A 60,948-nucleotide genomic window follows, 5' to 3' on the forward strand; every position below is an offset into this window, starting at 1 on the left:
ATTCAGGCATGGATCTCTGCAGAACACTAGTGGGTGTTTCTCAATTAGTGGGGCGTTTTCAAACCACAATGGGCATTTTCAACCGTTTTGCCCGATTTGCTCTGATCCGCTGGGGGCATGGTTTAGGGGTGGGCCTTCATGATTTTAGCAAGTCTGTTGAAAAATGGTTGAAAAACATTTAAAGTTTGAAATTGGCCACTGATTGGTAAATGCCCATTTTGGTTTTGCATGTGCACTTGTCAGTAGTCTAATTTAGCTTTAGTAAAGTTTATTAGGAATTTCCTGAATAAAGTTCTAACGTCATTTCTTAAAGTGCAGGAGATATGAACATGAGCAAGAATGTTACACTGCAAACATAGCCCATGTCTTGCATCCGTCAGTGCTTGCATGCAGAGCACATTGCTCCTTTAGTAGGAGTGAAGGCAGATGAAGATGGACAATACTTTTTTTTTTTTTTAAAAGCACCCTCCTGATAATGCTGACATTGATTATACACTGAGTTGTTGTCGACAGCATAATCACCTGACCTGGGATATCCTGTACCTTATCACTGCTTAATCAGATAATCATCCATATTCCTGAATCTATATTCAATTTGAAAAATGTACCTAATTTCCATTCAGTTTAGCTTGTTTCCACTGAAACACAATAACAAAAAACATCTTGTGTTTATTAAGAAAGTGACTGACATGGCTATTTTGTGATATTTAAAGAGATTAAGGTCTAAGGTGAATCTGCAGCTTTAAAGGGATAGTTCAGCTTGAAATGAAAATAATGTCATCAATTATTCACCCTCGAGTTGTTCCAAACCTGTATGAATTTCTTTCTTCTGCTGCACACAAAAGAAGATAGAGTGAAAAATGTTGGTAACCAGACAGATGGTAGCCATTGACTTCCATGGTATTTTTGTCCTACTAAATCAATGGCCACCGTCAACTTTCTGGTTACCAACATTCTTTAAAATATCTTATTTTGTGTTCAACAGAAGAAAGAAACTTATACAGGGTTGGAACAACTTGAGGGTGAGTAAATGATGACAGAATTTTCATTTCGGGCCGAACTATCCCTTTAAAGAAATTTTCATTCAAAAAACCTAAGCTTTTTTATTCTACAAGATAAACTTGTTACTTGAATGCTATGTAACGTACTCGAGCACCTGCCTGGAAGTTTTCATTGACCCTGATGATCTTGATTAGCTGCCTCAGGTGTGTTTAATTATGGCTGGAGATAAAATCGGACACCCCTACCATAGTGCTTTCTTGAAGCATTAATAGATTTTAGAAAAATAAATTAAATAAACAGAATTTAATGAGACTATAATCGTTAGAATATTTTGTGTTCAGCAACTTTTTTAAAAAAGTGAATCATATTGTGTTTAGTATATTACCATTCTTGAATGTGACTATTTGTATGACAACTGAATTGACTCGTTCTTGAGTAACATCATGCTTTCTTGTTCAAATTTCAGAGAACCCAAAGCAAAAAAGGCAGTAGTCTGATGTAAGACATAATTTAAAAAACCTGAACCGTTGGACCACCTGATGTAGTTATGACATCAGACTTCTGAAGCCAATTTTATTTTTGAAGGTTGAAATTATTTTGTCCTATTTCTCCCACTTTCTTTTATAAAGAATGATCTTTTAATATATTTTTGTCATTGATTGATTGAATAAAATATATTGACTAAACTGCTGGAAAGGTGTCATTTATATTTTAAAAGGTTTTTGCCAAATTTTGAAATGGTCAGGAATTTGTTGTAGTTGAAATATTAATGTTTTAACATTAACTTGGTACATCAGATGGCAACATTGTTTGACATTCCTTTTCAGTTGTATTTTCAGTGTTACAGCAAAATGTATTTAGAATCATCACATTGTAACATTGATCAAACCATATTACCAAAGGTAATTTTTTGTTAATTTCAGTGTTGATTCAACAGCAGTGATGTAGAATCAATCATAGTGTAACATTGATTCAATAGCATTACCATTGATTTTTTGGTCAACCAGCCTGGTCTCATTGTTAATACGTAGGTATTAATACGTTATTTTCAAAAATAAGAAAACGTAGCCTACTTTTTTGTACGTTTGGATAGATGCTGAAACGTATAATATGGACGTATCTGCAACATTTAAACGTAACATTGTTACGATTTTACAGCTACAAAACGTGAACTATTTACATATATTCCATATCATAAAGATATCTGTACAATTTCGCTCGTGTCCGCTGCTATCAGTGTCATGGATACAGTGTTCTCTGTGGCGTGCAGTCTTCACTCGGACGCGCTCTTCAATCTATCGCCGTTGCGGAGACTCTCTATTCATTCCGGTGAAATCACAAAATAATAACCACTGATGACTGTAACCACTGATGAACATATTCAGTTTTGATGAGAGAGAAAAAAACTTAGAACCTGTAATCTGACACGCTTGGCAAAAGATTTACCACTAGACCATTAAAGAACTCAAACAAAACTTGCGGATTGATGCATTTATTTACGGGTTGAGCAGAGAGGCTCATTCTCTTTTCCATTTCCTAGTCTCTTCCGACCGCGTTTTCTTTGCTTTTTCCATCGTCGAGTATCACGTCTGAAATGCGCGCAAGTGTCTTCGTGCTTCATATGTTGTTGTTGATGTGTGTGACGTCGTTGCCGTAAAGCATGTCGTGATTCTCGCGAGATTTGTCGGGGGCGCTCCTCTCAAACTTGCATGGCTGGTTTTTCCAGCGGCGCCCCTACCCCCTAACTTGAGGGTGCAAAAGTGATGTTGATAAAATATAACTTTGCAATGTTGAATCAATACTATTACCGTTGATTTTTGGTTGAAATCAACATTGCTTCACCATTAACTGAGGGTGCAAGAGTGATACTTAAGCAACATCACTTTGTAATGTTAATTCAATGCAATTAGCGTTGACGCATCAACACTGAGTCAACATTGTTTCATTGATTGCATGCTATCTGTGATGTCATTTCTAGCGAGAAATTGCTATTGTAGTCATTAAATATTCACTTAGTTTAATATTCACTGCCTGCTAAGTGGCTGCATTGCAGAAATGGCTTTTTTTCTGCAGGACAGGTAAGACATTTAAATGGTTCATTGGGTAATTACCCAATTCGTTTAATCCATACAGTTATGGAGTTTCCTTTGTTGTGCTTTTTGTGCTATGGTCATTATGTTAAATTTAAGTTGTTTTGTGCTAGCTATGAGAGAGAGCAATTCACCTGGTCGTTAGATTTAATCACCATTCGTATAGCGCGATTTATTGTAAAAACATTTAATTTTTTTCAGTTGGTCAGAACAAAAGTGGCAGACATGTTACTTGTTCAGATGACATTTTCCGGTTAAACTTCTTATTTTTGAATATATATCCAAGACACAGTAACTGTAATTCCGATGTACAGTGAAGATCAAAACTGGTTCGTTGACAGACACATACACCGCAAAACATTAGATTAATCCGTGCCGACGCACAACCCACATATAAAACTATAGCGTGCTCACAGGATAGGCAAGGCAAGGCAAGTTTATTTATTTATATAGCACATTTCATACACAATGGCAATTCAAAGTGCTTTACATAAAAAAAATCAAAAGAAATAGGAATAATTAAAACAGTTAAGAATAAAGAGATTAAAATAATCAAAAGAAATAAGAATAATTAAAGCAGTTTAGAATAAAAATTAAATAAAATACAGTACAAACAGTCGGACACAGTGGCACAGTGCTCATTCAGTAAATGCATAGCTAAACAGAAGTGTCTTGAGTTGAGTCTGGATTTGAATGTGACTACTGTAGGAGCACATCTGATCTCCTCTGGAAGCTGGTTCCAGCTGCGGCTGGCATAGTAGCTAAAAGCAGACTCACCATGCTTAGAGCGAACCCTTGGTATTTCTAGCTGATGTGATCCTAATGATCTGAGTGATCTGTTGGGTTTATATTCAGTGAGCATATCTGCAATGTATTTAGGTCCTAGGCCATTAAATGATTTATATACCAGTAATAATACTTTAAAATCAATCCTAAATGTAACTGGGAGCCAGTGTAAAGACCTGAGGACTGGTGTGATGTGTTCATATTTTCTGGTTCTGCTCAGGATCCTGGCAGCAGCGTTCTGTATGAGCTGCAACTGTCTTATGGTCTTTTTAGGAAGGCCAGTGAGGAGTCCATTACAATAATCCACCCTGCTAGTGATGAAAGCATGCACAAGTTTCTCTAAGTCTTGACTGGAAACAAAGCATCTAATTCTTGCAATATTTTTCAGATGATAGTATGCTGATTTAGTTATTGATTTGATATGACTACTGAAACTAAGGTCTGACTCTAGAGACACACCCAGATTCCTCACTTGATTTTTAGTTGTTAGACCCCTAGCGTCAAGGTATGCATTCAACTTGAGAACTTCATCTTTGTTGCCAAACGCAATGACTTCAGTTTTGTCTTTGTTTAACTGAAGAAAGTTTTGGCACATCCAATTGTTTACTTCCTCAATGCATTGGCACAGGGAGTCAATGGGGCTGTAGTCGTTAGGCGATAGGGCTAAGTAGAGCTGTGTGTCGTCTGCATAGCTGTGGTAAGAGATTCGGTTCTTTCTCATTATTTGGCTCATTGGGAGCATGTACAGGTTGAATAGGAGTGGTGCAAGAATTGAGCCTTGAGGGACTCCGCATGTCATGGACGTCCACTCAGACTTATGGTGTCCTATACTCACATAATAACCTCTCCCTTCTAAGTATGACCTGAACCATTTTAGGACTATCCCAGAAAGCCCCACCCAGTTTTCCAGCCTGTCAAGAAGTATGTCGTGATCGACAGTGTCAAATGCAGCACTGAGGTCGAGTAGTACCAGCACTGATAATTTGCCTTTATCAGTGTTTAGGCGAATATCATTTATTATCTTTATGAGCGCTGTCTCTGTGCTGTGATGCGATCTGAAACCAGATTGAAAATTGTCAAAGTATCCATTCGAGATTAAGAATTTGTTCAGCTGATTGAAGACAACTTTTTCAATGATCTTGCCTATGAAAGGAAGATTTGAGATCGGTCTATAGTTACTTAATATGGTCTTATCCAGATTGCTCTTTTTCAGGAGGGGCTTGACAACTGCAGTTTTCAGGGAGTTTGGAAAATTCCCAGAGATAAGTGAGGCATTTACCACTTCTAGGAGATCAGCTTCTAAACAGTTTAACACACTTTTGAAGAAAGATGTGGGAAGTGCGTCAAGGGCGCAGGTTGATGTTTTAAGGTGCTGTACGGTTTCTTCTAAAATTTTGCCATCAATTTCATCAAAATCAGACATAGTAGCTGCTTTCTCAGGTTGTGGTCTGATCTGTCTGACCCCAGTGCAGCTCAATGATGTGCTGATCACCTTTCTGATATTATTGATTTTCTCAGAGAAGAACGAAGCAAACTCCCTGCACTTTCTGTCTGAGAGCAATTCATTGGGAATCTGGCTTGGGGGGTTTGTCAGTCTCTCTACAGTAGCAAAAAGAGTGCGTGTGTTGTTTAAGTTGCTGTTTATAATATTTGAGAAGAAAGTCTGTCTAGCTTTGCCTAGTTCCATATTGAAAGCATGGATGCTGTCTTTGTAGATGTTATAATGGACTACAAGTTTGGTCTTCCGCCACATGCGCTCTGTTTTTCTGCATTGTCTTTTCATATTTTGCACAGCTGTTAAGTTTCTCCAAGGTGCTTTTTGTCTACCACTCTTCCTGACTTTCACAGGAGCAATATCATCAATTACACTTTTAACTTTTGAGTTAAAAGAATCAAGGAGAAAATCAACAGAGTCAGCAGATAAGCTTGGTGTTGAAGATATAGCCTTCATAAATAGTACACTAGTGTTCTCATTTATGCATCTCTTCTTGACAGACACAGATCTAGCTTCAATGGCAGGAGAGATCAATATATCAAAGAAAATACAGAAATGATCAGACAGTGCTACATCCTTAATAACAATCGATGAAATGTTTAGACCCTTACTGATAAGTAAATCTAGAGTGTGTCCACGACTGTGTGTGGGTCCGTGTACATGCTGAATCAGATCAAAAGTTTTTAAAACAGTTTAGGATAGTTTTCAACTATCTCGATAGATAGAAATAATAGATACGTTTCTCGTGCGCACGTGGCAGTCTGTATATTTTTATTTTTGCAAAGATCCCTTTAGGGGCTCCGTATGTTTTCGCCACAGAATAAAACATTTAAAAAGATAATTGCGACTTTTTTTTCTCAGAATTGCAAAGTTAAAAAGCCAGTGAGCGGCATCTCCAGCGGCCATCAGTGAGCGGCATCTCCAGCGGCCACCAGTGAAAATATAACACAAGTATCTCTAATAGTATTTGAATCATTTGAATCCAAAGTGCATTACTTCTTTACAAGCAACAATTTAAGTAAAAATAGAAGACTGCAACTTTGCATGTGGTATTGATGCCAGAGGCACATGACACAGGCTGGTATAGTTGCTCTTACCCAACACAATTCTTTTTCTGTTTAAAGAACATTTGACCACCTGATGTTGGAAACTATACAGCTCATAAATAATAAAAATTTGAAATCTGAATTAATATTAAATTAAGATACTTTAAGCTTCACACTGAAAGTTGTTAGCAGATTATCACATGTATTGAATCCATACATTCAAACAAATTATGTGGATGGATATACATTTTTTAAATTTTTGGTGATTGGAAAGGACTGTATACGTTTGACTTTGACTATAATTAGAATGCAGACAAGATGTTCCATGAGGTGTTTTATTGAAAAACTTTAAATGTATGTGTGTGTGTTTTGATAGTTGCACGCACACATTTCTAGGAATTTGTGAACCAGTACAGTCAGCAACACTCTCTTAAATAATCTATATAAATAAAGATATTGTCTTTCGACGCCAGCGCTCTCTTCCAAACTTTCTCGAAACTGAAACTTCTTCCGCGCGCCGAAACCGGAACTTAAACTGTCTCCTTCCGCGCGCCGAAGTTGGCACTAGCACATTGACGCTCCTGATTGGCTGATTCTCAAGCAGCCAGTTTTATCTGCCTGAAAGGGTCGTCCTTCGTCACAAACTGGGATCATAGATTGTGTAATTAATCTTAAACAGCATGTCATCCAATGCACGGAAGCCATTATCATAGAATGTCAGGACACAAACAGGTAATTCACAAATAGGTTTATTGAACGAGCACAGTACGGATTAAGCAGGGTGAATGATAGATGAATATAAACTGTAACTGGTTGAAGATCACATGGAGAGTTGACTGAATGTCTTATCTGAATGAAGACGATGACGACGAACCAGAGAGACTGGGAACAGGGAGACAGGACGAGGAACCAGGCAGACGAGACGAGGAATCGGGCAGACAATTCATATGATTCGTGTACATATGTAACGTCACCCATATGGCGTCCTGTTCATTCTTCTGTTCCCAAAGGCCCCATCATGTAATTGCTCATTAAAATGTAGCATATACTTATCTTGTCCTTGTGTTTTATTCTCGGTCTCACATTTGTCCTGTTGTTTAGGCTATATCCTGTTGTTTATAGTCATGTTTCATAACTAATGCATCAACTAAATCATTAACTAATCAATTACTAATCGCTTGTAAATTACTTGTTCACAAACGGAATTCACAAAACATACATAAAAATGTTAGCATCACTTGATAATCATTTAAGAATGTATTGTAAAAATAAATAGGCTATTAAAACAAAATATATGTCCAGCGGCTTCTGCTGCCGGAGAAAAGTCCCTGGCTGAGATGCCGCTGATGGCCGCTGGAGATGCCGCTGTACTGATGGCCGCTGGAGATGCCGCTGCACTGATGGCCGCTGGAGATGCCGCTGTACTGATGGCCGCTGGAGATGCCGCTGTACTGATGGCCGCTGGAGATGCCGCTGTACTGATGGCCGCTGGAGATGCCGCTGCACTGATGGCCGCTGGAGATGCCGCTGTACTGATGGCCGCTGGAGATGCCGCTGTACTGATGGCCGCTGGAGATGCCGCTGCACTGATGGCCGCTGGAGATGCCGCTGTACTGATGGCCGCTGGAGATGCCGCTGTACTGATGGCCGCTGGAGATGCCGCTGTACTGATGGCCGCTGGAGATGCCGCTGTACTGATGGCCGCTGGAGATGCCGCTGTACTGATGGCCGCTGGAGATGCCGCTGCACTGATGGCCGCTGGAGATGCCGCTGTACTGATGGCCGCTGGAGATGCCGCTGTACTGATGGCCGCTGGAGATGCCGCTCACTGATGGCCGCTGGAGATGCCGCTGCACTGATGGCCGCTGGAGATGCCGCTGCACTGATGGCCGCTGGAATTGGAGATGGAGATGCCGCCGCAATTTCAGCTTTGTAGGCCTACAGCTTATTTGAATTAATTTCAGAATTGCGCAGCACATCAGAAACTCATTTAACGGAACTCATTTCTGTATAGGCTACGGAATAACCGTTTATATTCATATTTAATAACATTTCAAATTAATATTTAATAAACAGCATTTTCTGAAACATTAAGTGATATTGACACTTCTTGCTGGAAACCTATAACGTTACCTAGCCTGTATCAATAGGCTTATCAATAGCTAATAGCTAACAGGCATCAATAGCTTTCTCTGATGTAATGGAGAATCAGAAACTCAAAACTTTATTTACAATATGCTAAGTTACACATGATATATATGCTACTCTGTGGTAGCTACATAATGTTATTTAGTGAAAATGCAGTTAATAAAATAAAAAATATTGATTGCTGGAGATGCCGCTGCACCGGAAAGTCCTGGCCGCTGGAGATGCCGCTCACTGATGGCCGCTGGAGATGCCGCTCACTGATGGCCGCTGGAGATGCCGCTCACTGATGGCCGCTGGAGATGCCGCTCACTGATGGCCGCTGGAGATGCCGCTCACTGATGGCCGCTGGAGATGCCGCTGCACTGATGGCCGCTGGAGATGCCGCTCACTGATGGCCGCTGGAGATGCCGCTCACTGATGGCCGCTGGAGATGCCGCTGTACTGATGGCCGCTGGAGATGCCGCTGCACTGATGGCCGCTGGAGATGCCGCTGTACTGATGGCCGCTGGAGATGCCGCTCACTGATGGCCGCTGGAGATGCCGCTCACTGATGGCCGCTGGAGATGCCGCTGCACTGGTGGCCGCTGGAGATGCCGCTCACTGATGGCCGCTGGAGATGCCGCTCACTGATGGCCGCTAGAGATGCCGCTGCACTGATGGCCGCTGGAGATGCTGCTCACTGATGGCCGCTGGAGATGCCGCTCACTGATGGCCGCTGGAGATGCCGCTCACTGATGGCCGCTGGAGATGCCGCTCACTGATGGCCGCTGGAGATGCCGCTGCACTGGTGGCCGCTGGAGATGCCGCTGCACTGATGGCCGCTGGAGATGCCGATGCACTGATGGCCGCTGGAGATGCCGCTGCACTGATGGCCGCTGGAGATGCCGCTCACTGATGGCCGCTAGAGATGCCGCTGCACTGATGGCCGCTGGAGATGCCACCGGAAGTGCCGCTTCGAGATGCCGATGCCGCATTTTGCGCTAGCCCTTACTGCAGAATTGTGAGATATAAACTCGGAGTTGTGAGTTATAAAGTCCAATTTTGAGAGGAAAAAATTTCCTTTTTTTCTCAGAATTGCAAGTATATATCTCACAATTCTGACTTTATAACTCACAGTTACGTGTTACACGCAATTCTGACTTTTTATAACGAAATTCTGAGAAAAGTCGCAATTAACTTTTTTATTTTTTAGTCTGTGGCAGAAACAAGCTTCCATACATAGATGGTGAAAAACAGTCAAAACTTGCACACTACTGCTTTAAGAAATAACACAATTAATCGAGAAGCCTGATTTAAATGATTTGTGAGTTATATTTCAAAGCTTTGTGTGACCACTTTTATGACATTTTAGGTGTTTTTGCATTCTTTTTGAAGCTTTTTAAAACCTCAGTCCCCTTTCATTGTAATTGCAGCAGGGGGCGACCAGTACAATTCTTCAAAATCCTCCTATTGTGTTCCACAGAAGAAAGAAACTCATACGGGTTTTGGAAACGACATGAGGCTGAGTCAATGATGGGATCTGGGTGAACACCTCATTTAAATCTTTTCAATTTTTCTTCACACCCATGTACTGTCACTTAGTAGTATTGCATCATTCTCTTTCTCTTGCAGGTCTCCAGAATCCATCTCATCCACACTGCTGCTCCTGTGTCCAATCCCCCCCTTCGTTTGTCTTTTTCCATCTTTCTCTCTCTTTTTTTATCTGGGTGAATTCATCCCAGAGGCTGTGTAGACGAAAGGAGGACAGGTGGTCTGGCTGTGTGTGTCAGCGAGTGCGTTGTGCAGATGACAGGTAAGTGTGTCTGTCAGTGTATGTGCGTACAGTCACGTGTGTGTGTGAGTGTGTGTGTCATCTCAGTGGTGGGTCCTGAGGTTCTCACGGTGCCCTTTCATCTCCTGGAATGTTCTGTCATTCTGTGTTTGTGTCAACGGCCCCCCTCGCGCTGTCACGACAGGGGGGAGGAGAAGGGGACGGAGAGAGAGAGGCAAGGTGAGGTGAACGGAATAAGGAAATTGCTTCCTAAATATATATATATATTTTCTATTTCCAGCCCCCTACTGAGCAGTAAACCAAACTTCCTATGATTGAACCGTTTCAAGATTTGACTGCCCCTGGATGTCAAACACACATAAATCTTTTTATAACAATACTGAGAAAGAGAGAAAGGGAGAAAGATGGAGAAGGGAGGCCCTTTGTGAGTCATAGATGCTTATTTTACTGTCTCCGCCTCCATGCTGGTGTGTAAATGCATTAGCCCCCTTGTACAGAGAACGTGACTCACTTTCCATAAACACCACACATAATGTGTGCATCAGCTCTGACTCACATACACACACACACACACACACACACACAGGCTCTGGTTTATTCATCCGTTAAACGAACATTCATTCGGTTGCATCCTGTCTGGTCAGAAACATTTTAATATTACAGCGGTAATTTGTGTGTGCTGTGTGTGGGGGTGTATTTGCCGTTGGCTTGTCTAAAATGATAATATGACCTCTACAAATGTCTAACTGTGATTAACATGAGAGACACTCTTCAGATTTTTCTTCTTTGAAATGTCAACCTAACACGTTTTTAAGAAAATGTAATTTAAGGATATGGACTGAAATTATATTTTAAATCAAGTGAACTTGTTTGGAGCCCTCACAACCGACTCCTGCCCTACATATTCATTTAATAATTTGACTCCATGGTGGTCTGCTATTATTATTAATAGTCACTTTTCCTGTCCATTAGTCATCAAATCCTCTGTAAACACAGCGGCTGTCATCATTAAAGGAGCTGTAGCATTATTTTAACTGAGCTGAGTGCTCACTAAAACCATTAATACCAAGCATTTTAGATTCATTTTAAGCTCATTTTGATTCGAACAAGACTGAAAATGATGATAATGTGCAAGTTTGCGAGTTGTTTACTCTGTTATTAATTAGTACCTATTGCAAGCATGAGAGTTTGGCATTATCCCATTTAAATTTATTACACCTCCTTTCCTTATATCAGAATGTCATTGTTATGAGCCAATCACAGCGCAATAAGAAACATTGCCTGCCTCTAAGAAAAAGGAGCAATTATACTTTTCAGTCTATCTGTAGAAAAAAATATATATATCATTTTGTATAACTAATCATACAAGAAGCAAATCTGTCTGTGTGTCTAATTCTGCCATAACACCTGGAGTTTGATTCTGTCTTATCTTGAATAAAGTGTGTCTTCTATATCCATTAAAACCTGAGGTGGGATTTGTCATACCCTAAAGGCTGTCTGGTTTGTCTAGCTGGGGTTAGACAGCCTGACAGCCCTCGTGTCCACTCTCTCTCTTACATATTCTTTGGCTGTGTGTTTCCCCCGAGACTTAACATGGGTGCTTGGATTGCCAATGAGAGCTTGAGGCTCTGATTCTTATTTCAGGTGTTGCTTTGAGGTGATGTGTGTGAGTTTGTGTTATTACAGGGGATTAGCTGGTGAGCTTGTCTGTTCGAGACTCACAAGTGTATGTGTGTTTGAAAACTCAGGGCCATTTCCTGGTGTCATACGACAAAATATTTCTAGATGAAACATGAATGTATGCAGTGCTGTATGATGAATGAGTCACACAAGATATCAAGGGTTAGATTAGAGGACCATCAAGATTATGAAGGAAGATAGTATAAAATAGAAAGACTGGTATAGAGAAAAAGAGATCTCCCCAGCTGTCTTTAAAGATAAACTTCTGTTCTTACTCAAGGACAATCACTGGAGGATGATAATAACAGATGTGCATCAGTGTGGCAATGTATGTGCGCCTGAGTTAAGAACTATACTGTATCACTCTCTTGTATGCTGCTTAGGGACGAATAACCTCTCTCTTTCTCTACCCTCAGGTAAAGTTTCATCTCATTTAGTTAATTACTATCATCTCTGCTTTGTTAGAGCTTTTGTACTACACACAAGCACACCCACACTGCATGCGTATGCTTTTAGCACACACACATGCACATGCTATATCAAATATTAAATATAATCAGGGCTTGACATTCACTTTTTTTGCTCACCAGCCACTGTGGCTAGTGATTTTCAAATGGCACTAGCAAATTTTGACATTGATACCAAGGGGGAAAACTGCCATATAGATATTTTTAAGATTATTATCTTATAATTTGGCAGCAGGTATATTAGGCTGCTGTCACTGACGCATGGATCCATTATTATTTTCTAAAGCTATCTGGTATGCAAGCAGTAGAAACTGATCAGGAAGATTATTTATAAACCAATCTTTAGTGTTAGAAGTGATAATTCTACCATATTTGTAACAGGAGGTTTGTTTTGCAGCCTTGGCTAAATTAAGTATACATCGTGGTTGTATCTCTCTATTAGTGTTACTCGATCTTAGTGCTGCATTTGACACCATTGACCACAACATTCTTTTAAATAGACTAGAAAACTATGTTGGCATTAGTGGAATTGCATTAGCATGGTTTAAATCATACTTAACTGACCGTTATCAGTTTGTAGCAGTAAATGAAGAGATGTCTTATCGATCACAAGTTCAGTATGGCGTACCACAAGGCTCAGTACTAGGACCGCTGCTGTTCACTCTGTACATGCTACCATTAGGAGATATCATTAGGAAACATGGAGTTAGCTTTCACTGTTATGCCGATGATACTCAGCTGTATATTTCTTCAAAACCCAACGAAACTTACCAATTCACAAAATTAACGGAATGCATAGCTGATATAAAAAATTGGATGACTAGTAATTTCCTACTACTAAATTCTGAAAAGACAGAGATTCTAATTATTGGACAAAAAACGTCCACACGTAATAACCCAGAATACTGTCTAACACTTAATGGCTGCTCTGTCAAGTCTTCGTCGTCGGTTAGGAACCTGGGTGTGCTATTTGATACCAACCTTTCTTTTGAAAGCCACGTGTCTAGTATCTGTAAAACTGCATTTTTCCATCTTAAAAATATATCTAAATTACGCCATATGCTCTCATTGGGAAATGCGGAACAATTAGTCCATGCGTTCATGACCTCAAGGCTAGATTATTGTAATGCTCTACTGGGTGGTTGCCCTGCACGCTTAATAAACAAACTACAGCTAGTTCAAAACGCCGCAGCTCGAGTTCTTACCAGAACCAGGAAATATGACCATATTAGCCCGGTTCTGTCAACACTGCATTGGCTCCCTATTAAACATCGTATAAATTTTAAAATATTGTTGATTACCTACAAAGCACTAAATGGTTTAGCTCCGCAGTACTTGAGCGAGCTCTTAACGCATTATAGTCCTTCACGTCTATTGCGATCTCAAAATTCCGGCCAGTTGATAATACCTAGAATATCTAAATCGACTGCTGGCGGGAGATCCTTTTCCTATTTAGCACCAAAACTTTGGAACAGTCTTCCTACCATTGTCCGGGAAGCAGACACACTCTGTCAGTTCAAAGCTAGACTAAAAACACATCTCTTTGACCTAGCATACACATAATACATTATAGACTTCTATAAATTCAATGTTAGGCTGCATAGATTAGGTCAGCCGGAACTGGGAACACTTCCCTTAAATCTTGATATACTCGCTACATCATAAGAAGAATGGCATCTACGCTAATATTAGTGTCTTTGTTTATCCCCAGGTTTTCCCGCAGCCTGCCGGATCCAGGCCGTGTCCAGATCTGACGAAGGAGATTCGCCTGGACCCGATGACAATGCAGTGCTGAAGTATCCACTATCCTCTCCCTATGGAGGATCCCTTTCCCACTCTACAGATAAAGCGCTGTGAATTCCGGCTCGCGTACCCCGAAGTGATAAAATAAAACAAAATTCTGTATCAAAATTTATAGGCAAGAAAAGTAGTTTGTTTAGGCTGGGTTGTATGAATTACAAACCTGCGCACATATTTTAAAAAGCACATAACTATAGAATTCTGAATGAGCATGTGAACGCCGTCAGCGTTAATCACAGGTTCGCGTTTAAAGTCTGATCATTTCGACGGAGGTGAATCAATCAAAGCTAACTTTAGCTGGAAGTAACATTATTCAAGAACCGCTATAACGCCAAAACAATCTGTTACCTTAAATTATATGTTTATCTCTGTAAAGCTGCTTTGAAACAATTCATTGTTAAAAGCGCTATATAAATGAAGATGACTTGACTTGACTTGACGAGACTAGATAATGATTTGAGATGTCATTGTAGTCTTTATACCTAAAGAAAAAGATGCTACAAGCATCAGTCAGTTTCGTCCTATTTCGCTATTAAACGTTGAAGGTAAGATTTTCTTCAGCATTATTGCTCAGAGATTGTCCACCTACCTATTAAAGAATGGCTTCATTGACAGTTCAAAAAGCGGGCATTGCAGGCTTCTCAGGATGCTTAGAACACATCAATGTTATCTGGCAACAAATTCAATCAGCTAAAAAGGAGAGGAAGGAGCTCCATGTGACATTCCTGGATTTGGCTAATGCATATGGTTCAGTGCCGCATGAGCTTCTTTGGGCAGCATTTGATTTTTTCAGAGTACCAATGTCAATAACACATTTAGTGAAAGCCTATTTTGGAGATTTGCAATTTAGTTTCTCAACTCCAGAATTCAGCACTACATGGCAATGCTTAGAGCTTATGGAAGTAATCATTAGGGCATCGAGATGGCTAGTAGGAGGAGAGCGCTTGGCTTCTGAGTTGCGACTACCACCAATCAGAGCATACATGGATGACATGACAACCATGACTACAACAGTAGCCTGCACTAATCGGTTATTGGGTAAGTTAACCGATAATATTGAATGGGCAAGAATGCAATTTAAGCCCTCTAAATCAAGGAGCATCTCGGTAGTTCAAGGAAAGGTAGTAGATAAAACATTCTTCATTAATGGTGAGGCAATACCAACAGTTTCTGAGAAGCCAGTGAAGAGTCTTGGGAGATGGTACGATGGGGATCTCAAGGACACAGTTCGAGTGGGAGAAATAGACGACAAGCGGTGGAAGGGTTGAAGAGCATAAACAGCTGTGCTCTACCAGGCAAACTAAAACTCTGGTGCTTTCAGTTTGGTCTACTGCCGAGGTTGCTGTGGCCACTGACCGTGTACGATGTTTCTTTGACAACAGTGGATAAGCTGGAAGCGTTGATAAGTTCATACATCAGGAAATGGTTGGGAGTTCCACGCTGCCTCAGCAGAGTAGGACTTTATAGTAAAGGAATATTGCAGCTGCCAGTCTCTGCTTTAACCGAGGAGTTTAAGTGTGCCAAGGTCAGACTGGAAATGACTTTAGTAGAGGCACGCGACAAATGTGTAAGGGTGGCAGCACCTGTGTTAAAAACTGGTAGGAAGTGGTCAGCAAAGAAATCTGTGGTAGAGGCAAAGGGTGCCCTTCAAATTGGTGATATCGTGGGACAGGTACAGCATGGAAGAGGGGGTTTTGGGCTCAGTTTAGCTCCTCCTAAATGGTACAAGGCAGGCCCAGCTCAAAGGAGGAAGCTGGTAGTCAGCGAGGTGTGAAAGCAGGAGGAGAGGATGAGGTGTATAAAGGCAATTTCCCAGGCCCATTCCCATCTTTTCATTGAGATGGGAGAGTGTGGAACAACGCAAGATGGGCTGGCAAGACCTTTGGTCAATGGAAGAGAGTAGGATCAGCCTCCTTATCAGGTCAACATATGATGTTCTCCCATCACCACAGAACCTAAACCTCTGGGTAGGAGAGGATCTCTATTGTCCTTTCTGTGCATCACCTGCCACATTAAGGCACATTTTGACAGGATGTAAGGTGGCTCTTAGCCAAGGTCGGTTTACTTGGCGCCATGACCAAGTACTGCGATGTTTGGCTTTAGCATTGGAAGGCAAGCGCAACATGACCAATAAGTTGCCACCTGTTCCAGCAAAACATTACACACAGAAGACAATATTACCCCGCCCAGGCGAGCAACCACCAAGAAAAGGTGTTAAAACCAATTCTCGCCCAGGACAACTGGAAGCTGCTAGGGACTGGAAAATGCTGGCTGATCTTGATCAACGGCTTATTTTTCCACCTGAGATTGCCACCACTAACCTCCGACCAGATATTGTTTTGTGGTCTGGATCAGCACGCATTGTTCAACTGATAGAGTTAACAGTGCCATGGGAGGATGCGGTAGATGAGGCATATGAGAGAAAGAAACTGCGGTATGCTCATCTGGCCACTGAAGCAGAACAGCAAGGATGGAGAGTCCAGGTTTATCCAGTGGAAGTGGGTTGTCGAGGAATTGTGGCACACTCTACAACCCGGTTCCTCAGAGACGTCGGATTCAGTGGCCAAGAGTTGCGTCGCACAGTAAAGAACTTATCTGAAGCAGCAGAGAGGAGCAGCAACTGGCTGTGGTTGAGACGGAAAGATTCTGTCTGGCTGTGTACAGGCCGCCACGCTACGGTTTCGTAGATTTCTTGAAAAACTCAAAGAGTCTGTTGGTTTATTTGTATGGTTTGCATAGTAATTACAGTTATTACGTTCCTGTGTATATTGTGTGAATGAGGGTTGGTGGTTGGGCAGATATTGTGTTTTGCGGTAGGTAGTATGCCATACGGAACCGTTGCCACTGAAACTACTTTAACGAAGACAGTGGGGCTCGACAGCCTTAGTCAAACGGGTTGGCGCGTATGGTTGGGTTGCGAAGAGATTGTGAGATTGCGGTTAGGTCACACGTGAACTACAAGGAAGGAGCAACCTCAGCAGCAGGAGGGATGTAAAGGTCAGTAAGCTGGGCTGAGTTGAGTGGGGGACGGAGGGGGGTGACTCTGGGACGCCAGAGTCACTGTCGAGCCCTCTTGAGGTGTCGTGGGCTAGTCGACGAAACACTGAGGATGGAAGGTGCCCACTTGAAGACCCTAGAGATGTCCCCTACTCGGCTCAATCCAGACGGTTGTCGTGCTGGTCCACTAGGGAGACCACACTGTAGTTGCAGCCGCTGTGTGGACTGACGCGCCAAGAATACTGCAGCCGTTAACGCCGGACAGAAGGAGATTCACATCACCATATGGAAAGAAGCGTAAATGGATGGAGAGATGGAGAGAGAGAAGCATAGGTTACTGTAAAGCTACGTCTTAGTTTGTGCTTACCTTGGCGAAAGCCGAGTACAAATCAGCATGAGGTTTAACATCTACTCTCGTGTAATGGAAATCATGTAGGATTGAAAATAATCCAAGGTATTTGAAATTAACAAAGACATTCTCTTTCCCCAATAACCATTTGGAGTTGAGGGGCTGATGGTGATCAAGGCCTGTAGGCCAAGATGTGTGTACATCGGGGGTCTATGAATTGTCACACCTTTAGTACAATGGGGGAAGTTGTAATTATCTGAATGGTCAGTTTGAACGTCTCATGTTTGGGTCAAAGTAACATGGTCAGGGAAAGGGTAAAACAAGATTGTAACTGTTGCTCTGCCTCTTTTATTCTCTGGGTCCCATTCTTGGGGCTCTCTTTCTTTACCTCCTCTTTTTCTCTCTCTCTCTCTCTCTCTCTCTCTCTCTCTCTCTCTCAGGTAACATTTTACATATGCTGGGTACAATTAATTGTATACGTTATTATCATCTCATACATCTATTTTGTAACTTAAGTGTAACCATAACCATATTGTCATTAAACCCTTTCAATTACAAATGATGTGCTAACTAGTTTTGATTTGCTATTGACTTTCAAGTGCTACTGTACCTATTACAATACAATATTGTCACTCTCTAGCAACGCTCTCCCAGATATTAAGCTATTGTAACTGCGCTTATTTCCGTCGTTGGTATAAGTAGCAGTGGGTGGTAATAGACAAGAAATGTACAGTTTTCTACCATCTTGCTGATGTTTCAGTCATTCGGCAGTGTTGCAGCCTGATCAACCCTGCAGGAAATCCACCTTTACATCATCGCTCTGCTGCAGAATTTCAATGGCACCAAAATTATTCCATGTGCCAATATTATAGATCTAAAGTATGATTACGACAATGAGAGAAGTAATCAAAACTCCTTCCATAATTATAATTCCTTTGGGAAACTTAATAATAGCACCTCATAATTCTGTTTTAAATGTGTTAAGGTGTCACCAAATTAACATAGTCTGAAACCCTAGGGAGTGGCATAATACAATTATTCACACGGAACTGCACAGAACTTCCGGTTTTTTTTGCACAAAGCACAGGAATACTGCTTGTGAATAATGTTGTTATACAATGATATTCACTAGCTAAGAGTAATGTAGATATGTTTGGACTGATCCATTCATACAACAATAGATTTATTCCATATAAAATAAGATTTTGAAAGGTCAGCAGTAACCTTTCTTAAATAAATTGATAAATAAATTTCAGTAACAAATGGCACTGTTTCCTGAAAATGATCCTGATTTGGTGGTCTTGGACGCAGCATTTGACCAAATATTTCAATTAAACAGGCACATTTACTCACCTGAGAGATTTATTGAAACACCCTTATAAGGCTATAGACTATACAGTATATAGAAAATAAGACAACCCGCTCTGATGAAATGAGTTTATTTAAGGCCAATCACAGCACCATGTACAAGGGGAGGTGTATGAGAGTGAGTTGGAATGAAAAGAAATACAGATAAAAACACACTGACTTTTGCAAGCATGTTTTTGACTCTAATGATTCACTTCTGCTGCCTTGGCCAACTGGGACAGACTGTCTATGACACACACACACACGCTACTTCAACACCTGCCTGGATTAGAGAGTACACTTCTCTCTGTTTGTAAATCCCGGCTGGATCATAGTGCTCCAATCTGTATGAATGTCTCCTCCTCTCTCAATCAAAACACGTTCTTTCGCACTGGGTAGATTATAATTAAATAGTTTACCTGAAACACCCTCATAAGGCTATAGATTATACAGTATATAGACAATGAGACAGATCATCACTTTTTGCCTACTTTGTCTCCCATGCACTTTGTGTGTGTATGCGTTGTTAATATCATGCATGCACAGATCTGCAGATCATTTAGAAATAATAATTTAGGATAACACCTGCATGTTTTTACAAATTTCCATTTCAGATAACTTGCTGTCTTGGAAGCCTGCTGTATGTATTTCAGTAGGTTCTTGAACAGAGTTCACTAGTGTCGCTCCCTTTCCGTCTTTCTCAAATACATCTCTCTCTCTCTCTCTCTCTCTCTTTCTTTTTGTCTGTCTCCTACTCTTCACACCCACAAGCTGGGATAATAGCGCTGCGTCTGCAGCTTGGCAAGATGGAGAGTGTGCAGAGAGAAAGAGGAAGTGCTGAGAGATTGAGAGAGAGGGAGGGAGAGCAAGTGAGAGCATCTCTAGCGACATGATATTTAGCACAGCCAAAGCTATCAGAGAGAAGAGGTCACAGAACTGGATATGTTAATGAGAAGAGGAGGCCTGGAGCTCCATTTCATGAACTCTTCTGAAAAGACCAGCATATCTAGTGTTTTGGATGCTGGTGTCTGGTGTCCTCACCAGGCTTCCCAACAAGCTTAACTAATAAGGGGGTTAGTTAACCTATAAATGAAAATTGAGCACAGAATGTGGCCCGAACCCAGAGTACTCCCCCCATATCCCTGGCTGGGACAAGAACAGATAAGAGTGAGGAGTTGGGGTGGAGGCGGGATGCTGGAAAACTGTCATGGGACAGAGGTGAGTTGGCTATATATGTGTGTGTATATATATTTATATATCCCCTCGCGCTGATTGGGTAGTTTATCTGAACGTGCTTCTCTCGAACTTTGACATCATTAAGTTGATGTCTATTAAAAGTGGATGTCAAAATGTGCCCAAATAAAAAGCACGATTAAAACAAAGGCTATTAATAAAAATAGAACTAGAACTAGATCAGGGGTGTCCCATCCTCCGGAGGGTCACTGTCCTGCAGAGTTTACACAGGTCAACACACCTGCCTGGAAGTTTTTAGTATGCCTAGTAAGACCTATAAAAGCTGGTATAGTTTTATAATATATAGGTATAGTGTTTAAATTGGGTTGGAGCTAAACTCTACAGGACAGTGGCCCTCCAGGAGCAGAAGTGGACACCCCTGTCCTAGATACTAGAAACAGCATCAACTCCTCTCTATAAACAATTGCGGCTGGAGTTTACCAGACTCAAGTGAAACCCCTAATAAACATTACAAAATGGACAACACATAAAATCTTCATGAACACAGTAAAATACATTGATTGAAGGCTGCTCCAGAGTCTCTCCATCATAAAGACATTTTGAAGAATGTTTCATCAGTTTTTGCCGGTATAATGAAAATCAAAACAACACTGAACTGAACCCCATTAACTTTCATTGTAAACGGAAAAAAAAAGAAAAAAAAAACTTTTGTGTTCCAAAGAAGAAAATAATGGAAAAGTGGAAAAGTCGAATGGAATGACATTGAGGGTGAGTAAAGATGATAGAATTTCAATTTTGGAATTTAACTGTGACAGTTGTGATTTCCTAGGACACCAGTAATATCCGTCAGGTAGTAAAGACAAAAAATAAATGCTTACAGCAACAGACAACAATATCTTCTATATATCGAATTATACTTTCACCAAACCAATATAAACCAGCTTTGCTGATCTGAGAGTTTCTTTACAGCAGGACATTTAGTGCAGCCAAGGAAACTGGGAAAGAAAAACACATGGCGAGAGCAGAATGGATGAACAGAAAATGCTCAAATAAGAGTGAAGGAGTGAGATGAAAACTGTGGAGGACAGAGAACAAACATAGTGAGAAAGGAGCGCTAATAAACACAGACTCTGATTGACTCAAGTGTTTTTAACGGGATGCTGCCCACGTCCGGTAGCGTCACCCAGGCTTTGTTTTCACTCCGTCAAGCCTGCTCTCCTCCGCTCCGCTTGCTGGAGTGTCTCTGCTCTGCCTCTCCACCCCAGCGCTCATATGAATGATGGGGAGCTCTGAACATGTAACTAGGTTAAAAAAATGGAGGATCAACAAAGGGACAAATTATTTTTAAGAATTTCCCCTTTTTTCCTCTCGTCTGTTCAGGAATGAAACGGGTCATGTGCATGAGAGCAGGTGTGTAAATGTGTCAACACAAAGATGTTAGCAGCATATCCTTCTCAAGTCCTATAGGTATCGAGGTGAAGCCACCATGGATCAAAGTTGTTGGTCCAGCACATCCCACAGATGCTCAATTGGATTGAGAATTTGGAGGCCAGGGCAAAACCTTCAACTCTTCGTCATGTTCCTCAAACCATTCCTGAACAATGAGTGCAGCGTGTATAGCAGGGTGCATTATTCTGCTAAAAGAGGCCACTTCCAACAGCGAACACCATTGTCATGAAGGGGTGTACCTGGTCTGCAACAGTGTTTAGGTAGGTGGCACATGTAAAATGTAGGTCCACATGAATGGCCTGACCCAGGGTTTCCCAGAAGAACATTACCCAGAGCATTACACTCTTTTGCATCCTTTTGGCATCACATCCCCAGGTAAACGGCGCACACGTACACGGCCGTCCATATGTCCATATGATGTTAAAAGAACCAGGCGACTTTCTTCCACTGCTCCATGGTCCAGTTCAGACGTTTGCATGGCCATTGTGGGTGCTTTTGACGGTGGACAGGGTCATCATAGGCCCTCTGATTGGTAGACTTGTAGTCGAGACCGCCTAAACCGAGACCAAGACACTACCAAGACCAGATGGTATCGAGACCAAGACAAGACCAAGACCAAGACCAAGACAGACCAAGTCGAGACCAAGACCAAGTCGAGACTAAGACCGAGACCAAGTCGAGACCGGAGGGGAAAAAAACATTAGTGTTGAAGCTAAGCAATAACTTGTCAAATGTTGTTTTGCATTTGCCTGCCTATCTCTGCTGATTTCGAAGTCTCCAAATGAATCCATTCTGCAACTTTTAAATACATAATTATATTTTTAAAAACGAAATTATAGGCTTAAGTGCAGGATCCGAAAGTTGGTCGTTTTTGTCGCTATGGTTACACACACACACACACACACACACCGTTGGCGGTGCGCTCAAAGTCATCTGTCAGTTGTGCAGTTACCCAAAATCTCCTGAATGAAGGTAAAACCCATCATGTCACTGATATGTGTTTTACTAAATATTAATATATCAAAAACTGTACATGATATGTGTTTTTTAAATCAAGTGATCAAAGTGCTCGTTGCCGCTGCGATCAGTGGCGCGGATACAGTGTTTTCTCGCGTGGCTCGCGCGCACCGCACTGTCTTCACTCGGACGCGCGCTTCAATACGTTGCGGATATCATCGTGGATATTGTAGTATTGTATTGCTCAATCCCCTGACCACTATGTCGGTCTGAGACAGCGAGACCTAGACAAGACCGAGAGGTCCGAGACCAAGACAAGACCGAGACCAAAGACCGTCAAGGCCGTGACAAGACCGAGACCACGTAAAAGTGGTCTCGAGACCGGTCTCGAGACCAAGACCGGTCTCGAGACATACATCACTACTGATTGGTCTGTAGCTTTGCAGCAGAGTGTGATGCACTGTGTTGTGACATATTCCTCCCATAACCATCATCATAATTTTGTGTGACTTGAGCAACAGTAAACCTTCTTTTGGAAAAGATGGGTTAGCCTTCGTTGCCCTCGTGCATCGATACGCCTTGGGTACCCGACACCATGTCACTGGTTTGTGGTTTGTCTCTCCTCAGACCACTGTTGATGGATTCTCACCAGTGCTGACCGGGAGCAACCCACAAGCCTTTCCATTACAATTTGGCCCTTATCAACGGCAGATCTTTATTACTGCCCATTTCTCCTGCATCCAACATGTAGATTACGAGAAATGATTGTTTGCTTGCCATCTAATCAACCCAGATCTTAATATGTGGCCTTGGTAGGAGATGATCAACAATTTGCTTCACCTTTGACTGCTCATAATGTTTTGGCTCATCAGTGTATACACTGATCAACACACACACACACACACACACACACACACACACACACACACACACATACAGCAAACATCATCATTTGGGTTTGAAACGACATGAAGGCGAGAAAATTATGACATTTGTGTGTGTGTGTGTGTGTGTAGCCTACTATCCCTTTAAATGTGCTCAGAATCAGAAACACTCTCTGCCAGAGAATCATTTTGCATAAGTTGACATGCCTTTAGAAGTTTAGAGTGAGCGGTTGTGTGGTAAAATTTACAAAATGGCAGGAAGCACCTTAAAGTATAAAAAGCATGAGTTGTAGTTCAGGAGACTGATAGCCTACTGTAAATTATGCATCCCATCAGTGCTATAATACATGACTGCAACAATCAAGGTGCCGAGGTTTAGCTTGTTTGTATGGACAGTTGCTGTTAGTTAGATGCTATTCATCTTATTCCACTGACGGCCGTTTCAAATCAGATGTGTGTTCTACTGAAATTAAAATTAACAAGAATTTAATTTTAAAAATGTATTCTCCACTTCATACTCTCTGGTAAAAGCTAATGTAGGCTACGACACGAAACATACAGTAGGCTCACCATGCTTCTGTGTATATTAATGTGAAAAACCCACACCTTAACCTAGCTTATCTATCAGGGCCTATATCTTCATGTGCAAGTATGACACTTAATTAATTTGCTTTATAAGATATTTTAATAAACAACAACAAAAAAAACCTGTTCCTAATCAAGTTTGTCCTATAGGCCTATTGGGAATATAATCAGTCTCTCGTCGTTTTTTATTACTTAAATAAAGTGTATTTTTATGGGTCTCATAGTGTATTCATACCAACCTATGTCTATGCTACTCTTTAATGTCTGTACACCTTAAAGCCTCGATATCTTACCTCTTCCTCACGAGTCTGCACAGCTTCACCTCTTCAATCTCTAACTTACAAATCACGAATCACTCAGAGACTCTTGAATCGTTAGATTCATTAAATCTCAACGACCCAATGATTGAAAGCAGAAGAGTCGGTACTTGATGTACGCAGGGCTTGAGATTTTCATTTTCAAATGCATAAATTAATACTAGAAGTTCTGGAGTTCTCTATCCCCCGTTGATTATATATATTTTTTGTTTTCCCTTAAGTGCGTCTGTTCATGTTACTTTAAGTGTTAGCCCCATCTAGTGGCTAAAAGCAAAATGTATAGTTCAATGGAAATGCAGTTACACTGCAGCGTCCCCTAGAGGCCACGGGCGGTACATGTTTAAAATAAAAACATCCAGTCTCTGCCAGTCCTGCAAGATGTTATAATTAACGAGTCATTAAACAGCAAAAGTAATAAAAGTTTAGATTTTAATAATGCTTCTTGTTATAAATACATGGTTATCTTGAACACTTAATAAATAAGTCCTAAAAAGCACCCTCTGTTTTTTTTCACTTTACAGATGTCTATAAATACAATGCATTACAACAACAGTCTTTCAAAATGTACTGGGGAAAAATCTGTTACATCTCTTGTTTTTCTGAGTGCAATAAAAGGGGTTTGATTGTGTTTGCGTGCGTTCTGGGAACAGACAGCGCTTTTCACTGAGACCTGATCCTTCTAAAATACAAATCTTTAGCTATTAAAAACAGATCCAAGATCAGCTTAAAGAAGCAGTTTTCGATAGAAAAGATTTGATGTGAGTGCAGTCCTTTTCGCCCCTGTGGTGTTTTTAATGTACATAATTAACCTTTATAATCATTTTAAATGGAAAAGACTGATAATGATCAGTTTGTATCAGACTTCATATATGGTCAGCATTATGAATCTATTCAGTGCGAGGAACTCAAAAGTATTAGGGCACAGAAAGGCTTTATATGGTCTATTAGCATTTGGTCAACAGGTTTTGAATGTCCATGTTATGTTTGTATTACTTAATAAACATAAGCTGCTCCAGAAATTGATCTGGGACCAGATCTGCCTTATTAATATAGTCATTATGAAATATGTATTTGAAAGGCCAAAATTGAATGATCTGGGACCAAAAGTCACTACATATAATAAACAGCATCTGTTCTGATCAATATCAGTGCATAGCATTTAATTGGATTTAATAAGCTGTTCTAAAGGTGTGTTATTTGGTAATTATTAAAGGGAAGGTTCACACACTCTCTGAGCGTATTATAATCTTCTTTAAGCTTTCCGTATGGCGTGTTTGCCTTTCTGAAGTTGGGAGACGTAGATTTTGGTTTTGGTGCCATCTGTGCGCTTGAACCAGACCTCTCCTGCGCTGATCCCTGTTATTACGACCCTAAGAGAAACACACAAGAAAACAGGGAGACCGTTTCAATTGAAATGTTTTTGCAAACAAAGCCAAAGCGAAGACAGATGCGGTCTTGAGTCTCATGCTCTACTGACTGTGCTGGGCTGTTGTCATTGACTTCTAGCACAACGCTGCTGCCTTTGGAGAATCTCTCTCCATCATAGAAGAGAGCCCCATCTTCACATCGCACGGACACCTGCCTGTCTGAGAGACAAACAGACACGCTCACCATCTTCAACATGTTACGCTTTAATAGCTCAGAATGCTCTAACCCTCTATCACCGCATAGGGCTGTCTAGAAACTGCTGTCATTAAATTGGTTCACAGATGTAACATGATAAAGTTTCCAAGAGAAGTGGTAAAGGCATAAATAAACAAATAAAAACTTATGGAAATAATATATGTTAGGAATATACTTAAGTGTGAACTAAATGTCATGTTTTCAGACACTTCACTGCATTTTAATTCAAATGAAATGACATTGAATTGTATGATAGATGCATTTATATCATTTATATTTTCTCGATTGCTAACACAATTCATGAAACGATTCGCCATTTTCTCACAACTATAAAGACAGTCTCAGAACTACATTCCAACTTGCACAAACCTCAAACTGTCACGTCAAAATCAAATATTTTTGTCAAAAACATATTCTCTTTCATCAGAGTCAAACTTTGGACTCAGATGACACACAGAACCTAACAAATTCACAGATTACTTTCCAGATCAATTCATAACACTGTAACAGAAACCTCTTATTGGGATTCAGGAATAATTTTGCAGCTTAATGTCTATTACAGTATTCAACATAAATGAAAGAGTGCAGATACAGTAAAATACAACAATGAGCTTAGGAAAATGACAGTAATAAAAAAACAAATACTGAAAAATGACCGCCACTTGAATCAGTTATAGTGTGTTAACAATTGAGAAAAACTGTACATGCAATTAGCTGAACTTTAAGTACATCTTTATGTCATTTCATAATTACTATGTCTGAAATATGGTTAAAGTGTGCTCCCGAATGTACTGACAAGCATTTACGGTGAACTAAAATGCCATTTCTACTGAAACTTGTTTCATGTATTTAAATATTTGTAATTACAAATTTGTAAAGATGAAGTTGTAATTCAGTACATTTACAATACATATAGTTTAAATGTTTGAACACACTACAGTTAAAATGATCAGTATAAAGCACCTTGCTTTAGTAGGTTAGTCAACATCAAAATAAGTGAATTTCTTTAAGGATGGCAAAAGATTATTGAAACAATCCTTTAAAATGTAAAACTTTTAATTCAAAGTGCACTTTTTAACAGTGTGCTTTATAATGTGTTAGGAAAGTGCCCTCTCTTTAAGTAAACTTAACTGGTCTTTTATTTAATTAATATTATATTGTCTAATATTATATTAAGTACAATTTTGAAAAAATACTTACTTACACTACAACTGCCCCAGACAGCAACATAGTGCCGGCCCAGATCCGGTACGGGTGGAATCCACATGTACCAGATGTGGCCCGGATCTGGGCCGACACTATGTTGCTGTCTGGGCCACATTCAATACAATTAAGCACACTTTTTTTTACAAAGGCAGCATTATTAACAGTGGTGTATTTGGCTGTAATTTATGCCTATTATGCCAACGAGGACAGCAAAGGAATGGAGGGATGAAAGTGAGAGCAAGTGTGAGATGTGGGGAGAATTAAAAAGAAAAAATGAGAGTGGAATCAAATGTTACACGTCATTTTTCTTCCACAAAAATAGAACAGGACTCTAAATGTGACATTAAAACCAAAGTACTTTGAGTCGATCAGTCTGGAGTGACAGAACAAAGGGAAATGGCACTATAAATCAAATGTCAGTATCTCACTTAATCAGAGGCCAGACAGATAGAGCTTGTGAGTGAGGGTCAGGGCTAATGGAAGAAACTGGGACGGCAATGGAGAACATGCTTAAAGTCCCACTCCGATCATATTTTGAGCTATTTTTAAACATTCCCAGTGGTCTTTAAATTATGATTATGCCATTTTTAGCCAAAATCACAAAACCTGTGCCGTTTTCTGGGACTTCGCTTCAGCAGAGCGGCAGTAGCTCATTAGCAATTCGCCTCTGCGTTGTGGGCGGAGCCGTTGGCACGGAGACGACCCTCCCCCTGCCCGTTGCTGAGAGCTCTGTCTCTCCCGCTAGCTTACATCCCCAATACCGGTGGGGCAACAGTATTATATACACGTTAATTATTATTATCCGAAGTTAATCAAAGTTATCACCGATCACCGATCATTATTTCACTCCAAGACGTCGCGTGTGGAGACGCCCAGTGGAGTTACTACGTCACAACTCCAGTCTATTTTAGCCGGCATTTTAGCGTCTGCTACTGATTCACAGCCATTTGAATGTAGAAATACTCAGAAATACAACTTTGAGCTTATTTTTCTCAAGATATGTCCTCTAACATCAGAAAAATGCCACAAGAACATGTTAACACCTAGAAAAACATTATTTTCACCGGAGTGGGTCTTTAAGCCTTTGACGCCATTTAAGCTAGAGAAAGACTATAGCTATGTTTCCATCCACACGTTTTTATCCGCATTAAGTGATATCGAATGAAAAATGCCTTATGGAAACAGTAAAATTCGATTGAATTTCATGAATATCGACTCAAATGAAATACGATCGGTCTCATCGAATTTTATCTTGATCGATATACGGCTTATGCGATAAACGCGGATGGAAACGTTATTATGGTGCGATCCATTTTGCCTGGTAAAACTTTGTTCGCAAATGTTGGCTTGAATGTTGTGCAATTCGATGAGAAAATGAATGGAAACACCTTAACATGTCTCAAATCAATTCGATATACCAATTTGATCGCAAAACAGCATGTGACGTCATTACGCACAGGTTTTTATCCGCTTTAAAGCCGTTTGATGGAAACACACTTTCACCAGCTTTATTCGCATGAGTTTTTTTACCAAACTTCAGATAATTCGATTGACAAGTGAATGGAAACATGGCTAGTAACACCATACATACTGTGTGTGTGAGTATCCCTGAAGGCATGTTTACTAGGAAGTCTTTTACCAGAGAAAGACCCCATTATTTGAAAACACACAGCAACACACTTTTTAAAGTACTCAAAAAAAAAAAAGAATTAAATATGATTTGAATTATACAGTCACATTTTTAGAAAGAGAAAGAGAGAGTCCAATTTTGCACTATAAAATCTATTCCGAGCCTGTCGGGAAAAAAGAAATCATTGGTTACATATATTTAGCCTAAGCCAAGGACCCTGATGGTCAGCGCATGTGATTTCCTTCAATAAATATACAATGAGTTCATTCTTGGAGGCAGTCAGTTTTGTCAAATTTTAATGAAGTTCACCTGACTACCATGAGGTCATTGACCTCCCAGTGTAGCTGCCTGAGAAAGACAGAGACCAACAGGGAAGCTTGAATGAAGTACTTAAATGAACCCAGTCCCATTTAATAATTGACTTACTGTCTGCTTTCTTTTTCAGAGGTATCAGTGCCGCTTTTGCCTGAAAGACAGAAAGATAAGTCACGATCCGTCACATAGCTTCACTGTGATTGAAGGGCTGATCACTCAACATGAATACCTTCTTGATGGCTGTCCAGTCCTCCAGTATATCAATGTCTCTTAGCATATACACTATGTATGGCCCTAAAAAAAAAACAGACAGACATGTTGAGCAAGCAGGAGAGGAAGGAAGACAACTTCTTTAAACAGAGTTTGGATAAAAGGTGTTGCCTGATGGTTAATGATCTAGCTTGGTGATTTTTGGATGACGGTACCAGGCTTCTAAACTAGCTTAGCACATTTTCAATTAGCTTCTTAAGAAAGACCATGCTGGTTGAGCAAAACTAGCATAAATCAGCTTGGACCAATATGGGAAGTCTCATGAGGTCTAGTCTCAATTTCCTTCTCAGAAAAGGTCCAAACAATAAGACATGCTGTATGAATGTTAAGGCCGTTATTTAATGAAATGAAATAAGCCATGTGTGATTCCTGTATAATCACACTTTCTGATCTGGACTACAAACTGTTAATTGGTGGCCTTTGGTGAATTGTATAAATGTACTGTAAGACCTTTTGGATAAAAGTGTCGGATAAATCGCTAATTAGTAACTGTTGGTACTGGAACAGGATTTAATCTGGAAGGCAAGTAGTGACTGAACAAGAGAAGAAGAGATGGATCTGAATCTAAAGAGAACACTTCATTACCTGACACAAGAGCCGCCTTCTTTTTCCTGTCTGGGCGAATCAGGTGACGACTTCTCTTACACTTCTTTATCTTCTCGTCATCATTCCACCATTCTGATTGATAAAGACCAAGTTTGTGTGTTTAAGGATCTGGTGAGTAATTGTATGTGTTCAAATATGCTTAAAAATGTCCCCCCAAGTAGGACAAAACCTCCTCTTGAAAAAGTGTTTCATAAATAAAGTGAATAATGTTTTTGTTATTATAAAATAAGTAATATTCTATATGTACCTATTTTTTATAAATTAAAATATACAACAATAATTTGTTTTAATTTAGGGACACTGAATAGAGATTTGCATGAACTTGAGAGACTGTGTGACCCGAACAATCGCTTCCTCTCTCAGCTCTGACATAGCAGAAAAGAGTGTTTAATGGTAACACTATAGTAGGCTTTACTGTCTCATATTTGATATGCACATTTCTAAAGTGCCTAAATTATCAACATGATCAAAACTGATCTTTTTTTTTTTTAAGAGTAAAAGTAAAAGGACTTTTAGTATCATTCTAAAAATACCCCCCTTCAGGTCCTGGCCCATGTGTGTTTTTGCTGTGAAATCTTTACTGATTTGTATAAAGCAAACGAAAAAATAACGTTTTATTGTTAGTAATATTACACATATTACAATATTACACAATATTAAAAAACACATACTGCACTGAAGCAATTTAGGTTTACTTCATTATCGATATATACTGTATATACAGTATATATAGAAATATTAGAAAAATCTGTCTTTTGCATTGCATTATGTTTTGTCCCACACAATAAAAACTGCATAGCTTTGATCATAAAACCAAGCATTTAAATATCATCTTACTTATGATAAGTATATGCATTTAATTCAAGTAGTTTGCTATACTGTTATACAGATATCATTGACTTACATTATAAGATAACAGGGGCCGTATTCACAAAACTACTAAGACTTCTCCTAAATGGCAGTAAAAGTTCTTACTGTATGTAAGAGTTTCCTCTTAAAAGCTATTCACAAAGCAGCTGAGACCAAGTTGTAGCATGTGTGATTCCTGTATATTCACACTTTCTGATCTCGACTACAAACTGTTAATTGGTGAATTGTATACATGTACTGTAAGACCTTTTGGATAAAAGTGTCAAATAAACGACTAATTAGTAACTGGAACAAGATTTAATCTGTGGTGACACAAGTGGTGACAGAGGTGGTGATGGAACAAGAGAAAAAATGTAGGAGTCCTAAAATTAGGACTGACATGCCCATTGTGTTTAAGAGTTCCTTCTACTTTTAGCCTTAAGATGTTTTGTGAATACAGCCCGAGATTTTAGTCAGGTAGCACACCTGTAGTACGGTTAGGAATTGGGATGCTACATCCCTGTTCAGATAGCCAGGTAAATGTGTGTGTGTGTGTGTGTACCTGAACTCTGTTTGTCATCCTCCAGTCTGCGGATCTTCTCCATCAGTTCTGTTTTCATGGCATCAAGCAAGAGTGTCCTCTCACTCTAGAGAAATGAGCATCTCATTACATATACACACATTGACTCGATACGATTCATGCACTGTCAACAAACAAACAAACAAGCACAACTGTTTTGGCAGAGACATGCACGTATTTATTTGCAGCAGTGTTTTTTCACTGGTGTGTTATGTGTGATACTGCATCTAGACTATGATAAATGTGGTGTGTGCATGTTTGTTTGTGTATGAATATGTGTATTGAAATGTATTATGACTACTAGGCATGTAAGTTTGTCGAATTGTGAAATGACCTGCAGCAATACCATGTAAATTATATTCTATGTGCATGATAACTTATTGTGTACTGGTACATGTTTTATATGCAAAACAGTTTTATAGCAAAATAGCTGCTATTGTGGTGGGATGTGGGTAAGGTTAGCGACAGGTTTGGTTGTATGTTTAGGTTTAAGGGTGGGTTAATGTGTAAGTGAAGGTTCAACGGTGCAATTAATAGAAATTAATTACAGCTCTAATTACAAGCAGGTATTTCTAATAAAGTACAGGGTTGCACTTTATTTTAAGGTGTCATTGTTACAGTGTAATTATATATTTAAGTACTGAGTAATAATAATTAACAACATATAGTTACTATAGGGTTATTAGGTTTTGGTTGAGGGTCAGTTGCATGTAATTATATTACTATGGTAAGTACATGTAACATATGTAACAATGACACTTTAAAAGTGTTACCAAGTACAGTGTAAAAACATGTATGTACACAAGAATTGCACTGTATCAATTGAATAATTGAAATGTTAGTACATAGCTAAACAAATTTGAATGTATGACGTGGAGGCAAAGAACCACCCGACTAGAAGCCGACACCATGGTAATTTTCCACCATTGACTGTTATTATATAAAGCTGTTATTGATGTTCCCAGCGCAATATTTGACCGGAAGGGTAAAAATTTGTTTTTCTTTGAGTTAAATTACTTCAAAACCAGCGATGTTACCCTATTGTTGATGATAAATAGAATGTAACGATTCATTAGCGAAGCTATTTTATTAATAAAAGTCGCGGGGCAGCATTGATAAGTCTCTGTGCTCCTGAATGTTTCTGTGTGTGCGCAGCACGATCTCTGTGTGCGAGTGACGTCTGTGTGTGTGTGTGTGTGTGTGTGTGTGCGTTTCAATGAAAGCAGCGCATTAATATAGAACGTGATTAAACTGACTTGGAACTACCTGTGCATTAAACAGCTTTATTGCACTCTTTCCAGCCAATCAGAATCAGACAGAACATGGTATAAAGACACTTAATATAAAGTTAGACTGCTTTTTGTAAACAATGTCTAATTATGTGGGTCTGATGAGCCGCTTTACCTCTAAATGTTGTTTTGCCCCCTGCACTTCACATTCATGTTTGTGTTTGACCACTTGCAGACATAGTTCTCTGTACACACCTACAGTAGATGGGGTGAAAGGGAGATCAGTGAATAAACAAATAACAGTTGATCCAAGACCTGCGGTTAAGATGTAAGAGAGACATCATAAGTAGAGGTCGACCAATATTGGATTTTGCCGATACCGATAACTTTTAAAATAATTAAAATGAAAAATTATTCTGAATCAAAACATAACACTCAAAGTAAAATAGTGCTGAACTTTAAGCAGTATTGACTGATGCATGAAAATGTATTGGAACTTTTAAATTAAATATATAAATATTAATATATATCAATTAACATTACATAATAATATATATTAATTAATCGCCTTTGGCTTGCTTAGTTGGGGACATTTAATATTCAACAATAATATTGATCTGCCTGCACTGACATCATTATATGAGAACTGGGATGCATTTCCCGAAAGCATAGTTAGCCAACTATGGTCGCAAGTTCTGTCGTTACCAATAGAGTTCAATGGAAATTGCGACCAACTTGCGACCATAGTTGGCTAACGATGCTTTCGGGAAACGCACCCCTGAGCAGGACGATGACATCACGGTTTTCTCCAGAGCGACTATACACTCACCGGCCACTTTATTAGGTACACCTGTCCAACTGCTCGTTAACACTTAATTTCTAAGCAGCCAATCACATGGCGGCAACTCAGTGCATTTAGGCATGTAGACATGGTCAAGACAATCTCCTGCAGTTCAAACCGAGCATCAGTATGGGGAAGAAAGGTGATTTGAGTGACTTTGAACGTGGCATGATTGTTGGTGCCAGAAGGGCTGGTCTGAGTATTTCAGAAACTGCTAATCTACTGGGATTTTCACGCACAACCATCTCTAGGGTTTACAGAGAATGGTCCGAAAAAGAAAAAACATCCAGTGAGCGGCAGTTCTGTGGGCGGAAATGCCTTGTTGATGCCAGAGGTCAGAGGAGAATGGCCAGACTGGTTCGAGCTGATAGAAGGGCAACAGTGACTGAAATAACCACTCGTTACAACCGAGGTATGCAGCAAAGCATTTGTGAAGCCACAACACGCACAACCTTGAGGCGGATGGGCTACAACAGCAGAAGACTCCACCGGGTACCACTCATCTCCACTACAAATAGAAAAAAGAGGCTACAATTTGCAAGAGCTCACCAAAATTGAACAGTTGAAGACTGGAAAAATGTTGCCTGGTCTGATGAGTCTCGATTTCTGTTGAGACATTCAGATGTTAGAGTCAGAATTTGGCGTAAACAGAATGAGAACATGGAACCATCATGCCTTGTTACCACTGTGCAGGCTGGTGGTGGTGGTGTAATGGTGTGGGGGATGTTTTCCTGGCACACTTTAGGCCCCTTAGTGCCAATTGGGCATCGTTTAAATGCCACGGCCTACCTGAGCATTGTTTCTGACCATGTCCATCCCTTTATGGCCACCATGTACCCATCCTCTGATGGCTACTTCCACCATGTCACAAAGCTCTAATCATTTCAAATTGGTTTCTTGAACATGACAATGAGTTCACTGTACTAAAATGGCCTCCACAGTCACCAGATCTCAACCCAATAGAGCATCTTTGGGATGTGGTGGAACGGGAGATTCGCATCATGGATGTGCAGCCGACAAATCTGCGGCAACTGTGTGATGCCATCATGTCAATATGGACCAAACTCCCTGAGGAATGCTTCCAGCACCTTGTTGAATCTATGCCACGAAGAATTGAGGCAGTTCTGAAGGCAAAAGGGGGTCCAACCCGTTACTAGCATGGGGTACCTAATAAAGTGGCCGGTGAGTGTATATATAAATGAACTATATTAATAACTTTTTTACAACAAAAATGAACCATCACTGATCTTACTTAAGCTGGACTGTGACGCTATTTTCTTCTGGAAACAAACTGTGTTGCATTATTTTCCTGTTATCTCTGTAAAGCTGCTTTGAAACAATCTGTATTGTAAAAAGCACTATATGAATAAAGGTGACTTGACTTGACTAAAACATGGTCAAATGTGTGTGTGTGTGTGTGTGTGTGTGTGTGTGTGTGTGTGTGTGTGTGTGTGTGTGTGTGTGTGTGTGTGTGTGTGTGTGTGTGTGTGTGTGTGTGTGTGTGTGTGTGTGTGTGTGTGTGTGTGTGTGTGTGTGTGTGTGTGTGCGTGTTTAGCTATAATCTAGAAACGTCATGTAAATTTCATAAGTAACACTTCACAATAAGGTACCATTTGTTAACATTAGTTAATGCATTAGCTTTCATGAACAAAATGATATATTTTACAGCGTTTATTAGTATTTGTAAAAACTATTTTTCATTGACGTTAGTTACTAAAATGCTTTAACTAAGCTTACGTTTTATAAATGTATTTGTAGTAAATTATTGAAATGAACATGAACTAAACATAAACGGTAACACTTTACTTGAAGGGGTGTGCATAAGACTGACATGACACCTTCATAATCATGACATGACACATATCATGAATATGAAGGAGGGTTTATGCATGTTTATGAAAACTGTCATTAAGTGTCAAAAGTCACTGACCGGTTATGATGTATTGGTTTATGTCAAGTTGTCATGAAAAAGACACTGACAGGTTATGATGTATTGGTTTATGTCAAGGTGTCATAACAAAGACATCTCAAACAATGTCATATTTGCATTAAAAATGCCATAATTGAGAGTGTATGACACTTAATGACAGTTGTCATAAACATGCATAAAACCTCCTTCACGTGACACGTCATGATTATGAAGGTGTCATGTCAGTCTTATGCACACCCCTTCAAGTAAAGTGTTACCCAATATAAGACCATGCCTGGTTCCAGAATCAAATCACAGAGGATGATTCTAATAAAGCGCAGGTGTAGCATGTAAACAGCCGTTTAAATAGTAGGCACCCTTACATGTTAACCCAGATAAATGTGCGCTATTATTCGGAGCATATTATTAGGAGCATATAGTGTTTGTGTAGAGTGTGGAAGCTGAAGTATAGCGCGCTTACTGCATGACATGGGCCCTGTCCCAAATGGCACCCTAAACACTCGAGGTCTTCCTAACGGTCTGCACTTTCGTGACGTAACGCCGCTTTGGGTAGAAGCCTGCTGTGGAGTTCGCTTCAGTGCAGGCTCAGCAAAAGTGCGCATCGAGGTGCACATATCGACCGAGCGCTCGTGAGCACCTTTCTGAAACCTAAAATGACAAATGGGACACATGGACTTAACGGACACGTGCACGCGGCAGCCATTGAAAGAGCATATGAAATGTGGCATTTGGGACAGGGCCATAGGGGCGCTGGTGCAATCACTTGCATTTTTTTCTGTAAACATTGAAAATAACTTACAATAATTCATTTTTGGTCATACAGATAAGAGTAATGCATCATTCGAAACTGTAAATTTATTTGTGTACACTCACAATAACAAACCATTTTTGTAAAATAAAGAAAACAAACAGGATAGGCTTTCTAACATCTCGATCTCCGTGAACTGGAGCGCAGCTTGAAAATAAATTGAAACCTAGTGTACACTTGCCTCACATTAATGAAAAATATAACTATAGGGAGCTTGAAATGTCTACTTTTAAACTAAACAATTTCAAATCGAAAAACAAATATTCTCTGATTATGTAATTAGTTTGAAACGTGCATATAGGCGCATCCACTTCCGCGGAGATGCAACTTAGCTGGTTAACGAATTAATAAACACCCAAGCTGGATATAATAAACTAATGAAAATAGACCCTAACAATCATGACATTTAAACATTTATTCTGGATTTGTCACATTGTTCTTATCACTTGATAATGTCCTCTCAGCCTTGTCGACAAACATACTGCTGTTCTCTACTAATGCAGCATCTAGTCAACAAATTGATTATTTTTAAATATGACAACGTGACCTGTAGTGTACATAAATCATAATTCACATCAGCATCTGATTTCGATTCGTTTCAAGCCAAAACACCACGAGCATTGATACGTTTTTATTTTTTATGTAATGACAGCGGAGCCTTTTCAGCCGCTCACGCAATGGACGCAACCGGGAGAAATTATCGTTGTGGATTATTACCGATAACGATAGTTCCAGAAATCAGCTATCGGTGCCCAACATGACATCATGACTTTGCGTAAAACATACACGCCACTTTCAAGTCAAGTGGCGTGTTATCTATACGCATTTTGAGCTATCCGCGTGTGTGTCCACGCCGAAATCTTTTGCGTGTATGTCTACGCCATTAAATGTCCGAGTGATTCCGCGTGTATGTGTACGCCGTTAAATGTCCGAGCGAAACGAAGCAAAATCTATATCTACATCTGTGGAGCGATATTTCTTTTCCTAGGATGGTAGGAGAAGACTCATAAATGGTATTAACCCCAGTGACGGGTAGGTTTAGGGACGGGGTTGGGGTAGGTCATATATTTATATATACATAATACAGTAATATAACGTTAAGTCAAAGGCGTTGATAAACACGCTGAAAAGCGATTATGCGTGTTGATAGCACGCCAAAAATGGAAATACGAATTGGCGTGTCATACATACGCCATTTCATGAGATCAGTCTGCGGTGCCAATGAATCGGCAAAACCAATAAATCGGTGGACCTCTAATCATAAGGCAGATATGTGTGTCACCTGCCACTTGTGTCCTCTGTTGTAGGTTCTGCTGCAGTGTTGCCAGAGGTTCTTTGTACTCTCCTGCCTTTCCTGTCAACACCTCATCCAGCTTCATTTTAACCTGGTGCAGACGTTCTTGGAAAAGCCTGAAATCGATGAAAAAGTAATCTATAGAGCTCCAGAATTTGGTTGTAGCCACAATGTTCTTCAAACAAAACAATTTGTTTGAACAATACAATACAGAATATGGATTTTTATTGGTAGGCTTCCTCTTAAGCCCATCCATCCCAGATGATGGCCCTGTTTCTTTTGGACTAAAACAAGAAATGCCACCTAGCCCCAACCTATAAGAAAGAAGTATTCTTACTTGTCTTTTAACTCCAGGAATTGTTTTTCTAGGTCAGACATTTCATCCAGGCACTGTGATCGTCTTCTCTCACAATCTTCATCATCCATTTCTGAAAGAGAGATCCAATCCAGGTCATTCTCTTTTCCTTTCGATTCCAGTCAGATTTTACTAAACTGCATTTTATATATCACTATATGTTCAATTTTGGCTTGCAGTTCAGGGATTTGACAATGAATTGTCATGCACAAATTAAAAGAACATTTTAAAAATGTATAACCCTCAGTTAATGGCCCTAAAAATAAGGTTTAATTTTCTTTATGCAAAATATAATTTCATTTTATGGTGAAATATCACTCTCCCAATGATATTATTTATCAGCAGCTGCAACAATACACTGAGAAAAGTATAAATCATTGAATCTGATATAAACAGACCTGAACTCTCTTCCTCTTCTTCCTCTTCCTCCTCTCCCTCACTGTCCTCCAGGTCGCTGTCCCGATCCTCTCCACTCTCCTCCATCGTCTCCTCTGCCTCTCCTCCATCTCTCTCTCGCTCCTCCTCCGCCTCACCGTTAGTTTGAGGAAGCTCAGAGTCGGCCTCCGTCTCCATCTCCTCCTCTGGCTCTCTGGAAGCGGGCTGAGCTGGCATGACTGCTTATAGCACTGTATTAAACGGTGTAATAACAACGGTAGGATCTCATGGAGTACAATCATATGGTGTCTGATGCAGTGAATAAACAACCCACACTAATTAATATAATATAAAATTACATAAATACATGTATTAAATGAATATAAATAAATAATATTTAATTATACTAAATAATAAAATAACACTGCAAATTTTCTCATCTACTCTCCCAATTTTCATTTTTATATTTCCTCATCAGAAAATGTTTATGATAACTTGCATAAGTGATTGACCCATAATTATAATTTATTTAATATATATATATAGTATGTATATTCAAATGTGAGTATACTGTGTATATATACAGTACCTGTCAAAAGTTTGGAAAGAAGTCTCTTATGCTCACCAAGGCTGCATTTATTTAATCAAAAATACAGAAAAATCAGTAATATTGTGGCATATTATTACAAATTTTAATTAATTATTTTCTATTTTAATACATTTAAAAATATATTTTTAGCATAATTACTGTCTTTATATATTAAAATATAATAAAATATATGTTTATACATCATCCAGTCTTCAGTGTCATATGATCCCTTCGAAATCATTCTGATTTGCTGCTCAAGAAACATGTATTATTATTATTATTATTTTCATTGTTGAAAACTGTTTTTGCTTATTAACATTTTTGTGGAAACAATGATATCAACATTTGTTATAAGATTAAAAAAGAGAGAAATTAATACTTTTATTCATCAGGGATGCATTAAATTGATCAAAAGTGACAATGAAGACATTTATAATCTTACAAGATATTTCTATTAAATAAATGCTTTAATAAATAAATTCAATAAATGCAAATAAATGCTGTTCGTTGAACTTTCTATTCAACAACGAATAAAAAAAATATATGTAGGCCTATCACTATTTCCATAAAAATGTTAAGCAGCAACTGATTTCAACATTGATAATAATAATAAGAAATGCTGCTACCTGAGCAGCAAATCAGCATCTGAGGGATCACGTGACACTGAAGACTGGAGTAATGATGCTGAAAATTTAGCTTTGCCATCACAGGAATAAATTGCATTTTAAAATATATTCAGAATATATTTTAGAAACAGAAAACAGTTATTTCAATTTGTAACAAATTATAGTTGTTTCCTGTATTTTATATTAAATAAACCCAGCCATAAGAGACTTCTTTCACAATCACAAACATAAAATTGTAATGTTTCCAAACAAATGTTTGATGTGCATGTCAAGACAAATGACCAAACTAAAGACGTCTAGAGGACACTGGCAGCTAAAAGCACTTACCCAGAGACGGCAGAAGATATTTAACACCCTATTAACCACTTTATGTTAAATTAGAAAGAGGAAACTTCTGACATAGTTCGTAGTGTGATGAATTATCACTCTTGAGTGGGATTTATGTGATTACGAGCGCGTTCACAGTCTCGACGTGTGCGTTATCATGTCCATCCTCTAAAGGCCGCACAGCACTGACTTTACATTACAAGCTCATTACTCATTCTCCACATCTATAGCCCAGATATTATCATCTGTGAGATACATTAATAGCTACAGTCTCGTGCTGCTCACATATATTTGTGGATTTAAGTTAGTTACAAAAACTCGTTTTCCAATTGAACAACTCCGCAGTTCATTCAGAGACATGAAGTGTCCGGTTTAACGCGGTACAGAGATGTTAATGCACGAGAGTGAAATATTAAACGCCTATTATGTTATCAGCCTATTAAACGTCTCAATTACAATGTAGTAATTGATCATCTTACTTCGTAACGTTGTATTGGATCTCTTGATCGCTCCATGAATGTTCTCCGCTAATGAACCGATGCAAGACACGGGATAGCAATACACAACGATCTTACAAACAAACTCTAAGTGCATAAACCACAGCAAAACAGCTTACCTTCTTGTCGATTATTGTTTAAGTCATGAAAAATATTACATATTGTCGAGATAATTTGCATATCAGGGCAAGTTGACATCGGACAAGTCTACTTCCTCAGCGTTTAGACGTTTGTAACACACTACCGCTTTGAGGCGCTAGCCAATCAATGCAAACCTCGCTACTTCTAAGAACCAATAGAAGCTCGGAGTCGAAGAATCGATGTCTCGTCTATTTGAGTACGGTGATCAAACAGACCAATGGCACTTCGAGCTGCTTAACTTTCTATCAAATGACAAGTTTCTCTAAAAGACTTGCTTGAAATATAGTGCATGAGCAGAAGAGACACATTTTTTACTACAATGCTTATTCGTGAAACAGGCACACATACACACACAAAATGTTATTAACCATATTTTTATTAAAGTTGCATAAAAGTGTAACAAAATTGGGCAAAAAACAACAGTTTAGTATTGCTACAAGATACTTTTTTTCTCAAAAGGTATGACCTTGATCACAACAGCTTACATTTTTGCTAATTCAAATAATTGAGTCCAGTTGATTCTTTCAGTTCGCTGTGGCTGGACACGGAAAAGAGAAATGAACAGCACTACGAGGTCCACATAATGATAAAAAAACGATGATTTCATTTTATGTTAATAGATGTTAATGCTTCTAAAAAATGCTCTTTACGTAGTTAACTTCCTTTCCTAGAAAACAGAATCACTGAAAGTACAAGAACCTTTTTATCCTAAAACTTCAAAAAGATTTTCACTTTTGCATTTTTTTTTTTCATGTATATTCCTCAAACATGATTAAATTCATTTGGTTGTCATAACATAAATTTAACCTAAGGCAACATCTGAAAGTAGGAAGAGTGACTCGTGTAAAATGAAATGCTGAGGAGCAAGCGAAAAAAAGAAAAAGAAAATGAAGAAAAACAATAAGTGGGCAAAAGGAGGGAGAAAACAGTTGAGTCTTGAACAGTTGCCATTGTACCTGACTTTATGTGCTACACAAATGAGTGGGATGGGATGTGAAGGAGCTTCAGTGTATGATTAATATGTGTTAGTATGTGATGGGAAAAGCTCTCCTAAAACACCTGCTGGAAATGTTGGGACTGGTGGATTTCAAGAGCACTAAGTGAGACTATTAGCCCTCTTATTATAATATTTGATTGGCTGAGACAAAAAGAGCAGATGGCTTCCTGGGAGAGATGATTTAGGAGAGTCATGTGAGAGGATTCATTCTAAACGTACGCTTGGCAGTGACCATGATACACTGCAGCTTGACTAGCCTGCTCTCATCCAATCGGTTTCTGGAAGAGTCAGTGTGCACATCTGTGGATGTGTGTGAGGCCCAAGAGCCACAGCTGTGGTTGTGTGTGGTCATTTCTCCTGATTCCCGAGGGTGGTGATGCCCATGAATTTCAGTGTGTGTGTGTGTGTGTGTGTGTGTGGCATGTGTAAGACAGAAAAAAAATAAAAGCCCCATATTTTCCTACACATAGTTCCCTCCCCTGTTAATACCACAAATCCAAAATAACTCCCTCGCTTTATAACAGCTTTAATCACTCTCTTTATTAGTTTTTCCTTAATTAAAAATGTTCCTGCACTTATTCAAGAAAGAGGAGGATCAAAAAAATAGAGAGAGAAAAATCCACAAGGCCGCTTCTGTTTGATCTCCTTTGACGTCATTTTAAACCAAGGATCGTCACAGTTTCACAAAGGGTTTTAGTGCATGTGTTCATTGTGAGAGCAGGACGCTTTGAAACCATATTAAAAAACTAAATTCTAACAAAAATCCAAGTTTATAAAATAAAACCATTCTGTTCATAAAGACTAATGAAAAAAAACAACCATGAAAATATGTTTAATAACATTTCAAACCAATGAAATCTTGCCCCCTTTACAAAAAAAGTTGAAATAGAATAAAATAATACAAATAAAATCAACAAAATAAGAAAAATAAGCCCTGCTTATAAGGATCTGATTGAATATCCCATAACTTTGCCTCCACCTCCTCCCCAACGGATGCAAAGGAGCAACGGGACTGGATGAGCACCTGCTCAGGGGCGAATAGTCACACCCCTAAAATTGGAAAAGGAGGGATGGGATTGGTTTAGGAGTGGTGGAGTTGGGAGGAGCTTCACTTCTTCTGAGGAGTACTGAGCTTCTGCATGCCACGGATCTTGTCCAGCAATTCAGCTACAAACACCTACAAAAGGAGCACATTTTTTTAACAAATTTAGCAGAGTTGGGTAGTTGATTATGATTCTGCAGATTTCCCCAAATTTGAACAGCCATAAGTCCTAGAACTGTACACATTTGTTTATCCCCATTATAAATAGAATTCATGTTCGAATTAGTAAAATATTTGTCTCAATTCTGCTTGCAGCTGCCGATGTGTATAGTGCTCTCAGCTCTGTACATATTACCATATTCATACCCATTTCTCATAATTCCACCATCTGTTCACAGAATTAGGATATAAAAAAGATTCGTAAAAAAAAATCTGTTATTTCAGTTTCATTCTGATACTGTTATAGTTTTCATTCATATTTTGAGTTAGTTGTTATCTTTATATTTTCTGCTTTTATTTTAATTTTAGTAAAAGTCATATATATACTTTAAACAAATGTCTATGTAGGTTTTATTCAGTTTCAGTTATTTTAGTACATCAAGTTACACTAAAGAAAATGAGAAATGTTGCCGTGGCAAACTTATTTTATTTCAGTTAATTTTTATTTTATTTAAAAGGTAGTACAATAGTTTTAGCTTTCATTTCAGTTAACTATAATAACCCTGCGTGCTCTTAGATACGAGACAATTTACTCACCTCAGTAGGTTTATAACAGTCTACCAGCAGGTCCTGTTGGGCAATAAGAGAAAGAAATGTCATACAAAATGTAAAGCCTGTAAAAAATTGAAGATAAAATCGGACATTTTTGAGACGGATACCTTGACTCGTGCAGCACGGTCTACGTCGTTCTCCATGTCCAACAGCTCATCCACGTCAATCTCCAGCTCTGGGATCGCCTCTTCCTGTGACAGATATAAGCATATGCATCATGAAGCAGAAGGAAATGATCTGTTTGGATCAAAGATATGTCTATATTCAAATACCCCCAAGAAGTACCAGCTAATTGGAAATTAGTTACACAACTATACATTCCCTATAGCTCCAGGAAATGATGCAGTATTCCCAGAGGGCTAAGAAACACAGTGGGGAAAGAGTACCAAGGCAGAGACAATGGAAACAGTGACGCTGGTTGCACAGATGACTCTGGAATGTTTGTGTATGTAAGTGAGTCTCAGACTGGAGATCTGTCTTTAAGGTAGTTATACACAAGTAGCAGTTTATCTTTACGTCTCCACCAGGGCTGATGAAGGTCGGTGTAATACTGCCTCTTCACCACTAGAGGTATCTCTTGTGTCACACAAACAGTTAAAGGAATAGTTCACCCAAAAATAAAAAAAATCTGACATCATTTACGTAATACTCACCCTCAAGTTGTTCCAAACCTGTATGAATTTCTTTCTTCTGAGTTTGTTTGTCTTCTGAAGATATTTTGAAGAATGTAGGTAACCAAATGGCTTCTGGTCCCCATTGACTTCCATACTATGGAAGTCAATGGGCCTCATCAACTGTTTGGTTACCTACATGTCTTCTTTTGTGTTCAGCAGAAGAAAGAGACTCATGCAGGTTTGTAACAACTTGAGGGAGAGTAATTGATGAAAGAATTTTCATTTTTGGGTGAACATAATACAAAATAAAGTTCTCCACGGTAGATCAGCACAGAGAGAAGACACTTTTAAGGTAGTTTCTCAGTTTGATTCAAGTACGTTTCCAGTTGCTTCACCCTTATCTTAGCCACTTTAGTGGAATTTATTCATCTATTTAGAGCAATGATGGTTGTGTTACTCACTGATGTGTATTGAGATCAGTGTCTACTTGCCCTGGAGTAAAAATGTCTAGCTAGTGTAATTATACATTTAAGTACGGAGTAGTATTAGTTACATGTACTTATTATAGGGTTAGGCTTGCTTTAGGGTTAGCTGCATGTAAGTATGCATAATTTATAGTTATTTATAGTAACTACATGTAACTTGTGTAACAAGGACACTGTAAAATAAAGTGTTACCCTATTTTCGATATCAACATGCCATTGCATGCTGTGTATTTACATATAGTCTGATTTCACTATTAAAGCCCGTCCACCGTCCATCTCAAATATGTCTATTGTTTGATGATGAGAAAGACATTAATTGACAGTTTCATATGTTAAAGATGTGATGATTCATCAAGGCTGGCAAAATCCAACATCATCCAACCATGACTAAGACTGAAAGAGAAGTTGAAGTTGGGACCAAATGTGATTTTTCGCAGATTCAGATAAGCATGTTTGTTTTGAGAAATACTGCAGTGTTTGGCTATTTTTATCAGTCCAGTTCACATATTTGGCCTTGGGTTGTTGGAAAGGCGCTGGCCATGAAACAGATCTGTCTGCTTTTCTTTCCATACTGTTAGTCTGTCTTCAGACACCTTTGGCTTTCAACAAGTTCCCTAATAACTCGAATTCAAATCAAAACCTTGATTCAAATTCAAACGCTCTTTATATCCCTATGTTTTAGTTTTAGCTCTGTTTTTAAGAGTAAAAATCCAACAGTGCCAGTGGAGACTCCAAACCTCAATTATACGCTGCAGTATTTTTCCCCGTCTCGTCCCTTTAATCTGCCAATTTGGTTTCTTTCTATAAAGTTGTCTCTTTCAGTAAAGACTAGTGAATACGTCTCTCTCCCCGCAAGCTATAAATGGTTTGCACAAGACTCGCAAACCCCCCTCTCTCTCTCTCTCACACACACGTTTCCATTCTCCCTGTTCTGCAAACATTTGCTCCTTCAGAGCCTTTCCAAAACACACTTCATCTTCCACTTCCAGACACACACATACACACGTGTCTTATGAACACGCATAAGCTCATTGTGGTTCTGGAGCAGTGACTCATATGGCATATTAAAATATCGTCTGTCTAGAGAAACAAGCACTGAAGCGAGGAACATTAAAACTGCCCATTGCTTCACAATGGAAAATCAAAAGGCACATGCAAGAACGGGTCTATTTCTAGAGCCGATCCTTTTTTTTATTTAAATCTCTCTCGTTTTCGATGCTACTATCAGTACTTCGTCTTTCGTCTTCGTCTTACTTCTCTCTTCCTCCCCCTCGGTTTAAGCAGCCCAGACCAGCTGTCATTGCACCTGCCTGACTAAACCCCTTGCCCAAATCTCTCTCTCACCAACACAAGCACACACACTAGCTCATTCACACACACTGATATTGCCATGGCACCGTCACATGTCAATGGAAGCTGTAATTGCTCTGTTGAATTAACAAACCTTCAATTTGTGTCTATGACCGAGTAGTGCACATATAACTAAAGGGTGCATGAGTACACAGGAGAGAATGAGCTGTAAAAAACACTTTAGTTGGCTGCTAGGGACTGGAATATGTGTGTGTGTGTGTGTGTGTGTGTGTGTGTGTGTGTGTGTGTGTGTGTGTGTGTGTGTGTGTGTGTGTGTGTGTGTCTGTCTGTGTGGACACAAGACAAAGAATGTAAGGCACAACATGTGGGCACCATGTGCTACTACTAATCACTCAGAGACAAGGAAAAAGATAAAAAGGGCTACATAAAGCCAAGCAAAAGACAGGAAATACAAATATAACCAAAAAGCCTCTCACAATCACCTAGAGGTTCATTAAATCCACAGAGCTGGTCATTCACACCAAGTTTAATAACCAATTAATGGTCATTTAGCTGGTGCTTTTATCAAAAGCGACTTACAGTAGACTTATTAGAAGCACAGACACCTGGGAAAAAGCGTTAATACCTTGCTAGAGATGTTGTTTTATGTCCAATACAGATTATTTTTTAATGTTTATGAGTCCGATAACATTTAGCCATTTAGCAAATTAGCGGAGATACTTCTATCCAAAGCCACATTTGAAGAACATCACAAGCAATAATAAGTGCCTATGATAGTCATCAACAATAGTCAAGAGTAAGCTAGAGTAGTACAGAAAATATAGCAGAAGTTAAAATAGAGAACAAGGAGATTATATATGATTTATTTATAGGAAGTGACTTTGATTGTGGTATACATTTAAAGTCTGTGAAAGAAGTCTTCTGCTACTAATTATTATGATTGTTATTAAAGGTTACAATAATAATAATTATGCCATTGTATACTATTTATATTGCAAATGTATGCGTTTTTTAATGCTTTATTTATGTGTAATTGTTAAGCTAAATATTTCCTCCTTGTGAATGAATAGCTGTTGTGTAAAAAATATTCACCAATTCAAACACTAATTTAAATAAAGTTAACTGTTTAACTTGTGACAACTGTCATCTGCCAGCCCAGATCCTAAAAATGTATACTCACAACAGCCTGCAAACTGCACTTGATAAAATATTGTTGTATGTTCAGATATGCAATTTAAATGCATAATATTCTACTTGTCATGCACACTTGTTGTGAAGGAGCTCCCAGTTGTTCTTTCAATCCTAAATCAAACAGTGCTGTCAGTAACAAACACAAACAGGAATGCAATGTTATTCTAACTAGGCTACTTAATGAAGCATGGGATCAAACAGTGACCACAGCCACATTTACACACCATCATCCAAAAGATTGGGGTAGTAAGAATTTATTTTTTAATTAATACATCTATTCAGAAAGGATGCTTTAAAATTATGAAAAAACTTTCAGCGGTATCTTTGTTTCCAGCCAATCAGAATGGAACTGCCGATTTCAGGCATCTCTTGTAATATTCATCAGACAGTCAGTGGACGGACAACGTCTGAGACTGAGACTAAGTGCTTTGTGTCCATGTGAGTCAATGTGTTGGTCAATGTGCAGGTGTGTTGAGTTGCTTTAGTCACAGAGAATATGTCTACCCAGGATTTATGGATGACTGCATTCATGTCTGGATATGTGTGTGTGTGTAACCTTTATAATCCAGCATGTGTATGAGCATCTACAGCACTACAGGTCTCTTGCAGTTATGGTGAATCTGATGTGACATTATGAGAGCAGGGTGTTTCAGACTTGGCGCTATTTTGACCTACATTACAAAGCTGTCTTCATCACCAAGAATGAGGATGGTGGCAATATGGACTCACTGGCAGGGCAATTGAGGTGCCAGACATTACTTGAACTTAACCAAAAGACTTTCAATTCCTACGCGACCTTGTCCAAAACAATAACATATTTCCAAAGCATATGATGTTGTATCCTCAGTATTCTCAATATCCTCAGTGTGAGTGAGTGATGTTCAAGTTAAATCAGCCAATATTTCAGGTTCAATACAAGCTAAGCTCTATCAATGGAAAAAAATTAAATGGAAAAATATATGGAAAAACTTCACAGCTGAAGCACTAACAAAGGAAGTACACAAGACCAGTGTTCCAGAGGGTTTAAAAGCCAAAATGTGAAGGGTGTATTTGTGTTAAATCGCTATTTGGTCTGAAGAGCAAATGGATGAACTGTGGAATTGTGGGGTTTTTAAATGGATGAACTTCTAGTTATGAGTTTCCAATGTAACTTCCATGGTATTTTCACCATGTAAACAGTGCTTTACAGATAGTTACGTCACAAGCTGTTATGGTATATCATTGAATGTCTAGCACAAAAGTTACCTGGTTACATCATCATCATGATAGTGAAGTTAAAGGATTGGATAGAACTTCACATAGACAAGGTCAGTAAACGATTCATATCATATTAAGGCCCGTTTACACCAAGAACAATAAATATAATAGTGCCCATGGAATTTAACGCTCTGTTTATTAAGAGCACTGCAGTTGTTTGCCACTTTGGGTTAGTTCCCCCAAAAAATGTTACTCACCCTCATGTTGTTCCAAACTTGTATGAACTTCTTTCCTCTGCTAAACACAAAAGAAGATATTTTGAAGAATATGGGCAACCCAGCAGACCAAAGACCCCATTGACTTCAATAGTAAAAAATAAATACTATGGAAGTCAATGGGGTCAATGAACTGTTTACCGACATTCTTCAAAATATCTTCTTTTGTGTTTAGCAGAAGTAAGACATTCATACAGGTTTGGAACAACCTGAGAGTGAGTAAATGATGAAAGAGTTTTTTTTTTTTTTTCATTCTATCCCTTTAATTCTTGAGCTCTTAAAAGTTGGGTGGATTCTGACTGTCAGTTTTTATAGTTCATCAGCTGGAGAACTAATTCTAACGACGTTGTTCTGTCATTAATGTTAATAGTTGTGGTGTAAACTTCACTATTCTCTTAACTTAGAGAAATTGTTAAAACTTGTAACAATTAATATTATATATATTATAATTCATATTAATTTCATAATTAATTTAATAAAATAAGTCCCTAATTAATTTAATGTAAATTTAGTTACTTTCTGTGGAAATTAACATTAAACCACAGATGTTATTGACAGAACCTGTATTGAACCCAGAACATCCTCTGAGCTTCAGATGATACACGAGAAGGACAGAGATTGACGTCATGACATTATCAAGGGCAAAACAGATCATTCAACAGCCAGCGATCACAGAGAAATTTACACCTCAGTTATCAAGCAGATGTTGAAAGAAAATCCCTATTTTTGTTAATTGCCTGGATAAACATGCGGTTGACAAAATGACAAATAATATTCAGTCAAATGTATTAATTGAAACTAATCAAATGAGGTTGCTGAATAATTGAACAATGACACTAAATTGCCGAGAGCTGCTTTATAGTTCAAATTAATGTTGCAATTAATTATAATTTAAATGATTGATTCTCGAAAATTGAATAATTTCCTTTCTCTATTTCCTGTGTAGTGTAAAGCTGCTTAGAAGCAATCTTCTATATAAGTAAACCTGAGTTGACTAGCTTTTATCATAAAAATGCATAAGTCCTCATGGTAATTTTACAATCACAGGCAGCTGTATATGATGAGCCCTTTCTAATAGGGTATATCTCTAAATATAATGAATGGTATGTTATAGCCTATCTAAATATATGGTAAATATATGACAAAAATTAAGCACAATTTGCTCAATTAAGGGGGTGACTGTGACGCAGCATACTCAATGACTGACACATATTACCATACACTGTCTCTACTAAAACTTTAACCAAGTTGTTAACTCTGATTTCAAAGTGTCATCTCTTAAGGAGACGTTCTCATGAAGTGTTTGTTCTATCTGCGCGCACATGTTGTTGTATGCTCTGATGCATGTGCGTATTTGCTCAGTGCTGACAGAGTCATTTATGCCTGATATCTGATCACATATTCAAGTGCCAGCACCTGTGGCTACTGACTGCAGGGGTTTCTGCATGGGTTGGTTAATCTCTGATGTCAAGATAAGATCGGGGAAAGAAAGAGAACAGAGATGAAGAGGATCGAGAAGAAATACAGACAGAGAGAGCGGAAGGAGGAAATAGATATCAAATAGATATCAGACACTGGTGTCAAAAATCACTTCCATTGGTTTGAATTTATCAATAAATCTAAGAGCCTTTACACCCACATAATCTCTCACACATTTCCACAATCTTTCGCTCACGCTTTTACTGTGAGCATATGCAAAAAGTCGCTTAATATTACCCATGAGACAAATCACATTTAAGTCCAGGTGTGCACATTCAACAGCTCTCATCATTGCACAACAACATCCAACATTACTGGAGGAAGTAATTCAGACATTTCCTTTACATATTTTAGCTGTTGGTAAAAACCCACATCCTGGGGCAATACACAGGAAAAAAATATTAATATCATGATAGTCAGAAAAGTTTTTTTTTATTTATTTTTTTTATAAATACACCAGCTCTTAAATGTTTGGATGACTTACTGATTAAGAATTGGTCTATAGCCCTATTTGGACGGGACTAGTTTTCTAGTTTTCAGATCCAATTCTTATCACTCGACGTATGTGACCGATTCGGACAGGACTAACATCTCTGTGTTTATTACAGAGGTGCGAGTGTGTGTTTTCTAGACGTGGGAGTTACAGAAGGTCATCTGTTGTGCGTGCGTCATGTACATGTCTTTTAATTTATTATTTGTTAATAAATGTTTTTTTTTAATAATAAATTAAAATCATTAGTAAACTTCACGAGTTTATAGCAGTGGGAGTTTATAATAAACTTGCATAAGCGAGCAGAAAAATCTAAGTATCTTACCTGACACTGATATTAAAATGGGCAGTCTTCATAGTTTCCACGATTTTGCTTTATTTAATGATATTTTGTCATGATGATAGATTGTTGGATACCATCCATATTGCAATGAAATGAACATGTCGAAGACTGGTGTGCAGACGGTAGCTCAGGTAGGTCAAAAAACACACGAAGAGCAGCGTTAAAATAATACAACATCAGCAATCACAGACATTCGCATTCGGACGGGATTAGATTTCTCAGAGGAGAGCAGAATAAGCTTTTTCCTTTCGAACAAGTGAGAATTCCAATTAACTGAACGGTAAAATGATTCTATGACTTATATACAGGCATATGAATATTTAATTGCCCATATTTTAATTGAAGATAATGTCATAATAGCAACACTATGAATGCAAACTTAATAATTTCACTAAAATAACCTATAGGATTTAATGAAAGCAAAGATGTCTGAAATGTAAATATAATTAATGGAAATACTGAATAATAACCCCATTAATAACAATAATTATTTTATTTAAAAATAATAACACTAGTAACAACATACCACTTGGGGCCTTCTGTGTCAATTCTGGGGGGTTGATATCTATAACCCAAGAGTCTAATTTCTATCTTCAAAATAAAAACTATAACTTTTGGACCGATTAATGTTTAGACTGGTGGAGTAAAAGTCCCTCATTAACAAATAGACACAAAAAAACATTGATATTCAACATAATACAATGTCATAGATCGCTGTTTTGCAGAGACACAAAATTAGATCAATTAACCTCAAAACTGTTTCGACTGACTAAATATCAAAAATATATATTCAGATTAAATGGCTAAAGGAAAAACAGCATTAGCCATTCATCAAAAGTGCAAAGATGTGCAACAGACAGGAGGAAAAAATCTTGCCCCAACCTACCCTAACAGTTTGCAATAATCAAGCAGCTTAACAGATTGTTTTTGCACAGCTAAAATAACAAAGTAACTGACACTGGAAGCCTTGCACATTCAAGTCAAAAATGGACATGCCTGGTCTGACATTACACAGAAGCCGCTATATGAAGACTGCAATGATTCAGTGATAAGACCAAACAGAAGCCCTTTGATAAGCCTTGCCCAAGCTTCCTGTTTAAATCGAAAATGTTACAGGAAAGAAAGAAAACTGCCCTAAACAAGCTATTTCATGGGGTCTTTTGTAATCACACTATTACAAATAGCCTATAATGACACCCAGATGAACTATAGTATAGAGGGGAGTGACCAGAGAGAAAGATCTCAAAGCCTAAAACCTACAGAAGTTTGTTCTGAATCACTCGCTCTCCAACTCATCCAGCTCACTTTACTAACCTCTAATCCATCTCATGTAAACACACACACACAGTGCTGTACTATTGATTTCTTCTCAGTCTGACATTATGACAGACAGCAGTGGTGCTGACAGAGAGAAGAGGACGGGACACATGCCGCCTCAGGAGCGAGAGTCCTCTGTCTGGGCTGAAGTGGGCCAGTGAGGGGTGGAGGTGTCTCTCCACACACCCGCTGTCTCTATACACACACTGGGGGCTTATCAGTAGAGAGCACATTGACGAATAACAAAGCAACACACACACACACACACACACAAACAAGAGTGAGCGAGACTTTTTACCAACATTAAAACAAAAATGGATTTTTTACCTTCATCAAAACAACAGCAACACTGTAAAAGACAAATGATTATATCTTTTGTTGGTCTTCTATTTTTTTTTAAATATGCTTGTAAATGAAGTAGGCTAATAGTATTACATTTTTACACAAGTAGCTGAAAATATAGTGTTAAATAAGAAAGAAATTAATTACTCTAGGCTAAACCAACAAAGTCACAGAGAGTCAGATGGGCTGTGTATTTTCATATTATGTAGCGAATGACCCCAGGGAGGGTGAGCATGCTTTATAAAAGAGACCAGCTCATATGGGAGCTGTTTCCATAGAAATACTGTTGCTGAACATAACACACACCCAGACACAAAACACCAAATCAACAGGTCACTACACATTTGACCTCCCACTTCCTTCTTGACAAAGAATGTAAAAACTAAAGCAGTAAGGATGTAAGAAAAGGAGAGCCACAAACAGCCATTAGAGAAAATCCAGATGTCTGTATACAGAAAGAAAAATGTAAGAACTCTTGTGATTGGATGGATTGCTGAGTCTGTGACAAGCAGAGAGGCCTAATTAAGAGAAACAATAATGACCTCAACAAAATGAAAGGAATCGCAATCAGTCCATAAGCTTAATAACTGGCAAACCCACAGAATTGTTAGAGATTTGAGACTAATAGAAAGCGAGTAATATATTTAGGCTCAGTCTGACTCTTACAGATGCAACTCAAAATTACAGTAAAAATTTTTTACTTCATTTTCTGATATAATGTTAATTTACTGACCTATTGATGTACTAATATCTGTTTTGTACCATTGTAATACTCTGACAACCACCAATCACAGTGGGGATGAGTCACATGATGAATCAAAGCTCATCACAAGCAGCTTTTTCACAAGTAAATAGTAATATATAGAAGCTGCACATTGTCATTTTACTGTACGGTATTATACTGTAAAATTACATTAAATGTACAGTTAGATCTATCACAGTTATTCACCGTAGTACGGAAACTTTGTTGACCAATTAACAGTTTTTCCGTTTCCGGTCTTTTATCGTTAAAAATCACGATCATTTTACAGTGAAAGGTGACCTATGCAAAATTCACTTTTATATTGTTTTTGAACATTACCAAACCATTTCTACAAAACCATAAGGCTATATTGTGGTACAAATCCATCCACTCTGTTTGTTATTTTCCCAGGAAATCTGAAAAAAGTAAATCTCTACACACTGACAAAACAATAAATAAAATCCAGTCATAACAATTATGTACCAACTTCCTGTTCAACAGGAAATGAGTCAACACGGGACAGAAAGTGTTTTTCACGGGATATTTAAAACAAAATTTCTATATTATTTAATGGTATGCTTTTTTTATTTGTAAATAATTTGTATTCCTGCATTTCATGTGGCCATTAACCAACCTCAGAGAACTATGCACAAGCTATGAACATGCAGATTTGTTATTAAATTGTTGAAATACTAGCTAGGTCAAAGGGGTTAGGCTGACAAAAAAGTTTGGGAATCCCTGAATTAAAGGTGCTCTAAGCGATGTCACGCGTTTTTTAGGGCAAAACATTTTTTGTCACATACAGCAAACATCTCCTCACTAACCGCTGGCTGCCTGTCCCCTGAACACACTGTAAAGAAACGCGATCTCTGTAGACAGCCCAGGCTCCACAAACAGCAACAAAAGCAAACTGCAGCGACCCGCTCCCTGAAACATAATAAACTATTCCAGCCAATGACCGACAAGAAGGGTTTGGGGGTGTGGTTTGGGGGGTTAGTGTGCGGATGAGGAGGAGGGAGGGTCTAGCTAGCCTCCGTTTTGTTTGACAATAGTTCGAACGTCAACAAGAAGTGACGTCACCCAGGATCGCTTAGAGAACCTTTAAGTGACAGGTTTCAAAAAGCATTAGTGATGTTTGATATGGGATAGCCATTGCAAAACATCATGAGATCTTGAATCAATATACGGTGTATTAACGTGTGCTGTAGTCTTTATAAATATGGCTCTGTGGTCATTCTTTCTAAAGATAGAACAAGTTGGAGAGGAGAAGAGCGGAAAAAGCAGAGGTGATAAAGAGAAACACAAACAGGGTAAGACCTGCAAGCCCCTCTCTCCCTCTCTCTCCCTCTCTCTCGTCTGTCGTTTCTGGAGCGGAATAAAGCAGGCAAGCGTTCATCATATTCCCTAGATTAGAGCACTTTAGGATATTCAGTCTGGGCGCCTTCAAGTGTGTGCGCATGCATGTCTGTGCATGTGTATTTCTATTCGTACTTGATTGAAACCAAGTAACCCACAATTCCACTAATCCACCAAGTACCTTCAGAACAGGGCACTCCAAAAAGAGTTTTTAATAACAGCAAATACATGGCTAAAAAAAACACTGAGAAGAAACAGCCTTTACATCAAGCTGGAAATCGAAGAGGAAAATGGGAAAACGTTACTGTGCTCCGCTGCTCTAGTTTCTGTAATTACAGGTTTCTAGCGGTAATTATCACAAAGCCCTTTAGACTAATGAAAGTGTTTCTGCATCATTAAAGGACTGAAGCGTATTGCTGCGAGTACACCCTTTGACCTTATATATGACTGGTGATGATGTCACAGGTGGAGTTCAGGCCCTGCACATGCATTTTTGATGTGGAGATTGGAGTTTAAGACAGGATGAAAACTGATTTTTTGTTTTACGTCTTCATTTAGAGGTTCAATTTTAAGATAAAGGCAGTCTTGCATGTCCCCTCCGGCTCTCTAAACACATTTGTCACATTCACAAACACACATCAGGTGACAAAATGTAATGTAAAAAAAAAAAAAAAAAAAAAAAAAAAAACCGGTTGGGATAGAACAGAATGGAGAAATTGCGTGTTTTTTCTTTGATAAGCCATCTAAAAAATTCAAAGATTATGGCAGATGCAAAAAAACTCACCAAAGGATCTGCTGTAACAATCTTTGTATGGCTAATACCATCAGCAAGGCATGCAAAAGATATCAAAATTTCAACACAAAAAAGGGGAAAAACATAAATCGACTAATCTGTTATTAGTCAACAATTGTGACCCTAATATCAAATAGCCTATATTAATAGTGCACTCCAATACTGTTATAGGCTCTCATGGCTTCAACCTACAGTAACCTTCCGAAGCAACACAGAATTACTTAACTGGATTAAGCTAAAGAGCCAGACAGTCTGTCTGTTTGGAGAAGTTAACTTAGTTCACTTTGCTGAATCCTCCGCTCTTGAATTAGGCTGTGCACAAAAGGTTATTTCCAGCCGGATCAGAGCCGTTTTACATAAGGATCACTGAGTGACCAACAGAAAAGACAAGATCTGAAGTCATCCTGAAAGTCACGTTGAGATCAATAAGTCTCGGTCTATAACTGAGGACCATTTAAAATGGTTTGTTGTTCACTTTCGCGAACAGAACAGCATCATAAGCATTCACACAAGATGAAGTTGACTTAACAGGTTGCTAACTCTTAGGCTTACAGTGAGGAAAATAACTAGTCAATCAGCATTAGTGTATACTCATCTCTCCCTCTCTGTAATCAGGATCTGTGATTAGCGGGTGTGTAAATACAGTTATGTAAACAGAATGTTAGATGCTAAGCAAATTGAGACAATGGCTGCATCCAAATTCACACTTGTACTAAGAACTAAAATTAAATACTTCGCTGGATACTTTTGAGAATGGGTCATTCTACTACATTATAAAATAACATCTTTAAACTATTGATATGCATAGTTTTAGCTTAAATTCATTACAGAGTATTTATTAACTTTTTTTTTTAAACTTCTGCCTCATGTTTCTTGACACTTTATCGACTGAAAAGTCTAAAAATAACAGCAAGTAAACCGTTTCTACTCTTTAGGATGTACAGTATGTGAATTGGGAGACGGTGCATGATATGATTATCCAGGAAGTGCAATTTGATGTTATACGGTATCTGTCAAGAGTATAAACTGAAATTAATCAAAATTAAAAGTTAAAAACAAATCAAGTGTTTTTGCTACAGAAAATTCATGTCAAAACATGACAAATCATGGAAACATAAGGTTTGGGCTTATTCACGATCTCCAAATACCTGCCGGTAATATGTGGCATTATTATTCAGCTGAATGATTCATCTTCATTTATACAGATTCTGAGAAATTCTGTTTTTACTTAAAGGGAGTGTATTGACCTCAAAACTGTCAACAGCAACTGAGAATATTTTGAGACAAATGCAGAGATCCAACTCCCTGTATTATTACTACATACATTACAGTTCAAAAGTCAGAAGATTTTTTTAGGCTACTGTTTCTGAAAGAAGTCTCTTATGCTCACCAAGACTGCTTATATTTGATCATAAATACAATAAAAACTGAATTTTTTAAAAAAAATTATTATTACAATTTAAAATAACTTTTATATTTTAATACATTGTCAAATGTAATTTATTCCTGTGATGACAAAGCTGAATTTTCAGCACCTTTAGATCAGTGTCACATGATCCTTCAGAAATCATTGTAATATGCTGATTTGCTGCTCAAGAAACATTTCTTAATAAAATCAAATGTTCAGTTGTGCTGCTGAAGCATTCGTTTTATTTTTAAATCATACTGACCTCAAACTTTTGAACGGTAGTGTAGAATAAGTCGCATATAGTGTGTGTGTGTGTATGTGTGTGTTTGCAAATCTCTAACAGACATGCAAAGCTGCTTTTTAAAATTCTGAATATAGGACATGCCTGAACCTGCTTCCCCTACACACTAAAACACAGATGCACGCAGAAACATACAGTACACACACTTTCACACAGGTGGAAAGGGGATGCTTGACAGCAGCTAGCAGGTGAGGAACTGAAGTATTCAAATAAGGTCTGAGAGTGAGGAAGGAAGGAGATAAGAGAACTCAACACAAAGCAAATAAAGAGCGGCTCAACATCCTGACACGGTTCATCATTGCGCGGCACGCGCACACACAAAAGGACTGCTCCAAAGCTGAGGTCACGGGACTGCTGTGACCTTTACTGCCTTCTTAAAACATCAGAGTCTCAACATATACACACACACACACTTCCTGCAGTTTCGCCTGTCACTGGCATTTCCTTCGGTCATGACTCACGGCTCGGCAGTCTCCATTATGCAGCATCAACCCGATAATCCCAGAAACTGCAATTATGCCTCTCCTTCTCCTCCGAAGCCTGTCAGAATATCCTTCATCCCCTCTTTTTTTCATTTATTTGCCTTTCCCTTCTTGTACACATTTGCTGATTCATTCCAAAGTGAACGAACTGGTAGCAAACATGAGTTGTGGACAAACTATTGCTCAACCATGTCACAGTGTACAGATGTACACACATGACTCGTTCATTTAAACCTAGTCCAAATCAGATTTATTTTGCAATTTCATGTGACATCACGTGTTAAAAAGTGTAGTTGTATGTAGCAAAGTGTAACACACTGTGTGAGTGTTAATGAGAGGAAGGAGGAAAAACACTCAACGCCATCCTTGTGTTCCTGGCCAAAGCCACAGCTGTCCCTCTCTTATACCTCCCTCCCTCCAACTCTTTCACAGACCGTCTGTTAGTCTCCATCAATGACTGTCTGTTTACTTCTCCCTTGATTTTTGCATCCTCTTTTTTTTAACTTCATTTAACACTGCCATTAGTTCTTGATTTCAAAGAGACTCCAATCAAGCGATGATGTCTCAGTCATTAGTCAATCATTCTCTGAAAACACAATTGCTGAGCTTGAAAAATGATTTTCTTCCCTCATGTTTTACCCTCCTAGTCAGTATTTTTGTTTTCTCCTCCCTTTTATTATCCGCAGCAATTTTCCTGAACGCCATCTGTAGCATTGTTACTAAAGCATTTCTGTCTGGTCTTTTTAAAATACTACACACTCATCCAGGGAAACCAACCACTTGCTGTGCAGAAAGTGAGATTATAATGACTTGATTGCTTCTCTCGATGGCAGTATGCCACGCTGGCTTTCCACGGCAAAATTGGTTATCTGGCTTCTGACAATTTTAGTAGTTTTAAATGAAAAGGATTAAGACTCTCAAGGGACCACCACGTCACGCACTATTGTTTACTAAAAAGCTAGGAAAGTTGGCAAAGCGGATTTAACATTGGTTGGGTTTGGATAACGTTTGGAAGCAAGTGCATGTTTGTGTCTGGCTGTGTGGTTATAGATTGGGGGAGGGTACATACAAGAGACATGAGGAATATGCAAAACCACACGTGCATCTCTTTTGTTAAAATGCTGGATGTTCCCTCATAAGACAGGTTTATGATCAGTCTCAACACTCATTTTTGACTTCATGTACATGAAGACTATGTAAAACAAGCCTTTACAACCAGTTGGCCTGTTTAAATTCATCTTTAATGCATATTTGTTTTGTTTTTTATTTACACTAAAGAAGAGCCACAAGGCAAACAAAACGTTTGGGAAAAAGGTCATGGGAGTTGAGAAGAAAATTGCATTGAAAACCCCCCCTGTCTTTTCAAGTAAGACTCAGGTGCCAGGAGAATTGTTCCTCATTGTTAAATTGTACAACACCTGAGTGAATTACTTTTGTGAAATTATATTTTGTAAGTAGCTACGTCACATGTCAAATAAAAGGTCACAGGACATCACATAACGTTTGTATTCATTCGTCGAATTCTAAAAGTATGGTAATTCTGATCCAACCACTGATCTATATAATGACTGTCATTCTATATAGATCAGTGGATCCAACTAGATTCTCTGTGGATATACATTATACAACCATCATTTGACTTCTGTTTTATGAATACTGCCAAAAGTACTGATTTATGCATAGCTAGTATGTAGGCTTCTAGTAGAGCAAAGTACGCATAAATTTGGACGCGGGGGACACGCTTCTCGACACCTACTGGTGTAACGATGTAGCTTGCAGAACGGGTCACTAAATGAATTTTTAGTGAACGGAAACAAATCCCTATAATGAATCTCAATAATCAGAATGAAGCGACAGCACCCCCGAGACGGCATATAGTCATTCTCATCAACACCCACCTTTTACATACTTGATAGGCTTTAATGTTTAAATTGCGCGCTATTAAAATCTTTAACTATTACTAGTTTCATCAGGTTAACCTTCTCACCGACATTTTCGAACGTGACGTCAGCGCGTGTTACGGGAGGTAGATAAAGTCGAAATAGCCTAAACGTAGTAACTAATGCGCTCTTGAAGTAAAATATGGGTCAACTGCAGATTGATTGACACATAGGCTACTTACATTCTACACATTCGCTCGTAATGATGTTACGGTGGCTGCGTAGGATAACTTGATCACTACTACTGCCGTTACAAAGAGCATTTATCTATGAATAAGCTCTTGAACTGGTGACTTTATCATTTCTTTTTGTTTAGTAAATAAACTAATCCAATGCAATCCCAAAAGATGAATAGTTCTTACTTTTATTTAGTAAAGCTTTCACAAAGAGTCTTACCTCACAGTCGTAGAGATCCGTTAGCTGGTCAATAATCCACTCTTCCAAATTAAGTCTCTTTCTCAGTTCTTTCCGGTCGTATTTCACTGTGACCCGTCCTTGCTTGCGGGCCGGGGTCTCGGCTTCTTCGGTTGAACCGGTGGGCGTCTGGAAGTAAACGCGAGCTGGTTGGCTCGATTCTGGACTTGTTACCGCCGCCATAGTCCGCAAATATGCTGTGAATAACCGGCTGGTAAAGAAGATCGGGTTTTCTTCCCCGTGTTTGTTGAGCAGTGTGATTTAAAAGGCCACTAATAAAGCTATTTATTCCTTCTCGCGGAACTCAATGACATTTGGCAACTACTTGATAAAATTTCTAAAGTCATATGAAGTAACTATATATTAATTGCTTGTTTCGCTTGGTCTTGTACCAATCTATAAAGCCGCTAAACACTTACAGGACTGCAAACCGCGTGTCTCCTTTTGCTTTAGAAAGTAATGCCACAAACGCTCAAATCACTTCTAACTCCAGCGTCTTCCTCGTGGCCTACTGTTTTCCTTTAAATAAAAATGGAAGCCGTTTGCAATGATTTAACCGTGCATTTAAAGAGAAACGGCAGCGTTCCTTTTCTCTTATTCGAAGTAATAAAAACGAAAACAAACAGTGCAGTGTCCCCCTTCTTTTTGTCCTTCCTTTCCCCCTCCTCTCTTTTCCTATCTGCTTCTCTCACCCGAGTGATGTGTGTGTGTGTGTGTGCGCGCGCGCATGTGTGTGTGTAACCCCCTCTGAGCCACGGCTGTCCCTTCTCTCCCTCCCTCTCTGACAGCCTTTCTCTTCCTGTCTCTATTGCTGACTAATAAGTTAACCAACCCTCACTTCAGGCTAAATACAACCAGATAATCCTGTTATTTCAAGTGAGTTGCTATAATAAGTGAGGAATAAAAACAAAAGGTTTCTTTAATAGTGGCATCTACATGTGACACTTTTGAACTCTGTTAAGACTTGTCTGTTTGATTGTGTGTCTATCAGTAACTTTTATTTTATAGATCAGGAAATTAAAGTCTATTAAAGGGAATAACAATATTTTTTTCCTTACTCACCAGGCCTGTAACAGCAGGATCTAACTAACTAGCCAAACCAGAACTTTTTATTTGTGTTAAAGTCACCCTGAAATCAAAACTGACAAATCTTTTTTCTTTTCTTTTTTGGAATATTGCCGTATTTATTCCAAGTGATTTATT

The 60,948-nt window shown here is 38.8% G+C and overlaps 2 protein-coding genes across 3 annotated transcripts; both read right to left on the reverse strand.

Moving 5' to 3' along the window:
- Window positions 1-25,406: 25,406 nt before the first annotated feature.
- Window positions 25,407-40,568, reverse strand: brms1 (BRMS1 transcriptional repressor and anoikis regulator). 2 transcript variants are annotated; one of them, XM_056243547.1, is made up of 11 exons: window positions 40,434-40,568; window positions 38,299-38,526; window positions 37,883-37,973; window positions 37,534-37,661; window positions 32,848-32,927; window positions 31,426-31,510; window positions 29,994-30,086; window positions 29,368-29,432; window positions 29,250-29,289; window positions 25,842-25,950; window positions 25,407-25,734 (listed from the first exon to the last, which is right to left on the reverse strand). In XM_056243547.1, the coding sequence occupies exons 2-11, from the start codon at window positions 38,510-38,512 to the stop codon at window positions 25,617-25,619; spliced, it is 1,023 nt and encodes a 340-aa protein (XP_056099522.1). In that variant the 5' UTR covers window positions 38,513-38,526; window positions 40,434-40,568; the 3' UTR covers window positions 25,407-25,616. The 2 variants fall into 2 exon arrangements, with proteins under 2 accessions (XP_056099522.1, XP_056099524.1); XM_056243549.1 differs by lacking the exon at window positions 25,842-25,950.
- Window positions 40,569-42,009: 1,441 nt separating this feature from the next.
- On the reverse strand, window positions 42,010-60,467 carry ppp1r14bb (protein phosphatase 1, regulatory (inhibitor) subunit 14Bb). The gene is made up of 4 exons (XM_056243544.1): window positions 59,728-60,467; window positions 43,373-43,456; window positions 43,251-43,283; window positions 42,010-42,629 (listed from the first exon to the last, which is right to left on the reverse strand). Exons 1-4 carry the CDS (start codon window positions 59,926-59,928, stop codon window positions 42,561-42,563), a joined length of 387 nt encoding a protein of 128 aa, XP_056099519.1. The 5' UTR covers window positions 59,929-60,467; the 3' UTR covers window positions 42,010-42,560.
- Between the last annotated feature and the right edge of the window lie 481 nt (window positions 60,468-60,948).

The sequence above is a fragment of the Rhinichthys klamathensis genome, unplaced genomic scaffold (assembly GCF_029890125.1).
Source record: "Rhinichthys klamathensis goyatoka isolate OS25496 unplaced genomic scaffold, OSU_Roscu_1.1 h1tg000803l_1, whole genome shotgun sequence".
In the NCBI taxonomy this organism is placed as follows: domain Eukaryota; kingdom Metazoa; phylum Chordata; class Actinopteri; order Cypriniformes; family Leuciscidae; genus Rhinichthys; species Rhinichthys klamathensis.

Coding starts and splice junctions, on each gene's coding strand:
- brms1 (XM_056243547.1), bottom strand. CDS start 38,512: ATGCCAGCTCAGCCCGCTTCCAGAGAGCCAGAGGAGGAGATGGAGACG. Junction 37,662..37,882: donor TTCCTGGAGTTAAAAGACAA/GTAAGAATACTT, acceptor CATCGATTTCAG/GCTTTTCCAAGAACGTCTGC. Junction 25,951..29,249: donor TCTGAAAAAGAAAGCAGACA/GTAAGTCAATTA, acceptor TTTGTCTCTCAG/ACAGGCAGGTGTCCGTGCGA.
- ppp1r14bb (XM_056243544.1), bottom strand. CDS start 59,928: ATGGCGGCGGTAACAAGTCCAGAATCGAGCCAACCAGCTCGCGTTTAC. Junction 43,284..43,372: donor ACCGTGCTGCACGAGTCAAG/GTATCCGTCTCA, acceptor ATTGCCCAACAG/GACCTGCTGGTAGACTGTTA. Junction 42,630..43,250: donor ACTGTTATAAACCTACTGAG/GTGAGTAAATTG, acceptor CTCCTTTTGTAG/GTGTTTGTAGCTGAATTGCT.